The sequence below is a fragment of the Orbilia oligospora genome (assembly GCF_000225545.1).
Source record: "Orbilia oligospora ATCC 24927 unplaced genomic scaffold scaffold00080, whole genome shotgun sequence".
NCBI classification, from domain to species: Eukaryota; Fungi; Ascomycota; class Orbiliomycetes; order Orbiliales; family Orbiliaceae; genus Orbilia; species Orbilia oligospora.
Window position 1 is genome coordinate 153,675 of NW_011645637.1, and position 51,438 is coordinate 205,112.

Genomic DNA, 51,438 nt, shown 5'->3' on the forward strand with positions numbered 1-51,438 from the left:
TCATTCGAATTGGGGAAGAGAACAGCTATCCGAATGCACCGGATAAATTCATAAGTACTTCCCAACTTACATACTTCCGATAGCAGCAATTAGAACACTTACCAGTACCACCGTGGCCTCGACCTTTTGAATTCTTGTAAGGTTCATTGAGTATCGATCTGAACATAATATTCAGGGTATAATACTAATCATAGACGACCTGCATACCTCCATTCATCATTAAACAGGCGAAAGCACGTGATTTCGTTCTCGTGGGATGAAACTACGTCAGAGGGCTCCCGCGTAGAACATGTAGTCCCATCCAACGCTTTTTTCTTCCAGCTACCATTTCGCAAGTCCTCGAGAGCCGGCCAATTTGAGCCTTATAAGACGTTCTCACCAAGCATACGAAGTATCTTCGGTTTCGACAAGACTTACAACCTGTCATTTACGAGGAAAATTTGCCGCTGATGATGTTATGAACATATACACTTGTGGCCAGCCGGCGTCTGGGAACGAGACTAAGAACATATCAGAATGATAATGAGGGCTTTAGCCACGCGACACTATATATAGTATCCATTCAAGAAGATCATCTTAAAAAAGAAAGAAAGAGAAAAAAAATAGCTTATATAAGGCAATCTGGATACCTAGATAGTTACTACAGAATCGATTATATTAAGAAGCATCGAATTTCAGCAGAGTGATCTATGGGAACCTATCAGAACTATGAAATAGGAAGGCTCGTTACAAAATACCACATTTATAGCAACCGCATACCTACTATTTTTTGTGTTGAGGCCTTAAAAATAAACATCTAGATACCTACTTAGGTACCTCTTAAGTACTTATAAGTAAATAAGTAGATATCGAGTACTATACACAAGGTTGATATCGGAGATCCCTAATCTGATCGATGTATCAAAGAGATTCCTGATCAATCGATCGCGAGGTTGCGCCTAATAAATATGTTGCTAGTAGATGCTAATTATACAGAGTCATATATTGCACCCACTCGCGAACAGCAGAACTACCAAAGCTAACCATACCGAAAACCGCAGCGACATATATATAAGGGAATGCAAGTGAGACGGCGTCTGAGAACGAGACTACAAGTGAGACATATAAAAGAAAGCCAGGTTAAGTATAACAATGGAAACGAACAAAAAGGTAATACCAAAGAGGAAACGAACAAGAGTTTACGAGACAAAAGAAAGATACAAAAGCTGCCCGGAAATAATATTGCAGAATACGTCCTTGAAAATCAACTAAAAATGGGATTATAACCAAAAAAAAATTGGAAATTGAAAATTGAAACTCATCGAAGTGAACAAAAGATAAAGTAAAAAGATGGAACATAAAACAATCACGTAGGTGCGGCAACCTTGCGCCGCCCTTGATCTACCCCTTCTATACCATGAGCCGTTTCATCATCACCAGCTTTAGAATTCTCAAACTTAGCCTCCCGCTTCTTAAAAAACCCACCCCCAGATCCACTTCCGCCGCCTCCTCCCCGAGGTCCACTATTATATTCAAATTCTGCGGGGAAATCATAGTTTCCGGGGGGATACTCATAGGAATAACCACCACTATCCCCACCACTGGTCCCGTCGTCTATAAGGTAGTTTTCATAGTCCGCAGGGATATCCATGGGGAAGAAACTTGGGGCGTCTTGTCCAAGTGGAAGCGGCTGGTTCGCATTGGGCAATGGCCAAAGACTAGCTTGCTGCCGTGCATAAGCCTCAATATCGACTGGAAATGGATCCTCTTGTGGTAGGCCTCCACCTTGGTAATTTGGGTTAGAATGCGGGTCTTCAGGTGAGGGAGCCGGATCAAAACCTGCGTCATCAAATGGGAGACTTGGGACCGCTTCTTGATGTCCGTCTAATAATGCATCTAGTTCGCGTAGTAAATCCTCTCCTACGCTCTCTCCTAAACCCTCGAGGAAATACGGCGGTTCATTTGGAGAAGCAACATTGACTCTAAAACCGGGGTTGTAACCAATCGTCTGACCTGGGCGTTCAGCCAACTCCTTAGGCACCCACCAACGGAAATCCCGGTTGAATGGTTCATCCCGAATATAGTCGGGAATCTGATTAAACGCATCCTGGAATGCGTGCCAAGTCAAGCCTTGCTGAATGTGCTCTGCTGATAGCTGATTGCCAATAAGAACAATAGCGCAGTAACAACCTGTCATTCCAAGTCAGCTTTTACCCTCAAAATCGGCCATATAGTTCCTGAGCCTGTCTAATTTCTAAATGTTTTATACAAGACTGTGTGTATGTGTGTATACAGATCAAGATGTGGGAAAGGGGATCGGATTGTTGAATTGTACTATCTTGGGTCCGGGTTGATAGATACGATCCTCTGGTTGAAGGGCATCTTACCGTAGAACCATGTGCAAAAGAGAGCCCAAGACCCGGAAAAGCATCCACTTTTTTGACCTCTCCGCCCCTCCTTTGGCTTCTTAGGCCCGCGATGTGCGAATGTAATATTTCCTTGCGCGTCGCACAAGCATTGACGGCAATCCCGTTGTTCATTTCGAACATTCTGCAGTAACGAGTCGTTTTGATCCGGATTCCACTGGACATTCTCATCCTGATCAACAACCAGGTGTTTTCTATAATCCCTGATTTTCGTGGCCCATTGTCTAACGTAGAGAATATGGGGACTATACACACCAAGCGCCTCGTCTTGGTGATTAACCGCATTTGGCGGCATAAGGTGACGAGGCCCTGCATAGTCGGCTATAAGTGCTCTGATTTTATAATTTAGTGTCCAGTCTGGGTTTGGGCATTGTATTCGTAATTTTGAACTATAAAAGAACTCAGGGCCGACGGGATCCCTAGGCCGTTTATCGGATGTTTGAGGACTAGTATGAAGAACTACGGAAGTGGCGGTGGGGCTTGACGAATAACTATCAACCGATGTCGAAGCATCCGTAGCAATTGTAGAAACACTACTAGTAGTCTCTCTGCCTTTGTTCGTAGAGCCAACAGAGCTGGCAGTTATCCCCATGTCCATGGCCCCGGCTGGTACGGCATGGGATGAATTGATGACGCATGATGCTAACAAAATAAGAGCCGTTAAAAGTATTCGACCACCCCGAAAAGAGTACGAACTAAGCACTCCTGGCGACAAAACGTAAGTCCGTTCTCTTAAGGCAGATTTATGCATTGCAAAGGAATCGGCCCTATTGAAAATGGTGTAGTGACTTGGATTAACTGAGCTCAATGCGATCGATTTGACGAGATGAAATTTAATTAAAGAAGTCACCTAGGTACCTGATCAGCTGAGTTAAGTATCCAGCGAAACAAAAAGAGCGCATATGGCATAGATACTTAAGTAGTTTATGCAGTATATATGGTTAGTCCGTCTTGCCTCCAGACCAATGGGTAGTGAATATTCAAAGATCTTAAGATTTGACATGGTCCTGTAGCTAGGCCTATATACACCAACAGCCCTCGATGCAAAGAATATTTCGAAACTTGTTTTTATACATGTAACTTAAGAGCGTCAGCTCTAACATCCCCTAACCAACTTATAATCCCAATTGTAGCACATTTGTGCCAAGCAACGAGTCGTTGGTAGGCCTACGGGCATACATATGAGAAGTTCAAAAACTAGAAACTGTCGCCGCCTAGTGTGTAGTACGCAGCTAGTTTAACCGTTTTCCGGACCGTGAATGCGTATACATTATACTGCAGCGCCAATAACAACTAGTATGATTTTCCGCCGTTGCTCAGCCTCAGATCTCGACGGCTACTTACTAATTACTACCGGTACCTTCCTACATAGGTAGTATATGTACAATATTATTTAGTATTCAACTCGAATTCTAGGATTTTAGGGCTGGCATCGCCACATATATGCCTGACGCGATATACCTACTTAAGTACGAATAAACAACCGATCATGCGCAGAGCTGAGCTAAGCTAGGCTAAGCTGGTTTAAGGTCGAGACTGAAATTACAATCAGCAGAGAAATTAGAATAAATTAGGCTCAGTGAGTGCATGGCATGTGGGCATGGAGCTGGGCGAGTCTTTGAGTGTTTGTGGTGGGAAGGGCCGGCTAGCGCTAGCTCGCGCGAGACCAGGCGCAGATGTGAGGCAGGAGTTAGTTTTTGAGAATTTTGAGAACAATTGCATTGTGTTGTTGTTGTGTTTTGGGTTTTGGGTTTCAGTGACACCAACGCACAGTCTCGACACTAAACCAGCTTAGCTCAGCCTCGAAACCAACACACAGCACAAATACCACAGTTTGGTTACGAGACTGCACAAATATTAATACCTCAGACCCAGATCAGTGGCTGGGGCTAACAACCAACCCAAATTAAGCTTGAGGAAAGCCTCAGCTCAAATAGATATCGAATATTAATATTCCAGGCGCTTTTGTATTGAGGCAGAGCCCATAGGAGAACTGGAAAACTATGCACGCATATGTTGCAGCAATAATAAATCATGAAACTAACTTGTTTTATTAACTTAACCTAATATCAGAGCCAGAGCAGCGCTGTGCCATGCAACCGTGATATATACTTAAGGGTGTATATCAATGCGTAACTACTCAAGACAACAGATTTTCAATTTCTGGTCAAGACTTTTATGTTGCAGCACTATAACGGGCCAAAGCGGACAAAAGTTGGCAGCCATGCGTATATAGGTAGGTATGACACATATACATATGAAAGTTGAGTTGTATATATGCCATCGATGTACTTACTTTGTCTTTTTTTTTAAAATATATATATATATATATATATATCTTGGAAGCATATATGTGCAATCTAATTTTCCAGATATGTGAACACCTTACATATACGTAGGGTATTAATCAGTACTCAAATTCTAGGAGATGGTCTAAATACCTAATAGCTACTTAAGCAGTATGTGTACATGTACACTGACCGACGATATGATATTGAAGCTATAATATGCATACGTATGCTTAATTAATTATGTATAAACATTTATCGTAAAACCTAACTAACGTAGTAGCATTGTTTCATTGGACACTTTATCGGACACCGTGTCCCCCATCCCGGTATTCAAGAGGAAGTCGCCTCCCGGGATGACCTTCTCAATACCTTTAACCCCTCCTTTCTGCGACTTCGACAACAATAGCTCCTTCATACCCTTCGGATCCAACTTCAAATCGGGGTTTTTAGCTAACAAGTCCGCAACTACTCCTGCAACATGAGGCGATGCCATAGAAGTCCCGTCGATTGCCATGACAGCACGAGGACCCGTATTCCAGGTACTGACAATACCAACCCCGGGTGCATGGAGAGTAACACACTTCCCAAAATTCGATTGGACCCATCGGTTGTCCGTGATGTCAATGGCACCAACGTTAATAATTGGAATCTGGGTAGATAATCTGCCCGGATCGCTGGAGCAAGCATCGGTGTTTTCGTTTCCTGATGCAACGACGACATGCATGCCGGCGTTTAGTGCTCTTCGCAATAGATCGGACATTGCGGGTGAAAAGGCTGGGCCTCCGAGAGACATGTTCATAACTGAACCTTTAAAACCAGGTTCTTCTTTGCGTTTCAGGTGGGAGGCGAAGGCGGCGTCGATTCCGGCAATTATGCCGGCGTCGGATCCGAAATTAGATGCGTCTAGAACTTTACAACCTAGGATATTGACATTCTTGGCGACACCGTAGGTTAAAGACCCGATAGTCCCAGCGGTATGTGTACTATAAGTATCAATTAGCATATGCACCGAAGCTATATGTATGTAAGTTAAATTTTGGAAAACCCACCCGTGCCCATGATCATCCTTCCCATCATCTCCAAACGCCGTAAATATCATCTTCGCTCGACCGTTAAAATCCACATGGTCGATATTAATCCCAGAGTCGATAGAATAAACATCAACCCCATCCCCAGACAACCTATCAAAATGATATTTAAAGAATAAATCATCAACCCTCCTATCTCCCAAGTCAATCTTCTCCTTCTGAGATATCCGTTCAAGTCCCCAAGGTGCCGTCGTCTGTTCGACCAATGCATCCGCCTGACGTTTCGACAATGCAAAGCTAGCGCTGTTGGTCATATCTCTCGCCTTAAGCCCCGAATTCGAAACCGGCCCGGATCTTTTATGATTCCTTTGCATAAATTCAACGTTTTCTAGGGATGCAATGTCATGAGCGTGGGACTCTAGAAGAGATATGCTGAATCCCCTCATGTGAGTGCCGAAGGTTGTGGCTTTTGTGTGGTCGAGTCCCATTTCGTCTATTACTTCGCCCAACGATCGTTTTTCATGTTCGGCTAGGATGAAGAGGAAATCATCCTGTGGCTCGTTATTTTTTAGGTCGGTTTGTGTTCTTGAGGCTGCTGGGGCGGCGAATGTAACTGGTATGGTGCAGAGGAGGAGGAGATAACTCGAGATTACAGCTAGAGACTTCATTTTTGATATATTGATATATATATCAATGATAAAATAAATTATTTGTTAACAACCGTTAGATTACTTATTATCGCACAGCGATAAAAGCGATATAAATTATAAAAAAAAGTATATTAAATAAACGAGTGAAAGAGAATCGAAGAAAACGACCAGCGTTAGCGGTAAAGGACCAGCCTAACCTTTCGAAAAAACAGGAACAAAATATTTTTAGTTTTCAAAAGAAGATAACCAGGATTAGAAAGAAACGAAGAAGAAAAAGAAGATCCACTCTTCTTTATAAACCAAGTCACGAATCGGCATCATATCCGCTTTCTAGAATGCAATATCAAACAACAGGGCCTGACCGTTCCATATATTCAAACCAAGAAAGAAAAAAAAAAAAAATCAATCATAGACACTCAAGCACCAGACGATATCATTTTGTTTCCGAACATACTCATAGCCGCGTGGATCTGGGGATAGCTTGTTAGAAAGCCTTGCGCATTAATCGTGAAGACAATACAAAGCTGGTGGTTGGCAGCTGGGAGGCAGCACGTTTGAACGGGTGTAATAGAATCTTCGCAGCACCCGAAAAAACATGACATCAGTCTGCAGAGTATGATATTATATGAGCCTAAGAATAGGAACCCTCCAGTTCCGAATTATATGATAGAGAACCTCAGGGTAAAAAAAAAACCCTTTTAAATTTGAATGTCGAAAATCCTCCGGCCTCCTGTTGAAGGAGTTGTTGTGGTTGAAACATCCCTGATGTAGCAGAGTGACAGGGGTTGCTTTTCTCCGATTGGCTGGATTGGACGACCTATTTCCTATCTGGAAAAAGTGTTGTTATAACGAGCGAGCTGCATAAAACAGCGACGGGCGGTGCCTGTTTGGCATCAAGACACTATGAAATTGAAGACAAAGAAATGTTCTGGAGATGTGTATGACCCATTATCGACTGATTTCGGAGGCCTTGAAGGCTCTCTCTGCAGAAGAGTTAGTACAATTGTAGTCTAAGTGTTTGAATTATCAGGGAATCGTCTGTTTTTAAAATGTCCGTTGGCGAAAGGACAATTCAATATCTACTTCGTCGTGAAGAAACCAGTTCTCTTTTTACCTGTAGTGGCAGATGGATAAGTATTACAATTGATATTGTAATAAAATAATGATAATTGATGAAACTGAATTCCCTTAAATATCATTTCTCTTTTTTAGCACTAGTCGATGACATAAGTTTTCCATGATTTGAGGTTTAGAACTAGGCGGCTGGGAGGGCTGCAGCTGAAGCGGTTCGTTTCAAGCCACCTGCAAGATTCTCGCCTTCGAAGCCAGATTCAAATTGTTTCTCCTTCAAATCTGCTAGCGCATAACCCACACGACATGTTATATAAGTAAAGATACCCACCCGACATCCTAGTTCCCCCTCTTCTGTAATCTTTCAGAGCTATACCATTCAACGTCCTTTCGGGCACCCTTCCTCTCTTTTTATTTCTTTCTTTCATTTCTTTTTTTTATTCATTTCTTACCTCCGTGAGGTTTTGAGTCGTTCTGGTAACGCTCATTTACAAATTTTATACTCATTTATTTTTTCTTCCATATAGTTTTTGTTAAAGCTTTTGCATATATAAAACTCTCCAAAATGAAGACTTCAACATTCCTAATTGCCCCTCTTTTGATTTCTTTTTCTTCAGCAAGTTTGATTGGCAGAAATAATGGTGCAATCGCAGAAGTACAGAGATCGGGATATTTAACAGAGGCCGGTGTGCAGCAGGCAGGGGGGCCTATCGCTCGAAAGTATATCAGACGTGATCGAGTACGCCGTCAGATACCCCAATTGCCTAAAGTACCCACCGAAGGTGTTCCAGGAGCGCAGCCACAGCTTCCTGGAGTAATCCCAACTGTTCCTGAAGTCGCGTCGTCAAGTGTGCAGGCAGAAGAACCAGCAACTACGGTATTGATGGTTGCTCCTACTACAGCACCTATCGCCGTAGTACCGGTTGTTCCTATTGCTGAACCGGTTGTACCGGTTGTACCGAGCGCTGCACCAGTAGTACCAGTGGTACCTATTGCTACACCCGTAGTGCCGGTCGTTTCTAGCGCGGCGCCAGTGGTACCGGTTATTCCTAGCGCGGCACCAGTTAAGCCAGTGATACCGGTAGTACCAGTTACACCTGGTATGCCAGGCGGCCCAGGCGGTCCAGGAGGTCCAGGTGCTGCGCCAATTGTTATCCCTCCAGGAAGTGGTGATCTCCCCGGTCGAACACCAACCGGCCCAGTCGACGAGCCCCTAAAAGTCGAGGGAGACCTTCCACCAGGATTCTCTGTAATTGGGAGTGTAACTGCCCCTTCAGGTGTCCTAGAAGAGCCAGTTAAGCCAAGTGCCGCTCCATCAGCAGTAGTTCCAAGCAACGTGGCTACAGTGGCACCTGTTCCAGTTTCTAGCGGTGCTGCAGGACTTCCTCCCGCTGTCCCAACTTCTCAACCAGCCGATGGACTCCCTACATCCGGTGCACCAGAGCTCCCCGCTGCTACCACTGGTTTGGCAAAACTTCCTCTCACTAGCGCTCCGGCCAATGCACCAGCGTCCAGCGTTCAAGCTAGCCCACCCCTCTCGACCGTTCTAACAGGACTCTTCACATCAAGTGCTCCTGCTGCCCTTCCAATTCCTTCCACACCATCCCAGGTAGTTCCTGTAGTCCCAGGCTCCGGAAACCCCGTTGCCGGCCGTCCAAGCTTTGGAAATGTTCAACCCGTAGTATCCTCAGCTGTCGCTGAACCAACCCTTCCAGCTCTTCCCAACGGATTCAGCGTTATTTCAAGCAATATCCCAGCTGCCGCTGCCGCTACCGCAGGAATGCACGACTTTAATCGAAATACCGCAGGGAGCCAGGCTTCAGCTACTTCGAGCAGTCCGGGTGCGGGTGTTACGCCTACTGGTCTAGCTGGACTTGATAATGGTACTGGGGTAGCTGGGAATTTGCCAGCCGGGTTTAAGGTTATTGAAGCGCCTGCGGCGACTACCCTTGTTAGGAGAGTTCGACGTCGGTCGATTCCACAGAATGATGAGGAGCTTATGTATCGTTACGGATCTAGTAAATAGTTATTAAGTTAGTTTAGGAAATGGCGGTCGGCGTTTTTGAATTTAGCAATTTATATAAATATACTTGTTTGATTCCCCTTTACTTTTATAGAACCACGAGATAATATCGATACCAATATTTGTGACATCCATTTTAAACACTAGCTAGGCCTAGTCCTTGAAATGGATACAAGCCTATTGTAGATACCAGGGAACTATCGATGAGCTTAAGCCCCAAATTGATCTTGATTTCTCAAGGAATATTTTAGTTAACTGAATATTTACAAATCGAGGTCTAATTTCCTATCTAGTATATCACCCAGCTCATCATGATCCCCATCAAATCGTTTTTTACATGCAGTTTTTCCAGGAATCTTAAATCTCATCCCCTTCGCCAACTTTGCGCCCTTTGATATTTTTATTTTTCCCTTACAATTATTATCTCTCTTAATTCCAAAGCGCTCTGGTATTTCAGCTTCATCGCCATCGCCGAGCCAACCTCCGGAGTCATATTCCTCCAATTCCTCTCGACGGTCTACAATTATTTTGCATTTGCCGTCAAGGCCACAAGATAAACTTTCGTAAACCCAGTAAGTTTCAGGATACCTCCACAGCTCCCAATCGCAGTATCTATACCCCCACTGAATTAACCTCCAAGTGTCCCAAACACTAGCGGTGAGATCAATTGCAAAGGAACCACCCAACATCCCACTCTCCGAATGGCCATCGCCGCCAAAAATCACGTATACGCAAAACCCGAGATCAGCCCCGCGTCGTAGAAATTTTTTCCCTGTGGGGAAGTGAAGCGGCAAATGGGGGATGGAAGGATGTTCGGCATCTACTTTCTCTCCATCGAAGATAGTTAGATGCAAGAAATACAGATCATAGTTATGATCATTGCGATTCCAGTATGAGATGCTTTGTTCAAAAGACAGATGATAGTTATGACTATCGTGACTCCAGAATGGGATGTTTCGTTCTTTCGAGATTTGTAGAATGGATGGATCGGTTTTAACGTGCGTAAATGGTATATATCTCTTTAACTGGGCAGGACTCCATAATTGAGAACCATCTTCGCGTATATTTCGATAATCAGGCATCTCGTGGAGTAGTAGCAAGCCCGTAATCGCCCTATAAGCACTAGCATCTTCACCCTTAATGTTCTCTTTCGCGACTTTTTCAATTTCGTCAACCAGAAAGTCACGAACTGTCCTGATGTGGATGTTCTCCCAAAACCCCCAGTCCCTGCGCATGTTGACGAAGCCGCGACGGTAATGGAAATATAAGTTGACGAGCAACAACAGCCTATAAATAGCTATCACAATCCGTCGCTCTTCCGTCACCGTCGCAAGAAAAAACCTCTCGCGTCCCGAAATCTTTTCGATTTTAGCCCCTTCCTCCAATGCGGACGGAGATCCCGAAATCTTGCACTTTTTCAAAAGCTCCGCCTTTATGAATCGCTGATAGACCTCCAGTACGAACAGGTGAGTCTTCGCCAGCGAGTCGACTTCTTTCTTCCCTACTGGGTATTGACTATAATTCCTCCATTTGAGCCGAACATCGGTTCTAGCCGTCGCAAAAGCGACCGGGTCAATATTTTCCTTACGTAGCAACCCCCAAGCGGCTCCGTGCTTAATTTCTTCAACGAGAGTGCTATTGGTCGGAGGGCTGGGGTAAGATATGTATTCCGCGACACTTTGTAATACCTCGAGTCCCGATGGTTGGAATTTGCAGAGTCTGTCGCGGTATACGGCTAACCATAGTGCTTCTCGTCTATAGTTTTGGATATCTTGGAAGCATATGGTTTCATCGATTAGGTTTTGGTGTCTGTGGTATATTGAAGCGTAGACTGGTGAGGCTTCGCATAGAGAGTATAGGGAGCGAAAATCGTCGAGTTGGGTGAGAATTGAGTATTTGATGTCGATGGGGAGAGATTCGAGGGTTTTGGTGGTCATGATCGATTATAATCGAAGATATGTTTTTATATTATAAAAATTAAATTAAGTAATTATCTGAGTAACCCCGACTTTGGGAGGTTCAGAGGGGTTTGGCTCTATCTATTCAATAGATTGTGGGCCGGTGATAATTATAATTTTGAAATTGTTGCAGTTTAAAACAGATACTTATGAATTGCTAGACCACGCTTGTATTTATTGCTGAAGTATTACTCTACAAACTTATATTATAGACCGTTTATATGCTTTTTTGAGAAACCTGCGCAATTCAACGGATATCACAAAAGTCCCTTGCCCAAAATTCGGCGTGCAGATGCGAAGCCTGAAAGCCAGGCAAGGCGGCCTGATCATAAAGGTTTGAACTCAGCCACGTCTATGACTGCACTGTCAAACATCCCTGTCATCCCAGAGATACAATGTCGAATCGAGCTCAACCATTCGCATGCACACAGGAACCATTCGCCAATTCATTAAAAAAAAAGAAGAAATTACTGGAGATTTTAGTTTTATTTGTATTTTACGGTAGTGAGTATACTAGTAGTCGAATCCCAGTTCTCAAGGTCGTATCAGGTATACCAGACGAAGCCATCTAGATCTCCTAGGGTTCAGGCATTTAGTAACTATACTGTACAAGTACAAGGTCCACATAAAAATATTCTAGACATTCCAGTACCGTATACCTCAGCACATAGTATTATACGGAAGTCGTATTGAAAATTTGCCAAACATTTTATGAACGAAGCTCCATTTTTTTCGATCTATAATTATTTCTAGATCCCAGATTTCAACCGTCTTATCATAGGCCCGAGCCCTCCATTATCCAACACTGCAGATTATATATAAGTGCCGTTAGGATCATTGAATTCTATAAAAATAAAAATTTTAAAAAAAAAGGATTTTTCCACATGAATACCCTCTCGATAAATTCCGAATAGTCCATGCGCACTGATCACAACCCAAGAATTTTTGGTTCTCATTCGCGTAGGATCCGGAACGGGACGCTATATTAAAATATTAGATAATATAGGAAAGTGGTGTATAGACTGCCAGAATGTAGGACGGAAATGATGCTATCGTTCTATACGGGGAGCATTCTGAAATCGCTTTTGATCGTATGTAAATACGCCTTGTCGTCTGGCTTTATATAATTATTGCAAATGATTGACAAACATATGATAGCTGTATATATTTCTGTGTCTTCCTTCTTCGCACCCCTCTCTTTCTTTTGAATGGCATAATGTATACGTATGGTAGTTGTAAATTGTATACCCGAACGACAAAGTGTATATAAGTATGCTGATGTGTATGTCCATTTTTAGAGCTGCGAGTACCCATTGAAACTACTTAGGTACTTATTTACTAGCCTTGATTTTTTTAACATCTAATCGAATATAAATATAAGTTTTTGGTAACTTGATCGGTAATATCGGTATTCTAGAGCGGCTCGGAAGTCCTCATGGACTTCTTCGACGGCTCCAAGTATTTTTGCATCTCCCAGGCCGGGCAAATCGACTCATACCAGGGTCGGCTCGCCTTTTTAATGGAAAAATCCCAAACGGGGAGAATACTTTATTTGTACACATGAATTAGCCCAAACCATCGTTTTCGAGTCCTCCATGTTGGTTTTAGAACTCTGATCTTTTAATTTTTAAGTTCGTGTCTTTTGGAGGTCAGATACATCATCATCGTCTGTTCCGTAAGTTATAGCAAACCACCTTTTCCGAATTTCACCTTTTAGGAACTTCTCCTTGCAGTTGGTGAGCTCCAGTATTAAATATATAAATATCTCTTAATCCATAGTATTTCGGAATTGGTCCTCAGTGGAATATAATCCCGAATTTGATAACCTTCTTTGAGGCCGGGATTTCATACGGGGAGTCATCCAAGCCCATGGCCTAATTAATATTACCTAATTCTTTCTTTGGGCTAGCTTATCGTCGAACTTAGCGGCCCCTGGAGCTTTCAGTTCCAGTGTATAGTAATAATATATATTGATTCCTCATGTACAATGTGAGACTAACAAGACTAACGTATAAAGGTCCCCACAACATTGTTGAGGACACAAGTGCTTTGTCTTCGGTATATATCGATTCAACTTCCTCGTCCCCTTTTTGAAGCCTTTTGCGTCAAGGGCCAGCGAGGTACTCAGATACATCAACCAATGTCGAAACCATTGCTGTATCAATTTATGTTATGTTGTGAATGAATATAACGGAACGAATACCGCTTTTGGTAAAATATGCTTGTTGAGTGTAGTGTTTTACTTCAGTAACATTCTTCTCAAAGTTTTCTCGGGCAGCCATTCGTTCGCCGGACCCCAGTCTGAAACTTCTAAAGCGTTAAAAACTCCAGGTCATTTGTAGCTCGTTCTTCAATTATCATGCTCTTCGCAGAGGTTCTCAAGTACGTTATTCCTTTTGACTTTGATCTTGGGTCCCTTCCGAGATAACACATTGGCTTGAATTCTCGTCTAGCTTCAATAAATTCTAGGCCGACACGGGAACATGACGCGTCAGGGTTGGCCAGGTCTAGATGCCGAAACCAACTTCCCATTCAAATGTGAAGATAGTCCTTTGTGTAAATGTAATCCGCATATGTTCTCATTCTTCCAACCTCATGTCGCTTATCCGAGCCACTCGCCCTCCTATCCCCAGGCGAAAAGCTTGAAGACGCCATAACTGTGTAGTGTCCCTGGGGTCTTTTCGGGACAGTTTCTTGTCTGGTGAGGTTCGCCTTTCGGCCAACCTATCGTTCGAACTTCACCTGGGTAAGGCGATTAGAAATAGTAGGTTATTTCTATTCGATCATTTTAGGTTCTTTAGGCTTTTGTAGTCTTTGATAGATGGCTACAATGTGCCTTCTTTTCTCTTACATACATGTTGAGTTTTCTTAGTTGAATGGCCCATTTTTTAGGCCTGAACCGAAACGGCCGTATCATAAAAATATAATTTCAGTCTTGCAAGCGGAACAAGGCGTCTGTATTGCTCCAAATAAACTCAGGGTTGATATATCTGCTCATGAAGAGACTTTCGCGCCTGATGTAAAGCTGGATCTTGCTCTAGTCTCAAGTAAAGAGTAGATCAATCACATCTCAAGAATGTTTCTCTAGACAAAACATGAGCCAGAGAACCGGTCTGCGCCCTGAGGTAGGCGGGCCTGGGGCTAGCAGAGCCTATGCTGAAGGGTGACGGCATGGCATATGGTGGTATATATATATAGTCTTCCGTTAGAGACGGAAGGTATATGTGATTATGTGAGAGTTAGATGCACGACGAGAGAGATGGTGGTGGTGGAGGAGGAGGAGGAGGAGGAGAAGGATGTAAGTGAAAGGGATTGGTTTTGTAGAGAAGGTGGGTTTTATAGTTGAAGGCTTTTGCTGAGATCGTGGTATTGTTGATGGAAGTCTCTAGACGTCACGTCACGCCTTTGTGGATCGAGAAAGATACAATAGAAAGCTCCCGTTCAAGACTCAGCTTCAGAAGATTATTCTAGAAGGAAGCAGTGTAACCTCTAGAAGTATCAAAATAGTTGCAGGAGAATGGAAGATCCTACCTTCCCAGCGAAACTAACCCGTCCGGTAGAATCTCGGTTCAATTCCCATCTGGATTAATAATTCAAAAGCTTAGAATGCGAGATCTGCGTTGTAGATGTTGTATATTTCACCCCGCCAAAGTACCTGCACCCCACATGGGAAACGTTGCATGGCAGTTGACACTCCAGAAAACCAAAGAAACCCGCGCCGGAACGCCTTGAATCGGTAAATGAATGTAAAGAGGACATGTAACCTGGGATTATAAATCCGAAGTTTCTCCGGCCATAGACGTCGATACCGCGGTATTACGTTATGACATCCAAAGCTTAAGCTCTATGACTGGTTTGCATGGGAGCTTAGGTCGTACCATGCACGGAACCAGCTGCACGTAGCTGCTTCCGAATAGCGTTGCCGTCTCCGACGCAGAGAGCCTCCTTGGTGCATATAAACTTGTGACAGAGCAGGACACCCCAGATTTTGACCAATACGATACGCATCGATACGATATCAAAGAAAAATCCATCTTGAACCTTTCAGCTCGACAAGAACTACGACTACCATATCACAATGTCTACACCTGGGAAAGCCCACTTCAAGATCCCAGCGATCGCCGGTACTGATATCTGGAGGAAACCTTCAACCTTGCTTGGGGCGAAACCCACAAATGTCTTCAACGCACCAACAGCATGCCTCGGCAGCAAACTGTTAAGGAACTTCCGCAGAGCCAGAATCTCATTTTCCCTTCCTCCCCGCTCGGAGTTGAACAAGTACGACCAAGGAGGCCTTCTCCTTTCCCTCAAACGAGAGGGCGAACTGAAAGAGAATTCACAGTGGATTAAAACCGGTATTGAATACTACCTCGACGAACCATGGGTTGGCACAGTATGTTGTGACAAATGGGCCGATTGGTCTATCGCTCCTCTTGGAGGGGAGGCTGATTCCGAAACAGAAGGCCCAACAGCTACTATTGAAGTTGAGAGGTCGGATGATGAGCTTGGAAAGAGTTTGTGGATTTATTTGATCAAGGGAGACAAGAGGATTCCTCTGAGAGAGGTGAACTGGATTTTCGCACAGGATCATGAAGATGTGTGGTTGGACGTTAGTGCATATACGGCTAGGCCGTTGGCAAAGGAGGGGAAGGAGAAGGAGGAACTGATAGTGAAGTTTTGGGACGATGAGGTTGTTTGGGGGGCATAAGACCGCTCGAGTTCGCTCAGACCTCAAGCTTTATAATACAGTGTGACACCATCGAGAGAGAGATGGCGTATGTATGCATGTACATATCCACAGATAATCGATATTCACTCTATACCTCAATTGTCGGCCCTGAACTTGAAGCAGACATTAGTAAACAGGCCCTAGCGGCTCATGCACATCGCACACAGTCTATCCGAACCGAGTGGTCGAGTTCAGCCCAGGCCGAAGCGACGGTTATTCATGGCCCCGGCTGGAGAACAAGCGTGACTCTGGCGCTGCAGCTGGAAGCAAGAACAAAGGCGAAAGCGGGAAATTTATCATCAATACAGACTGTACTGAAAAAGCCTCTAGCTGGCCACTGGCCCCGCTCTAAGACGACTTCTTGACTTTTTCGATTGGTACCTGGCAGATACTTGATTAATTAGTAGATCGATTCGGATAGAACACGGCACTCCGATGCACTAGCCGCCATCTACCCGCACGTAAAAACCCAAAAAATTTTTATTAAAAAAAATATAGAATCTGCTTTCGTAGGATATAAAGAAGGTAAGTTGGTGCTGTTCCGGTCTTTATCCACAGAGTCCATATTATTGGATAATTCGGGCGCGGTCCTCACGTCACGGCGTAATTAATCAGTAAACTCCATGGTTATGCACTAGCTGGGGCAGCTGCCAGACAAACCGGAGCTCAACCTCACTTTCTCCCAACTACTGACCTACCTCCTCTGTAACCCAACCAGAAGGACTCCCTTCACTACTGAGCAAGTACTCGTGACACCGGACAGTACCCGGTTGCTTCGCTGTCTGCGTTCCTCTCCCAGGGCCACTGTATTGGATCCCTCGAGTATACCTCCACCATATAACCTATATCTCTCGTGTCTTGTTCTTCATACCCTTGTCACCATCGGACGGACACACCGTACCACCACCACCAATCCACCACCACTACCACCGGCGGAGTCGGCCTGAACCAGACCAAAATTCGCAGCTTCAAAGAAAAGACTGGCATAACCGGTCTGAAATTTTACCCAACAAGATAAAAAATCATGGCGAGTGGTAGTAGTTACCATACAGTCGCCGCGAGCGGGACATCCACCGTTGTCCCACGCTCACAAGGCTCGTCCTGGGCTTCGATTGTGTCCGGCCAGCCTTCTCGCCCTCGCATTTCATCGTCCACGTCCACAGGGCTTCGTACCCAACGAAACGGAAGTTATGCGAATCTATCTGAGATCGGTTCGCAAACCGGGCGATACTACAATACCGCTTTATCCAATGCTTTCAACACACAATCCAAGCTGTCACGACTCCCGGTCTCGTTGCCAAGCTACCTAGAAGACTCGCTATACGCCGAAAGGTTGGACGCTGTCCGAGATTCATCCTGGGGTTCTACCGTGCCGAGTAGAACACCGTCATATACGTCGGTTGGATTACATGCCGCGCAGTCTAGAGGGACTGGATTGAAGTTAGATGTTAAGGACACAGTCTCGTCGCCCGATGATGATCTGCCGACACCATTACCGACAAAATGGAACGAAAATGATAGGAGTGGGGGGATAGAAGTTTCACATGATGGTCTAGATGTTCAGTTCCCAGGTAGGGTATTTGGTATGCCCCTAAGCTCGCGTGGAGCAGCTATACTAAGGCTCGAGTTGAGCGACAGGACCGAGTAAGGTGAACGAATACGACTCAGCCTCCGTACGAGCGGACTACTTTATCCCTAGGTCATGTGGAGTCTATTATTACGAAGTGGCCATTATGAATAAGAGCCGGGAAGGTCTTATTAGTATAGGATTTTGCGGCGGTGACGTCCAACTCAACAGACTGCCAGGTTGGGAGCCGAATTCATGGGGTTATCATGGCGATGATGGAAAGTCGTTCTGCTGCTCGGGGATGGGAAAGGCCTATGGACCACAGTTTAACACAAAAGATGTTATTGGTTGTGGAATCAACTTTAGAACACATACTGCGTTCTTCACACGAAACGGACAGATGCTAGGTACTTCAATCCCGACAACAACTTTCTGGATGGCTCTAATAATTTTCGTCCCTCATAGGCACGGCTTTTAGAGATATTCCAAACGACAAGAAACTTTTCCCGGCAGTGGGTATGAAGAAACCAGGGGAACATATAAGAGTAAACTTTGGACAGGAAGAGTTCAGCTTTGATATTGACGGATATATGAAGGTATAGAGAGTAATCTGCTTAATGACAAGATTAGTTGCTAAATTGTCACAGGCGGAGCGAAAATCAGCACTTCAGGAGATCAGCGACAGCCAGGTGGAGAGCCTATGTCCTCCGCTAGATGAGGCGGCCTTAATACAATCACTCATTTCCTCATACCTACAGCATGACGGGTTTGTAGAGACGGCAAAAGCATTCGCGCAGGATCTACAAGCCGAACAAAACGCGCTAAGTAATAATGGAAAGTCGAAGCCAATAGAGTTAATGGAGGATGAGAATGCAATTCACAGACAAAGTCAGATCTCCTTCTGCCTGATTATGCGGGACTATTCAGTTGACCATATTGTAGATATACGGACAGCAATCCTCGACGGCGACATCGACAAAGCTCTAGAGCTCACACATAAGCATTATCCAGATGTCCTCACGACGAATGAACATATCAACTTCAGAATCCGCTGCCGCAAATTCATTGAAATGATGCGACAGTCCGCCGAAACCACAAATGGGCGAAAGAAGGTCCCTATATCAGCATCGAAGCGTCGTGCTTTTGAAACTTACGAAGACGAGGATGTCGATATGGACGGTGGAGATGCTCGTAGTGATATGGACCTCGATGAACCAACACCTATCACGGGTCCAGCAGCACCTGATTTGGATATGCTTGGTAGGGTTTTGGACTATGGGAGACAGCTGCAAGAGGATTTCAAGGAAAGGCCAGAACTACAAGAAGAGATGGAACAGGTCTTCAGCTTATTCGCTTATTCGGACCCGATGACTTCGCCCATGGCACATCTCTTATCTGAAGATGGACGTGGACCGGTCGCGGAGGCCCTGAACTCTGCGATTCTTGGTATGCTAGTCAAAAATTATCTTCATGACTCAAGATGCTAATGATTCTATAGTATCACTTGGTAAATCCTCGAAGGCACCGTTAGAAAGGCTAGTTCAACAAACAACAGTACTCCTTCGCGAGCTCGGAGAAGAGGGTGGGCCGGCGTCATTTGTTAACATACACCATTGGATCCATAATTTGGAGTTTCTCCCTCACTCGTGAGACCGCATAGGATGTTTCTTTTTTTTCAAGCCCATCTTGCTCACTTTCTTTCCTCCTTCCCTATCTTTTAAAGAAACCGGATTCCCAGTTCTTCGTTCTTTTTTTCGCTCCTATTTCCCTTTTCTATCATTTTTTTTTGACGGGAACTTAGTTTTGGAAGCCTTTTTTTGGTGCAGCATTTCCTCCCATACCAGGTGTACTATGGACTCTCTTCGTTATTATGTTTTCGGTCTTGGAAATCCGACCCAATTTTTTTTCTCTCTTGTATCTCTAACTGCCTCTCCCTCTATCGGCCCTTATTTGGGCGTTTTGCCTTAGACTCTACTCTGCTCTTTTTTTCTTTTGAATTGTCTACCCGATAACCCATTTCGTCTCCAGCACAAATTTGATCAGCCACCACCACCACCACAACCACCACCTCTTCTCCCACCCCCGTCTAGTACCCCTCTTGCGTTACCCCACCTAACTTCTTCTACTTTGTTATTATCAAATGCCGGAGCGTGTACAGAGCCTTTTTTATTATTATTACTATTATTATTACTATTACTATCACTATTATTATCACAGAACTATTACTATCACTATTACTATTACTATCACTTTCCCTACCATTAATGCATTGGCGAGTTTTTCGATCCTAGGTACTTACTCTACATAGAATTGGACGAAGGTATATGTTAAAAAATGTATTATTTACATACTAAGTAGGTATGTTGTGGTCTCGTTCCCAGTAATAGGTAAGTAGATATGTTGTATAAGTAAGTACCCAGCGTGCACCCTGGTATTCAAAATCGGCACAATACTTGACCCTATACATACTTAAGTACCTAAGTACTGGGTAAGTAGGTACTCAGTACATACATGCCGGATAATTATAAACTAAAAAAAAAAAAAAAGTTACAAACAAGAGTCATGCGTCTTCTGACACCCGGACATAATTATAACTAGCAATCAACAATTAATTGACAATGCATTTGTGATATCAAAAATCTGCAAATTTAACAAAAGTAGTAATAAAGTAATTAAACAAAAAAGGTAGGAACGAACGAAGAAGAAAGAAGAAAAACGCCATATTGCAAGAAAGAAGAGGGTTCAAGTAAAATCTTATTATACATACATTCGTGGAAAAAAAAAGAAGAGAGATGGGATAAAATTTAAGAATGGGGGGGTTATTAACTAATTAAGTACTTAAAATGGCTGGTGCAACATACTCCAGAGTAGTTACTGACGGCTTTACGATCATCTCTCCTCTTTCTCTTATATTTATCTTCCTCGTCGTCGTCGTTGTCGTCGCCATCTTCATATCTCTCTCCTCTCCCTCCTCCTCCTCCTCCTCCTCCTCCTCCTCCTCCTCCTCCTCCTCCTTCGTTAGGAGGTCGTAATTTATATCCTACAAGATTAAAAAGAAAGAAAGAAAAGAAAAAAAACGAAAAAAGAACAAGTGATTACTAGGTATATAATATGTACTCTCTAAACGTCCAAACAAAAAAGAAGAAGAAAAGAATCGTAAAAAAGTAGTAAAAAGCGAAACCGGGGTGGGGGTTTGTATAAAAAAATAAAAAAATAAGAATTATCTGAGTAAAAGGTCCTGTGGGACTTCGCCGCCCAGTTCTTGAACTTTGGCTATTAGGTTTCTTCGATCCTCTATTGCTTTACGCATGTGATCCACCGCTGTTTTTATATTTCTGTTAGAATCCATTTTTAAAAAAATCCAGCAATGGGGGACGGGGGGGGGCAATACTTTTCCTCAAAACAATACTTTCACTTCTTCCTTGTCCTTCAATACCGGGTACTAACTCCGTAAGTCTATCGAAGCCATCTCTTATCTATTTCCACCTATTAGCCACCCCTCTCTTACTTCCCATAACAAATACAAGTTTTTTTTTTTTTAAAAAAAAAAGGAATAAAAAAAAGGAATAAAAAAAAAAGAGCATACCGCCATCCGTCTCTTCTGCTCCGAAGCAATATGATTATTCTTCTTCTCCTCCTCCGTCAACCTCGGTCTCTCCGGCCTCTTCCCATCCACCAGTGATTCCCTCCGCCCTCCGTCGTTACTCCCAGTATCATCGTCATTACTCGATAAATCGTCAGTATTGCTTCCGTAACTGTTATTATTATTATTACTAGTCGATGCAGTAGTCGTCGTGGTGGTAGTCGTATCCTTTCTCCTACGTTTCTGAGGTTGATTTAATCCGCCGGAAGCATTACTCGATCGAAGGTCGTCAAGGGATTGATTATTGTGCGGAGAATCTCGGAAAGATCTTGAGGAGAGGTGGTGGTGGTCTTCATCTTCTTCTTCGAGGATTACGTTAGTATTTGTGGTCATATCCATTGTGTCCAAATAATGCAAAGTGGTTAGGTTTAGATTGTGGTATTGGCTGTGATGAATGTGATTGTTATTGTTATTGTTATGATGATAGCTATTATGATGATTGAGGTTATGGTTATGGTTATGGTTATGATGGTTGTGATGGTGAAGTTGGTGGAGGGAATGGTTGGGGTCGAAGACACCCATGTTCCCTGCTTCGCTGATTAGAATAGCATTGTTGTGAATGCTATTACTATTAATATTAATACTACTTGCAGTAGTAGTAGAAGGATTTAAGACACCGCTGCTGCTGCTGCTGCTGCTTTTTCTCCTTTGGAGTCTTTCCAACTGATTTGTGGAAGATGATGATGATAATGTAGGGGAATAGGTATTATGGCTCAGGAGGATGGACGAAGGTAACGGCAAAGGATTACCCAGTACATCAACATTACTGCCTCTCTTCTTCCCTCCCGTTCTACCGCCACCACCACCATTATTGTTGTTGTTGTTAAAACCAGTAGAAGTATCCATGGGACTTTGTAACGTTGGACTTGTCGCTGCTGCTGTCGCTTGTTGGAGGTCCAGGGTGTATGGATCCATCAGGGAGGATACGGAACGACCTTGTCCCATTCCCATGTTTTCCCAGGCGGCGAGGTCGTGAGGGGTTCCTTGGTGACCACCGGTGAAGAGAAGCATGTCTTCTTCGAAGAAGGAGAGCGGGAATTGTTGGTGTAGGTTTGGAGGGGAGAACGGGTGCGGTTGGTCCATCGTTACTTTTTAGTTCTATCTGTGAAGTCTATTCGAGTCCGGTGCAGCTGTGTGTGGTGTCGTGTGTGGTGGTTGTTGTCGCGATATCCTTTGTTCGTAAAGATAGAAAAGGAAAAGAAAAAAAGAGAAAAGAAAAGAAAAAGAAAAAGAGGATCTCTCTCTCTTTTCTTTAAATATTCTTTTTCTTCTTTCAAGCTACTTTCCTCGGTGGATTCGAGCGATCGAGCGAACGGTGTGTGGGGTGCCGGTGGTGGTGGGCTGGGCTGGAACAGGACAGGGAAGGACAGACGTGGGATGCTTTTTGCGGGGAATTTCTTGCGCTAGCTCGGAAGCAGACAAAACTGGGATGTTCCCTCCTTTTGCGACAGAGCGAGAAGAAGGAGATCTAATTAAGCCGATGAGGAAGCTCTTTCGTCAAGAGAGAGAAGCAGGGAATATGCGATATGATTCGTCTGGTGTCTGTTCTTTTTTCGTTGGCGATAGTTCTCGTTATATTATATTATCTTTCTTAAAAGATAGACAACTATAACATCTGATAATACACGACTCGACTCTAAACTTCGGAATGATCCTTTTATTTTATTTTTTATTTTTTTAATCTTTATTGTTTCTTCTTTCTGAAAGAGTAATGCTGTATGTGACTTTTTTTTCTTTCTTTAAAGCAAAAAAGTATTCTCGTGACGTTTGACGTTTGACGGGTTTTCTGGCTCAAGATAGCAGGTGATGTATGTACCTCTTTCCTGCCTGGGAAAGAAAGCCACCCTGCAGCTGTAAAGGTATGAAGATGGTGATGAATGACCCCGAGATGGGAATGGAAGTAGATGTGTAATAAATAGAAATAGCTATCTAAGAAGTAGTATAGCTTGGGGGGTGATAATAGAATTAAGAGAGGATGAAGATATAAAGACAGAACGGTAACCGGAACACAACGATGTCTATATGATATAATACGATAGATGATATGATATGATATGATATAATAAAATAGATAAAAGAGACCGATAGAATGATAGAATGATAGAATCTATATTAACCAGTCAAAAGAGCGTATTATAAAGCCTCAAAAAGTCCGAACATTCGATTCTTTTATATACCTGTAATCCTAACATGTAACCATTGCGAGCCCACCCGAATCGACTTAATTAACTTCCAACCTGAAACCGAATCAAAGAAGACGAAAATAAACCAGAGAAAAGAAGAAGAAGAAAAATGAGGGAAGCCGTTTTAACATCTGAAATCTGTGGGGAACCCTTGCTCCCTATATTTAATATATTCTACTACTACTATGTATACTACCTCCCAATAGGTAATGCAATGTACATGTAGTATGGTAGAGTATACCAATCGTGAGTGTGAATGATGATGCTATCACATGCCAAAACCCCGGGCCATGTTCAAGTGCCAAAAAATCCAATCCTCAAACATCATGCAAAGCCCTCACTCACATACAAACCTTTTTCTCCCGAGCCGCAAGGTACCAGAAACTAAAAACAAGATCTGCCCTGTGGAGCCCTTCTTTTTTTTTTTTTTTTTTGTTTGTTTGTTTCTGACTCTGCAAATCCCGAAAACATAGCGTTATTGCAGTACGCACGAGCTTTTTCTTAGAGCGAATAAATTTAAATAAAATAAAATAAAAGGAAGATTAGTAAAGGGCGGCTACCTCTGTTCCGTGCGTAAACTGTTCTGGACCTGACTGATTTACTAACTGACTGACCGACCGAACCCACGGCATGGCATGGCATGGCATGGCATGGCCTGGCATGTTATGGCCTGGTGGCAGGGCTGTAAGCGGGAAACATCATTTATACGGCCTGTCTATGAGCATACATTGGCACTATACCCCCCCTCCGTAAAAAGATCATAAACGACAGAATGAAGATTTTTTCTTTCTTTCTCTTTTTAATATACAGATATGTACACCACCTCGACTGCTAACGGATCTAATCTAATAGAGTGATATATTCTAGAATGACCTTCCTTTCATCCGTAAACTTCCGCCCAGCGGGTTTTTTTTGTTTAAATTTTTTTAGTCTTCTGCGTGTAGAACTGACTCGACTCGTACTCGACTTGACTCGTACGCTTCTTACCCGTTAACCTCGAAACTCGTCCCTCGGTATAATCTATTTTACCCTTCCCCTGCCTTCCCGCTTGTAGCTAGGTAACTACTTCTATACTACCGAAAGATGATAGCTATCTTACTATCTCATGCTTTCCCAACAAAAAATTTCTTTCTTTCTTCCCTTCCAGAAGCCGTGGAAAAAAAAGGTGAAAAAGAAGAAGAAGCTCATGATGTTTCCCGCTCGGACAACCAATTGTCCGAAAATGAAATCAGCCAAGGAAGTGGAAGGGAGGAAAAGAAGCTTATGAAGAATAAAAAGAAGGGAATACTACTGATACTCCGCTTCCATCTGCACAAGCTTCTGGTATACCCCCTCCACCCCCTCCGCTTCCTTCTTCACATACTTCCCCCCCTCCCAAACATCCCACCCCACCTCCCCACTCCCAACCTCACTTTCCCCAATAACCACAATAACATTATACCCCGCAGCCTTAGCTTCCCTAATACTTTTATTCAACCCCAAATTCCTTTCTTCCAAATCCACATAAAACGTTCTTTTCCCCATAACCTGTCTCTTATCACCTTTCACAACACCCGCGAGTACATCCCTCGTCCTTTCCGCGAAGTTTCGAATATCTTCGTTCTTCTGGTGGACGGGGATGACCTTGACTTGTCGAGGACTCATCCAGAATGGCCAGCGTTTTTCGTATTTTTCGATAAGTAAGGCCATGAACCTCTCCAGACTTCCAAAGATCGCGCGGTGGATTATTACCGGTGTTTCTTTCACTCCACCACCACCACTATTACCACCCTCTTCGCTACCGGCACCGACACCGGCAGCATCATAACTCAACTCGAATTTCTGAGGTAACTGAAAATCCAACTGCACAGTCGCAGTCTGATGTTCCTTCCCCTGAAAATCCACCAAAATAACATCAATCTTCGGTCCATAAAACGCACCATCCCCCTCATTAACCGTCCACTTCCTCCCCGTAGCTTCCAAACTCATTTTTAAAGCTTCCTCGGCCCTTTCCCAATCCGATAAAGAACCCATATATTTCTCCGGTCTGGTGGATAATAAAAACTTATAGTTCTGTAGTCCGAAGACGGAGTAGACGGTTTCGATCATTGATAAAGTTGATGAGATCTCTGCGGAGATTTGATCGTGACGGCAGAAGATGTGGGCGTCGTCTTGGTGGAAACGACGGACGCGGGTTAGTCCTGTTAGGGCGGATCGGATTTCATCTCTTCATATCAATCAATCAATTGATAATAATAAGAGTTTTTAGTAAATATTCCCAGTTATATATATATATAAAGTAGATGGGAGAATACCATACCTATGCAACGGCGCAAACTCCGCAAACCTCAACGGTAAATCCGCATACCCATGTCCCCTAACCTTATACAGCAAACAATGTCCCGGACAATTCATCGGTTTAAGACTATACATCCCCTCCTCCTCTTCCACTCCCTTTCCCTCTGGCTTAACCCCAGCATTAAGTCCCACCCCTTCCCCTTCCTCTTCCAAATTCTTCCTCCTAACAACCCCTTTCTTCCCACTAAAAACTCTAAACATATCATCCCTAAAATTCTCCAAATGTCCAGACTTCTCCCACAAAGCATCGTTAAATATCGTAGGAGTGATCACTTCTTGAAATCCATACAACGCGTATTGCGCTCGAAGGAATTCGATAAGACGGTTGAAGATCCTGGTGCCGTGTGGGAGGAAGAATGGAGAACCGGGGGAGTATGGTAATGTAGAGTATAACCCTGTTTGTGTGGCGATGGTGTGGTGGAGGGTTTTGTTGACATTTTTTGGGGAGGGAGGGGTGGTTGTGGTGGGTTGTGATGGTGATGGTGGGGGAGGGGTATTGTTGACGGGATTGGTGGATTGGTATGTAGCTTTCGAGGTGGTGAATGAGCGATTGAGAGGGATTGTGGGTGGTGGTGGTGGTGGTGGTGGTAGACGGAGTATAGACTGCTGTAGAAGAGGGTGGAATCGCAGTTGTCGTGAACTAGCAACGGTGGAGGGTTTTAGACGCTTCATTATCGGTCGTCTGTTGGGATGGGAAGTTAACGTTGCAGGATTTTGGCTTTGTTATTTATTTTTATAGTTAAATTTAAAAGAGGAACAATTGGAGGGAGGGACGCCCGTTGAAGCGAGATTTCTTTACCTAATGAGCTAGAGACTGCCGCCGGGAAGGTGCATACATAAAATCATGCAGCTACCCGAGCTTTGTTCAATCTATTCGATCAAGATCGATTAAAGAATAGAAGTCTACATGATGATACTTCTGTATACTTCATATAAATGTATTGTATTTTGTTTTATTTTACTTTATTTTGGTTAACTTCAGTTATATCTTTCCTCAAATCCACCCCCCCAAAAAATAAGATACAAACGGTCTATCGATATCAAGAAAACATAGAAAGTCAACCAACCAAAGAAAAAGAACTTCGAAAAGACCATTCCAAATTGATATCCACCGCCCTTTACCACCAGCATAAAACAAAACCAAAATAAGTAAGAATATATAAAAATCAAAAGCTGGAGAAGAGGGTTAAAAGAGAAGTTAAAGCATGGCCATAAAAAAAAGTCTGAACTCCAGGTATTGCTCCAGTAGCAGGTTCCAAATAGAAAAGGAAAATCCAAACCAAGAGGTGTATAAGAGAAAAAAAAGGGGGGGAATTACAAAAGATCCATTGCATCCGAGTGTCGAATCGCTCCATATCGCTGAAAGAGGAGGTGGTAATAGTAGTAGTAAGTAGGTGAACAGGACGTATAAGCCAATGATGAGAAGTGCCTTGCGTGTGCGTGTATATCTAAGTTATAGTAAGTAGACTGGGAAACTGGCAAAGGGCAAACGAGTAGAGGTCGGAAAGGAAGCTGAATCGAAGGCGCCGTGGAAGTCGGGAAGGAAAAGATAAAAATGAAAGAAATCCAAAGAAACCGTGCAGATGAACACCGTATGAAAGAAACTGTAAAATCAGTTGTAAAAGAAGAAGAGTCCAAAAAAAAAAATGAAAATGAAAAAAAAAACAAGAACCTCCAAGTACCTACCCGTATAACTCCCAGTAGATGTTACAATCCTTTAGTATGTCAGAGAAAAGAAAGGGGAACAAAAGAAGAGAAAATAGAAAAAGAAAGGCTGGCCCATCACTCTCGTACATAACCGAAAAGCTGTTCGGCCTGACGAAACTGCTGTTGAATCCTGAGAGCTGTAGCCGTAGCATGGCTCTGCAAAGCCGCTTGCTGCAGACTCTCCTGTAAGGCTAACCTATCCGCCTCCTTCAGCATGCTCTCCATCTCTTCCCGGTTCAAGGTGTAAGGGTTTATCCCATCGAAATCCTCCTCTTCATCTTTCAGCGCCTCTTGTTTCATCTCTTGCACTTGTTCCCAAGTCGGAATATCATCTCCAGTCGTGTCCCTGATAATCGTCCCCGTCTTCTTTTCATAAGCCTGTCGTTCCTTCAAAGTTCCCCACCAGGTAACTACACTGTCGATTTCGCTCTCGCTGAGGTCCAAATAATCAATTGCCTTGAAAAAACTCCTATGCCACGGCCATCTGGATAACCTCGCCCGGATCTTTTCATTATGATAGTCGAACCCCGGGTACAACTTCTCAACATCCGAGCCTTCATGCCCATAATAGGATGATACTTCGTGCTTCAGTTCCGTAACAAGGGTTGTAACAATTTGTTCCCATTGGAGCACGTCGTCGTTGTCTGTGTTGCGCTTCATCATCCTCGAGTGGATGGCCTGGTGGATTTGGCGACGACCAACCATGTTTTGGTCGTTTGCAAGCTCTCTCTTTTTGAGCTTTTACGTAAAAGATTGGCGTGGATTGGTGAGGGTCTGAAATTGATGGTATAACCTGATCCCCTGAAGCTGGACCGTGGAATTAGGATTTTAAGGCCAGTCGAAACCTTGTGATTTGAGTGTGATAATCGGAATCAGTGCTTGGGAAAGTGTTGTCTTTTTTCGGGAAGCAGGCGATTTCCAAGTTCGTTTTCGGACAAGATGTCACAATCACAACGTCTTTGCTTTGTTCGGTTTGTGCTTCCGTTGCTGACTGCGCTGCTGACTGCGCTTCGTTTATCGGAAAGCTTTCGAAAAAGGATCTTTGATATCAACAATTACTGTAAGGTCGAAAGAAGTAGATGGTGTCGTAGACAGATGGACAGACTTCTTTTGTCCTGTTAAATGAATAAATGAGTAACAAGAGGAGGAGATGGGAAATTTAAATTGTGCTCGTTTTCTTTCAAAACTGGATTCCGGCCCCAGTTGGGTTTTGATTGATTGATTGATTCTCCGATCCTTTCTCCTCCTGCTCTTCCTCCGTGGTCAATGCAGTTTTAGCAGCACGCAAGGGCGTAAATTCGAGGTTTTTGAGGCCGAAAATCGAAATGGGATTTTTGTTCTGGTGCAAAAATCCACGCGGGAAAAAGCAGGATATTTAATAACGTATTTTGACCAGGTGGATTTTCGTCGAGTTTAAATCCTTCTCCCGCTCGCTCTCTTCCCACACTGTCTTTTTCTCTATTCGATTTCCCTTGAGCTCTCTGAAATAGCTAACTAGCTAGGTAGCTTTTCCCGGAACGTTTTCGTATTTTTTTCCCGAAGTTTTGATGTGCGCACCTATGACGAGATGGCTTTTTTCCCCTTCTTCTTCTAGCTTCTTCTTTTTTGTTTCTGGTCTGAGTTCAACGGCGGCAATGAGGGTATTCCGTAATGACTTGTGTTTCGGTGTTTTTGTTTATGTAATAGATAAACGGCGGAGTTTATTGTGACACCACAGGTTTCCAGAACTTCTCGTTTGAATTCAGGCACTGCAGGTTTGAGGGTAATTCTAAGAAAACAAGAGAAAGAGAAAAGATGAACTTGGGATTTTAATATCAACTGCAAGGCGGTATTGTTTTTTTTTTTTCGTTCTTGTTTTGTTTGGTGTTTATTGATTTTACCGACGGGGAAAGAGGACAGGATGGGGCACAGGATGGGGCAGGATAAGGGACAGAGAAAGAGCAATCAAGATAGTTGAGAGGATTTAATCAGACGGCCCCGGCTTTTGCTTGTTTGGAGCCAAAAAAAAAAAAAGTTAAAAAGGTGAAACTGCAAAGAAGGTAACTTGGACTGGTTTTTGTCGGACTTCGGGATGTTTGTTTCCCAAGGATGTTGCAATAGTTAACGTTAGTCAGTGTAAGATGGGAATGAATATAAATTCAAAAGAAGAAAGAAGGCGAGGTGAAATCCAGGGCGGTTTCCTCTTTAAATTCGATCTGTTAGTTAGCTTGTTAGTTAGTCGGGGTAAGTTTGTGACAATTGTATAATTATCGTTGCATCGTCATCATCACACAAGCGCACAGGCTCAGAGGATGCATTCGACGGTTTTGAAGGTGCAGCTGATTCGATTATAATGCGACGGGGGGTCCCGGGGGGTATTAAAGAGGTTGGTTCCCGGCCGCTGCAGTCAACCACTGACGGGTAATCCTTGCACCAGATAAATTCCGTCTTGCCTGTTTCTTCTTCTTCTTTCCCTCTTCTTCTTCTTCTTTTTCTTCTTCTTCCGAGTCCCAATTTATTTTTCTTATTGCGCTTAGGAGGAAAAATATATATTAAGAACAAACTAAAACGCTGTTAGCGAAATTATCAAATCGAAGATGTTAGTATGTATAAGAAGTAGTTAGGTTAGAATGTATCGACGATGCAACGTTGAGAGCTCCGAAAGAAGGAGTATTCCGTGGGGACGGTTTTAACGATGAGATCCACTATTTAATCCAGAACTGTGGGGAGGGAAAATCGAAGAGAGGGGCAGTCTTGCTTTTTCCTCTCTTCACCCTTCCCTCTCTCTCTCTCACTCGATCACTCACTCCTCTCTCTTAAACATTTGAGGTTTGGCGGGTTTGGATGGAGACGCTATAATCCGCCCCAGTTTGTTACTGGAGTGCGTTAGTCGTTATTAACGAGGTCATCTCTCACGCTCTCAATACCGTAATACCCAATCCTTGGTCAGTTAGACCGGAATGGCTCCGCTTATCGTCCGAGGCGGCTGCTGCTCAGTACCTAGCTTCTGCATACGGAGTACATGCGTCCATACATACATAAAGTTGCCTCGCTATGGCTGGCCGTATGTATGCATCATGCACAGAATCGAGTGGGAACTCTAGGTTATTCTTGGAGCTAAAATAACCCCAATCAATCGATTCAACCAAAGGAGGGAACAAAGCTTGTCCCGGTTGCTCTTGCCGTTCCCAGTTGTTATGCTTTGTGCATAGTCAGAGTCAAGATCAAGCATGTTTTTTTTTTTTTTTTTGTCCTATTAGGAAAACAACCGAACGAAGCTCGATTCGATTCGATTCGATCTCGGTAGGGTGGAAGAAAAAAGCATGGTACGAGACGAGACGAGGCCGACGAAAAAGGATTCCTGCTTTCTAATCAGCTTTTCTGGAATCGTAATCTCCAAAAATAAAATAGAGAGAGAGTTTTTGGTGACGATTACCCTCCTCTCATGCTCATGCACTGCCCAGTCGGTGGTGGGTTAGGTTGGATTAAAGCGGGGCGGTCCCCGGGATATAATCTGGCAGCACAGCATATTGCAACTGCATTCCGGTAAGGCTATTCTTTCGTTTCATCTTGAGAGTGCCGGAATGTCGGAACAGATTGCAACTAGCCAACTTTGAACCTTTGCTTTGCTTGTAGGTGTAACTAAACCGTCATCGGTCGAAGGCCAGATATAGGTATCGACAAGGTCGGGGGTCATTTGAAACCCATACGTATACTATGCTGATGGACGTCGATGGTGAGAACAAAAAACAAAAAAAAGAAATAGCTAAAACAGATGGTGGCTTATTGGACTTTAATAGTTGATCCAGCTAATATTAGTGGGAACTCGTCTACGGAATATTATATTATTGATATACATGCCCGTGTATACCTAAGAGTACTTATGTATAATACATTAAGTACATACCTGCATCATCGACAGGTTCAGGCTCGAGCTTGCCCCTGTTCGTAGTTCGTCACGGGCCAAGTTAAACTGCTACAGAACCCTGGTATGCAGCTGGGTGGGTTCGCTCGCCTGGCTAAACGGCGGCTTGCTTGTCTGTGCTGTGCATTCGCCACAAGACTTACGTCTGGGGACTCCAGCCAAGCTCACGGAACGAACATCTGATCCTGTCCTAATATCATATCATATCATATCATATCACATCATGCCGAAACTCTAGGTTATGAAAAAATGATAATTCAATAGCTGCTTTCCTAAGTCTTAGAAAAGGCATTTCTATTGCAAAAACTTTTCTCTAGTTACCAGTGTATGAATCGATATCGTAAAACCCCACAAATCCATAAGGCCCGCCTTCACATTCACGACATCTGTGTATCCCCCTCATCATCCTCCTTCTCCGCCTCCTTCTTAACACTCGATACAAATATCTCAACCCCGCCTTGCGTTCCTGCATTCTCAAGATCTAGTTTAACACCCAAACTGTCGGCAACCCCTCTTAACCCTCCTTCTCTCAATGCGACAGTCAACGTTGCCGTCGCTTGCGAAAACTGTGGGCTGTGCAGAACCCTTCTTAATAACTCTTTCTCTTGATACTCCGTCTTCACGTCTGCTGTCAACGCTGGCGGCAAGTTCGCAAGTAACTTCTGACGGATAGCTTTAGATTCCAGGATTGTAGTCGCGACATTCGGTTGGAGTAGACTTGGAAGAGTAAGAAATCCTTGCGGTCTCGAGGATGAGGCACCACCGCCGGGGATTGAGATACCACGTATTAAGCTTGCGACGTCGAGTTGGGCTTGTTCTTCGGTTGTTGCACTTGGCTGAGGTTCACTTCTAGATTGGTCGATGGAAAATGTAAGCTTATGTATATTTCGTTATTGATGCTAAACGTGACATAGTAAAACAAAAAGAGAGAGAAAAGGAAAATGGTGACGCTAATGCTCCTTTACAATAACCCCCCGCTGTTCCACGTAGACGCTTGTAATACCAATATGTTTTGTTCTTTTTCGTATCTTTCTGTTGGTATCTAGGGACTTCCCCGTCTACTTTCTAATTCCATAACTCTATCATCTTTCCAACCTACAAAGCATTTGTAGACAAAAGAATCAAAGTGAAAGGCCGAATGCGGGTATTGGTTTCGGGAACAAGAAATATAGGAACTTATGGGTGGAATACCGGAACTTGTATTCTCCGTTTTATTGTATTTCTTTTTTCTCTCTTTTGGGTTTCTTTTCCATGGTAGGTAGCACAGGAAAGGCGAATGATAGGACCTACGCTCGACCACCATCTGCACCCCCTCTTCTGCTACCCTCTCCAGCGCTTGGAGCCGCCTCGTCGTCGATATCCATAAGCTCGTCGTCGTCCGCAATAGCACCTAGCTCGCCACCGGATTGGATTAACCTATCCCACCAGATCAGTCATGTATATTCAACGTATCTAAAGTTATAACATAATAAAAAACCCACTGATCGATCTTCCTAGCTACCAATCGGTCCTTCCGTGTGTGTTCTGAAGCGCTAATGCTCTCGTCGTTCTTTGTTTGCCACCAGAACATATGTCTTTGATCGCTGCTCTGGAACTTCAACACGCATATTCGGCCGTCGTTTGGGCCGTTGTTGTATGGAACGAAGCTGGCGTCACCGGGGAATACGATACGGTCGAACTCTTCGCCTTCGACGGTGTGACCGCGGCGGGGGATCCATTTGAAATGAAGAAGCTCTATAAGCTCCGTTAGACCCTAAGTCCTAGAAGCTATGGTGGATAAGAAGAGATCGTACCCTCGTCTCGTGAGAATTCGAGGCGAATTTCGCCGGGGACGTTGGATGGTATATAGCGGGTTGGGTTCCCGGCCTGTAAAGTAGCGGTTTCCCCTGTTAGCTAGTTGGTTTCGTGGGGTAGGGCTGTGACTTGTGGGAAGGACGTACATCCTGGGTGCAACACCCGGCTTTGGCTGTTATTAAAGTGTCCATGATGATAGTGGATGTAGAGTAGCGAAATGGAAGGTGATGAGGTGGTTTGGGGGGAAGTGTAGAAGTGGGTTTTGTGAAGTTGGGATGTCTTGGGATGACGAGGGTCCTGGTTAGCTAACCAAGCTCTCTTGCAGTAACGCGTCGTCCGCCAACAACAACTCATAAAATTCAACATCACCTAGCTGTTATATATGTTATATGCACAGTACGTACATCGTGATGTCGAGTGGAAATAACAAATGCTAGCAAAGCTACGATATCGTAGGCAGCGCTCTGAAGATCATGCTATTTCTCCTTGATATCGTATATGAGCTTTGGCCGGGGCAGATTCTTTTTTTTCTCCCCGCCGGCTCTTCTCTTTTTCCTCACACTTGTCAGGTTGCTTCTAGAAGCTTGAAGCTAGATATCGATCACACAGCTACCTGAGAGGTACCACTTTATCCCCAGCGCTAAGAAATATCTCAAAGATGGTAAGCTTGCATTTCAGGAACCTAGTGTCTGTCTAGGTGTTTGTTATGGTATGGACTGTTGCTAACTAGTAGTATCATATGACCATGCAGTCGACCTTCAATGGCATCATAAAAGGTATGTATATGGCGCGTATTTCCTAGATATCAACATTGGAGTTGACCGAAAGATCAGAACTCTCAGGTATCCAATGTAAGATATCCTATCTCGAGTCTATATATATAGGGTATCATATTGATCATAAACTCCTAGTCGACTATTTCCGAAAAGTGGACGGAGCAGAGCCCTCTCTGGCTAACTTTCTCTCCCACATCCATTCGTATGTCTCCTATATTTCGCGGAACAAAAGATTAGTATCCTAATGCTCTACATAGGGACCATCTTACCGGTCTAGCGGGAAAGAGCTACCGAGCACCTTTTATATACTGCTCTGCTGCAACCAAGCAGTTGCTCTTAAAGCTCGAAAGACGACTCCATCGTTTCAACTATGCAAAAAAGCTGGTAGAAAGCCATGAGTATTCATATCTACATTATGCAAACAGAGATCGCATACTCGTAAGAGCTTTAATATCGAACCTTTTGTAATAATGGTTTGTGCTAACCTTGATTGCATATGTAGAGGGAACTCCCACTGGAGACGCCTACGGATATTGAACTCTGCCCCGGCTACACTATACGAGTAACACTATTCGATGTGAGTTCCCTAGTATACTTTTATATGATTGGTACGGCCGAGTAATATAACCATAGGCCAACCACTGTCCCGGTTCGACCATGTTCCTGGTCGAAGGAAGGGGCAAAGCGATTCTTTACACCGGTGACATAAGGGCCGAACCATGGTGGCTCGAAAAGCTCAAACGTAACCCAATACTTCTCCCATATTTCCGAGGTATCAAAACCCTCGACTGTCTCTACCTTGACACTACACACGCAAGCTTCGAAGCATCACATCTAACCTTCAGCTCCAAAGCCGACGGTATTGCTGATTTATTAACACAAATCTCAAAATACCCACCCGAGACAGTCTTCCATCTGAACACCTGGACCCTAGGGTACGAAGATGCGTGGGTCGCTCTTGCGTCGTACTTTAACACTCAAATCCATCTCGATGACTATCGTCTTGGATTATTTAATGCCCTTGGCTCAAGGGATTCAAAAAGTATTTGGGAACACGGCGCTTTCCTTCTGGGCCGTACACTTTCGCTCGCTGACACCGTTCTCACGGACGATAAGAACGTACGGTTTCACTCTTGCGAGCGGTGGTTGGAGTGTGAAGGGAGGGATAAAGCGAGGGAGGAAGGAAGATTGGTAGAGATCTCGCCGTTGGTGGCGAAGTATAGAGATTCAAATGGGACAGAGTATATGCTCAGGGAACCTGGTGAAGGTGGTGGGAATGTGGATGGTAAGCTTCTGGCTCCCATTTCAAACTATAAAAGTATACAAACTAACTTGTTCAAAGCAAACGCCGTCAATGAGATGTCTGGAGATCTTCTCTTGGAGCTAACGGCGATTGTAAAAGATCAAAAACTCTCAGAGCTGATCCAGCAGATCGATGTGAAGCCAGGATTCATCCTACCACTCGATGCTGCTGCTCCAGAATCTGATACTAAACTGGATGGATTTATCGAGATCATCAAGCGAAACCTAGAAGCCCTCATCATATCGCGAAAAGGAGAGCAATTGAAGACTGAGAGTCAACCTCGCGGCAAAGAAGCCTCTGCTCTTCCAAAATGGTTTGTAAGTTTCCGATTTCCTAACCCTCGATCTCCTATACATGTTTTAACAGATACATAGGGCTACCCGGCTTCCCGACACTCCTCATTCTCTGAACTTCAAGATTTCGTCAAAGCTCTCGCCCCGAAAGACGTCTACCCATGCGTCGCCGCTGATGGCTCTTGGTACCAAAAGGACACCATCCGAAAGCTATTCGGCAAGTACTGCAAAGGCACAGAGTTTGCATTCGATGTTGAACGAGCCCTGGACATAGATTTCGTCGCCGAGACAAGGCAGAATCTAGAATACCTCGAACTTCAAGAACAAAGGGCCGCCGGTATGGCAGAAGAATCACAACAAGCCCGTTCCCAACAAGTGTTTCGTTCTTCACAGGAAGAATACCTTGCGCACATACGAGGTCCTACGCAATCAGATGATTCAGAGATTAAAAAACAAGTAGATGACGCCGTTCGACGAATAAAACTCGATGAGCAATCTCATGCTACTTGTCTACCGGGAGACACTCAGGCAGATGAGTACGATCCCACAGATCCGAACATTGTTGCGAAAGTGGAAAGGGCAATTGAAGATGGCAAGTTATTGTCAAAATCAATATCGAATTTCAATCCTCGTGCCACAATCCAGGTTCACAGGACACCAGAAACATCCGAGATCCAAAAGCCTGAGGATGTACGAAAAGCACCAGCGATTTCTAGACGGAGACAAACAAAGGCGGGATCAGATATTATCCTTACTGCCTCACTAGATGAATACAAACGTGCTACAGTTCCTCTGAAGCGTTTCCATAGCGATTCTACTCACCCCCCCTCTCCGAATAAGAAGCAAAGTATCAGAAAAGTCGGCTACAACGATATCACTACAGCCAACGGCATGGTTTCTGAAGTACCATCAGAGAGGGTTTCTGACACGTTTGAGGAGAAAGATGACTCGCAGGACTCCCTACCTAGCAACATCGGCGACCTAGATAGGGAGAGAGTCAAGGAAGCCATGAAGGCCGTGCGGGAAGGCCGTTGGCTAGAGACGAGCAGTCGGTTGGGGTTTAATAATATGAACTGGAAGTATAAGAAAGAGAAGGAACTTTAAGCAGGATTTTTTGCGAGTATATTTACTAGCATTAAATGACGTTCCTGGTGATATGTACTAATAATACAGGCATGCGATTATCATGATCTATTGATAGTCTCGAGGCCAATAATCGATATCCAACCTGCATTGAATCCGACAAAATAAGCTTTGTGTTGCCATTGTAGTTCCATCGCCGTTTGCCCAAAACCCTAATCAAAACTGCCTATTCCATCACCTTGCCCTAATCCCCACCATGCAAACCCTTGCTCCATCCATCCAAACCAAACGCCAAGAAACCTTCAACACACCACGAAAAGACCGCCTATCCTCGCCCGACAGCTATTATCGCCAATCGTCTTTTTTTCCCCCAATCACCCATTTCAATACCCCGTCGACACATTTGTACGTACATAGCCTCTCTCGAAAAATAAAAATCGAAGAAATTATACACAAAGCTCGAAATTCGACTAACTTGGGTTCTCAGATTTTACCCTCTTCCTCTCCAACCTATTTACAATGGCACCACCAAAGTCGAAGCCAGGCAGGTCGGCTATTGCTGACGTTGTCACCCGGGAATACACGATTCACATGCACAAGAGGGTACAGATCCTATTTACCTATGTTATTGAGATTTGAGGGATGTCATGATGGTTCTCTTGGAAATATGGGCCGGGAGGAAAGGGTGATAAACCAGGTTATGGATAGAGTAGAGGAATGATGGATATGAAGACAACAGTGTGAACGTGGGTGGGAGACGATATATCGCCAATCTGGAGGGGTTTATACGGCAGAAACACGACTTGAACGATATGAAATAGCTTAAAAACGAATCATCCGACATACAAGAGAGACTAAGGAGGAGGAACTAGAGACCATCATGACATTTGGCTATCTAGTGTCATGCAGCTGCTAACGCCTCAATCCAATATACAGGTACACGGCGTCTCCTTCAAGAAGAGAGCACCAACTGCCATCAAGGAGATCAAGGCTTTCGCACACAAGCAGATGGTACATACAACCCGAGAATACCAAATTATCAAATCGACCATAAATTCCGCTAACATAGCGAAAATTAGGGCACATTCGATGTCCGTCTGGACCCCCAGTTGAACAAGGAAGTCTGGAAGCAGGGTATCAAGGGTGTCCCATACCGTCTCCGTGTCAGAATCTCGAGAAAACGTAACGACGAGGAAGGTGCCAAGGAGAAGCTGTACAGCTTCGTTGAGGCCGTTGCTGTCAAGAATCCTAAGGGACTGCAGACTACTGTTGTATGTTTTTTTTTCAGATTCCCAAAAAACATATCATTCTGGATGGAAGGATACTAATATATCTCTTTTTATTACAGGTCGATGCTTAGTTTCCTTTAGCCCGATTTTCCTGTCCCTTTCCCGTTCCTGGCCGGTTTTTGAATGCAATTCTATTACTACACTTACTACTACTTATTTCCCCTTTTTTTTACGATTTTTTTTTCCTCCTCTGGGTGTTCAAAAAATCCTCTCTGTTTCTCTTTTTTTTTATCCTGCGCAGTTGTAATACCACCAACTACTACGACACAGACCCATTTTTTCGATTCGGTGTTCATATACAAAACCTCCTCCAAACCACACCTTTCTTAACGATTATCCGACCTCTCTCGACCTCTCATCAACGGACGTTTCTTCGCTGGGGATGAAAAAATGAAGATACGAAATATATACAGCTATTAGATACCTTTTTCTCTTTTTGTGAATAGCATGGAGGAAGGGGATTATCAATGAACATTTCTTGAGGAAGCCTTTTTTTTCTTCTCGTCGGCTTATTTTTGTAGATGGTGATATCGTACGTAGTGCTATAGTCGTGTGAACTACGCCATGACTTTAAATTTAGCTGTATCTGTATCAGATGCCATATGAGAGGCTACTGGAATCATAGGCCCATACTCGAGATGTACCTGTTGACTTTATATTACTCATCTATTCAACCATGCCAAAGACTAAACCCATCAGTCGAATCATCAACTCTGCCTGAACCAATCCGAATAAAACCCATCCACACCCATAAATACCTACAAACTCACAATTAACGAAACCCCTGCATCACAACAGGAACATCAACCCCACTCTTTACCCAATAATACATCTCAATACAACCATCACATAACCTCCGCGAACGAACGAACTCATTATTTTGAGGACATGCTCTGTGCATAATAGGGTATTGGTAGTATGTAGTTGATATATCCTTGGCTATTGTGGTGTTTGGAGTCGGAGGGGTTTGTACATGCTGCTGTTGGTGATGTTGACGTTGGCTGGAAGGGGGTTTTAATGGTAGAAAGGGGTATTGAAGGGGGTTGGAGTTGTTATTGTTACCGCTGCATGGGATGTTACGTCTGTCGGTGTGGCCGCAGGTGTGGGTTGTTATGTGGATACACATTTTGGGGGTGGTTTTGGGGGGTGGTTTTGGGGGGTATTGGTTGGTATATGAGAGTTGCTATTAATGTTGATGTTTTGTTTTGAGTGATTGATAGCATTGGCGAGTCTTTTGAAAGGACTTAAGGAAGGAAGGAGGTACTCGAAAGTATTTACTATGTCGTCGTAGTTACCAGGAGAGTGAGAGCTTCATATATTCGTTCGAGCGTGTATATCTCGACCTCGTCGCCCAAGGTACTATAATACCTCCAAAAGAAAGACGTTAGAGATAACTGCTTCAGAATCCCATAAACACCTATATCCTACCAATTACTCAACCCGCGCGCTGAAGCATTTTAATCCAATTGCAAAAAGTGACCAATCATAACGTATTAAGAGTATATGGGGTCTCTGTAAAGCGAACTCCATCCTTAATACTCCTGTCCCTCAAACCTCCAAACAGGTCTCAACATCAACGCCTCCGCAAACTTTTTATACTTTTTCATATCCCCACCACACGCCTTCCAATGATTCAACGCCCGCACAGCAATAACAGCATATGCTTCGTTTTCGAGGTATGAACATTGAGGACATAACTGTTGAAGAACAGTTGAAGATGTGATCTTTTTGCAACGTTTGAGTTTGCAGGTATTGCTTGCGGGGCGGGTGGTGGTTGTATGTTGGCAGTGGGTGTGGATTGTTTGGGTTAGGCACATTTTGGGGGTTTTGCGGACATGCTGGGTTGCGTATCGCTTGGGGTATTATATTGACGGCGTGAATGCCGGCTGGGATTGTAGTAGTCCCGGTTCCGCTAGTAGCTAGGGAGCTAAAGATGGGCTTTTATGATTGCATTGGTCAATTGGTTATCAAAAAATATTTCGATTATAGTCGATTTACGATAGCCCTCCATATACGAAGTGATTAGATATCGATAGCCCCGAGGTAGTCTAGTTGGGCCCCGAGGTAATATTCGATAGTTTCATTGCTGTATATCATGCCACGTGCGTGTGGCCACATGGTGGTAAGTTTCAAAGTTCTTTAATATAAAATCGAATGGTAGGGTAAATTAATAGACTCTAATATCATAATTATATGACTTTCCTTCCTTTAATTGGAACTTTCTTGATTCCATGGGCCTATGATTCATAAAAATGTGACAATCTGAAACTTGAGGTTACACCGCTGGCTTAATATTGATAAACTAAAAAATGCTAAGGCTGAAGATTATAAATTAGGTTGCGTATTTGTAAGTGATATAGGCTATTTAATATGATAATCTCTATAACAGGTATAGAAATCGATTTTTACGAAAACGGGTCCTGTAAATAGTTAGTAGCAAGCATCTGAGCCATAGTAAGCCAAGTACGTACCTATCCGAGAAAGAAGTGTTGATGTTGTTGGAATCTTCTCGAACACAGCCACATCTCTCGCTTCTGTGGCTTTGTCAGCCACCCATCTTAAAGAAACTCGTCCTCCAGCCTTTTACCGTCGTTGCCATCACCAACCTTTCATCAGCCTTGCAATTTCGCGACGAAGCTTCCTTCAACCTCAAAAATAGCTTTAAAAACACTACAAATTACGTCGCAGTAATCATCATAACCCTTCAAAATGGCAAATTATCTCGCCTCTATTTTTGGTACCGAACAGGACAAAGTCAACTGTAAGTCCCCCCAGATTCTCTAGGGAAAAAAAAAACACGTCCCCAAAAACTTCAATGATTGAAAAAAAGGAACAGTCGAAAGCTGACATCACTATTTACCACTTATAGGCTCTTTCTACTACAAAATCGGCGCCTGCCGTCATGGCGACAGATGTTCTCGTAAACACGTCAAGCCGTCATATTCGCAAACCGTCCTCCTCCCGAATATGTACCAAAACCCGGCATTCGACCCAAAAAATAAAATGAACCCCAACCAGTTACAAACACACTTCGACGGGTTCTACGAAGATATTTGGTGTGAAATGTGCAAGTACGGAGAAATTGAGGAGTTGGTTGTTTGTGACAATAACAATGATCGTAAGTTACCCTTCTTTCTCCTCCAGACGGGACAATTGCGAGATTAGGTGAGCTAACTGATATTTTTGGGTACGTACGTAAGACCTCATTGGCAACGTCTATGCCCGTTTCAAATTCGAAGAAGACGCTCAGAAGGCTTGCGACGAGCTAAATCAACGATGGTACGCTGCCCGACCGATATACTGCGAACTTTCGCCCGTTACAGATTTTCGAGAAGCTTGCTGTAGGCTTAATTCTGGGGAAGGATGTCAAAGAGGAGGGTTTTGCAATTTCATACATAGGAAAGAGCCGACGAAGGAAATGGATAGGGATTTGGAATTGAGCACCAAGAAATGGTTGAGGATTAGAGGGAAGGACGAAAGGGAGGCCACCAGGAGTCCGTCACCAGTATTTGAGGGAAGAACTAGAGCCTAGTTGGGAGAAGAAAGAAAAAATCTCTGTGGGAAGTGGATAATTTGCCGATCTTAACTTTTATAGCGGCGGAGCAGCCCATTACGCGCTATGTTCGTTGACATTCAGGTAATAGACAATATGACTTGCATGAAATTGTACGATAGGGCTGAAGTTATAGAATTATAGGCGCATCAATTTCGAGGATCCTTCCTTTTTCACGTTCTAATAACTTAGGTGGTGAGGCTGTCCGATGTGAAAACATATCTCTGGATCGTCTTCGAACTAATGGGGGGTCTTATAGACAAGATACCAGAGCTGTGAGCATTTCCCTAGTCCCTTTGCCCTCCTCGGTTGATTCGTCCAGTCCATCCAACTGCTCGACTAGGGTGGCTTTAACATCTTCTAGTGACTTGTTGGACTTCTCCAGAAGTTCGGTTGCACGCTTCCGTGCACCATCGTCTTCAGCCACTAACCAGCTTACAACCTGGTCCAGAATCTATGTAGTAATCGTGAGCAAATCGAGTATTCAACATGGTCGGTTGTAGCTCTAGCTAGCTTACCTGAAAGCAGAATAAACCGGCATCTAACCGCCTTAAATCCCATTCGTCCTCTCTTTCTTCGATTTCTTCTGCAGTAGCCTTCTGCTTTTCCGCGGCAACTTCGCTATCTACTGCCGATACCCGCCTCGAGTAGTCATCTCGAAGCGACATGATTTTAACTAATTTTTCATAGTCTTTCTCTACGAACTTGGCGAGTGTTCTTATCCGGGGAGCTGAATCGGCGGGGAGATTTCGGAGCAATGAAGCAAAAATTCCCAATAGGTGCTCTGTGACTTGAGCATCTTGCTGCGAACCAATTATAAGTATGGGTCTCTAGTATGCGTATCAACCGGGGGAGGGGTTTTACCTTCTTCATAAACGATCCAAAGAGCGTCTTCAACCCCTGAGCCTCTACCAACTGCTCACATACCACCCCTCCATATAGGCCACTGCATGCGTGATCAACTAATCGCAAGGCTCTCCCTTTACTCATCTTCCCTTCTCTTATCATAATCAAACATAACTCCACACCCTCGGCCTCCACGAGTTTCTCCTTCCCTTCCTTCTCATCCACCAAGCATATTAAAGTGTCAAACATATTCTCGAACAATTCTTCCTCCTCTCCACCTTTCGTAGGATCCCGTTTCCTGTAGGGGCTCAAAAGTTGAAGCAAAACATCCACACCATCAATCTCAACCAATCGCTTCCGATTTTGTGCCGATGACTGTACTAAGATTGACAGTATCTCTGCCGCATACTGTTTATTCTGGCTAACCGGTGACTCCTTGATCTTAATCCTTTCCAGTAACCATCCCAAAACCTTTGTCTCCTTTACAACCCGCTCTGAAACCGCCTGATTTGAAGCTAAGTTTTCGAACACCGAAAGAGTATGATAGATCCCATTCCGATCTTCATCGTTATCCTCCTTCAACCGCTCCAGATTCTGTGTGAGCATATCTAACAACTGTGCGTCAATCATGGTATTCACCAGCACATTCCACTGCTCCGGATCGGCCTCCACCTCGTCGCCCGTAAGTTCGCCGATAATTTGTACTACTGCTATAGCAATATCTGTGTTTTCGTGACTTAGAAGTCCGACTAGTGATCCCAGACACCCCATGTTTGCAAATTCCTCGTATAGTTCCGGGTGTTCGGCTAGGATTGCGAGGTTCTTGACTTCGACGTCAAGTTCTGCTTCGGACTCCATGAATTTCGACGGGTCGTCTTCGAATTTGGCGCGCATTTCGGCGTTTTTGGATATTTTCTTTTCGAAGTTCAAAGCGAGTTTTCGGAGGTAGGGGAGGTCGATTTTCTCGGGCTAGAGGATATAACCATATATATTTGTTAATTAAACTCCGCGAGTATATATAACCTGTAGAAAGAGAATATATAGAGAAAAAAAGAGGTTAACGTACCCCTTGATCCTCCTCGTCTTCCATGAAATCCAAAATCTCTTTCTCCCGCTGAGTAATCCCACCACCGAAGAACCTTCCACCCTCTTCATCTTCTAGATCTTCGTCTGCTTCGGCAGTAAAGTCTTCATTGGTATCCATATCGACGTCATCGTCTGGCGCGTCTTCGACTGCTGCATTGCGAGCTTTGCCCTTGCCGTTTAGCTCGACACGATTGGCTTTATACCTATCATCTAAATAGAAGGGTATGATTGATTAGACAGACGTTGGGGAATAGCTTTGGAAGCTATGTAACCTAGGTAGATAGGCGCGCTTTGGGGTACGGACGTACTGGGACTTTCGATTGGAGGCTCTAGTTTGCGCTTTTTGATGTTCGAAGGGGGGATTGCGGGTTTCTGAAGAAGCTTTGTTAGTCTATAGAAATGCGATTTAGAAGGTGATAAGGGGAAACTGACCTTGAAGAGACTTTCGAAGGCAGACATGGTTAGGATGTTGATGGTGGTGATTTACCTTGGGAGTTGAGCAATTGACAATTGAGGTTGGGGTGATATGGCGGTGCACGTCAAGTTGACCATCGGTGTGGCGCAGGACTTTGAGACTGTTAAATCCGGTGCGATACGAAAGAGGCATAGAGCCAACCCAACCAGAGAAGCTGAATATGCAACATATGAAGCCGGAATTCTGCGTTGTATTTCTATATATCCTGCCAGTCTTATAATTGAACCAGTCTCGACACTAAACCAGCTTAGCTCAGGAATTGAACAGTCTCGAAACTAGAACAGCTAAGCAAAGATAATTGAGCTTGAGCAATTGAGCACAAGTTGTTTAGTACCGAGATTGTAATTGAACCATAGTCTCATAACCAGACCGTAATTGAACCAAATTGTGCAGATGATATCCCAGATTCGAGGCTGTATTTATCTCGATCTTATTGAATCCAGTGTGTATCGTAGATAGAGCAACGGTAGATAGGAATACTGAGCTACCAGCACTTAAGCATACTTGAGAAGTTGACCTGTTTAGATATCAATCAATATAGCGGGTTGTGGTTTCAATGCAATACGATTTACTACCAATACTCTCCAGCTGCAGCCTATTAGGCATTCTCAGCGACGGCTGTTTTCTTTCCCTTAGTCTTTGTTCTTGCCAACCCCTCTCCAATCCAGCTACCCCATCACATCACCATCACATCACCACCATCGCCACCATCAACACCAATCAATCAACCAACCAACCAACCATCGACAATCTTATAACTCAGGAATCGATTACATTTGTCCTCCACTGCCGTTTTTATCATCATCAACCATCATTATCATCATCAAAACCGTTGTTTTGTCTTCGAGCTCTTCTTCATCCTTCATCCTCTCGCCTTCCATTTTGTGTCAGCCTCGACTTGAGCAGATCCAAACTATTATTTTTCTCTCCTAGTAATCGTTTCACCAAGGCCTAAAACAAGAGGGTAAAACATCATGGCAGATGAAACTACTTACACCTTCCCGGCCAGTTCGCTAGACCGCGGCTCCGGTTCCCAGGCGGTGGAACGTCCAAGCAAGAGGCTGCGGAAAAGGACCAACCTGATCTTTAACCAAAGATACGACCCCATAACTATGGTTATGAAGTGGCGAAACGGCGAGAAAAGTGCCGAGCTTCTCTGCGAGGGCCAAAAAACAAACACCAGGCTCAAAGTGTTCCACCAACCCAACGGCCTAAAGACGATGTGCTTTTTCTGCCCGATGCCTTCCAGGAACAAACCTAATAACATCGCGGACCTTCAGTTCATCCAGTTCCACGATGACAGCGTAAATATTAGGGCCCTAATGTTCTCCAAGGACGGCACACTATGGTCACCGGGCGAAAACGGGAAACCGAACCCCGATGATCATTATATGATTGTTAGCATCAGGTTTGATATCCCATACCCAAACCAGCTGCCACCCAAAGATGATCGTACCAATCACCATTCTATCGATTGGAGGATTTTCGATTCCATTGCAGGCATAAAAGGTGGTTTGTTGGAAATGAGATTCAAACCATGGCTTGACCTCTACAACTGGATCCTGAAGATACAAGAACCAGTCAATATCACCTACCAACAAAAGGTGTTAGATCGTTGGTGGCGGGATCGCAGGGAATTCGAAACGACATGGCGCCCTATAGTTAAAAGGGAATACGAGCAGCTGAAAGCGGAAACGGAAAAGCATATCATAACGGACCTTCTAGCGGAATTTGAGGAGCTCCAAGTCTTTTCCAATGACAAGCTTGAACCCGCGGCGGATTTAACTGAGGAAGACTTACCAAAAAGGGGATCCAAATTTTTCAGGGTCACTCTCTGTCCAGGTCCTAATTTTAAACTTCCTCTAGATAATAACAACCAGCCTCTAAAGATAGAGTGCAAAGAAGGCTCGAAATTTCGGCTCCGTTGGCCCGTCCCCGGGAAGAAACACGCTTTCTTTGAACTCAAGGGCACGGTTTCCGCCGAAGATGAATACAGATCCGAAACATCCCCAGGCATCGTGGCCAGCATGGTGATACCGATCAACCGGCAAACAGACCCTCGGAAGGCGGCCGTATTTAGTCTCCAAATGGTCGCCGACAGGACAATCTACGACCGCCAAGTTCAGGCCATCAAAAATTTGGCGAAACCTCGGCCTAAAGTCGAAGACATACTGAAACCGGAAGAAGTACTACTTCTGGGCAAACCTGCATCACCGATATTGCTGAGCACAGAAGTTGACCTCCGCGCCATCTGGCGAAAGTCACTATTCTCGGGCGGCTTAGACGAGTCCCAAATGTCAGCTGCAATGAAATGCCTCCAGTATAACGCCTCAGTTATCCAAGGGCCTCCCGGTACCGGCAAATCTTTCACCGTCATCCAAACTGTGATTGCTTTTCTTCGAGCCCAAATTGCATTAGCCTTTGAGAATATTCGGCTCGAAATTAGATCGTGGGATAAAGAGCAATGGGAAAGAGAAAAAAGGGAGGCCGAGGAGACGAGGGCTGCCCCTTGTGAGGCCACTGGAACAACCGATACCAAAGAAGATGTCGAAATAAATGATGCCATTGGATCCCCAGGTTCGGAAACCGTCTCCGTGAAGTCGAATCAAGAGTACATACGGCCTCGGCCCTCTCTAGAGGATTGGCATAAGCGAGTACCCCATGTATTAGTGACGGCAGGTTCCAACTATGCGGTGAACCAGTTGTTAAGGATTTGGCATAACTTCGTCAATCAGCCGGGTTACAGCGATCTCTTAGACAGAGTTGACCCATTGGTGGTCAGATATGTCGCGGAGAATTTATATCATTTCCAACCCGGTGATAAGTCTGGCAGTGCAGAAGCGGCCTCGATTACCGAACTGAAACATGTCCATGGCGACGATGTCGACTACGACGATGATAGGTGGTCAACGCCCTTGCTTCTCGAAGTTCGAGACTCCAAGAAAACACAGTTTCCCTCTCAATATTCACACTTAGTAAAACAACAGACTCTCTTTCCAGGTCGATACGAAAGTCTCATTGACCTCAAAAGAAGAGTTGCCTCGGGAACAGCAAACGACGAGGTCCTTGGAGAGATACACGACCTAACCATGGAAATCAACAACATGCTATTTTCCAATTCCCTAGTAGTGTTCTCGACGACGAGTTCCAGCGGTGGGTTTACAGTCAGCGCTCACTTCAAACCCGATGTTGTGATTATCGACGAGGCTGGTCAACTCTCAGAGGTTGATACTTGTGTCGGGTATGCTAGTTCAATCGGTGTCGGACAGATCATTCTGGCAGGCGATCACGTCCAACTACCCCCAATCAATACCCACAGCATTCCTTTTTTACAGATGTCTGGTTTAGAAAAAATTGCGAACATAAAAGGCGCCGACAGTGGGGTATTAACAACGGACCAGGACGTTGTCGGGCCTGGACCCCAATGGGCTCTACTCCGGCACAACTATCGCTCGGTGAGGGGGATTGTCCAACCAGTGTCCCAGATGTTTTACGACGGGCTCCTAAGGTAAGCAATCACACCGTCCCAATGCAGCACCATGACCAAAGAAGGGAGAGATGGATAGAGTGGAATTACAGCGGCTAATTGGGTAATTAGACATACGATCGAGAATACGAGAGAAGAAGATATATTTATGAGGGTATGGACGCGGGGGCGTACAAAGGAGGTTAAGGATGACCCATCAGAGGCGCCTTGTATCCTTTGGCACAATGTTCCACAAGACTCCGTTACGGACGACCCGGTTTCCACAAGCAAACTCAACTACATTTCTGCAGATTTGATTGTCCAACTTCTGTCGATCATCGGATCGGAGGGTAACGCATGGGCAATCGATCCCAGGGATATCGTTGTCATTCCGATGTACTCCGCTCAAGTGGGAGTCATCAGAAAGGTCATGAAGGAAAAGCTCGAAGGGGATATGCGAAATGTCAAAGTCGCAACGGTCGATAGCTTTCAAGGGCAAGAGTGCCCATATGTGATTATCGACCTTGTTAGGTCGACAATTGATGGAGCCCGCCCACTTGGATTTCTCCGTGATCGGCGACGCATCAACGTCGCAATATCCCGAGCCAAGCTGAAGACTATTATATTCGGGGACATAACGATGTACAGTCAAAGCGAGGAGTTCCAATACGGGCACAGGAGCAAGTGTTTATTTAACTTGGCCCAAGAGATCCTGTACAAGGAAAGTCAAAGTCTGCGTGAATACTGAAAAAAGACCGTCTGCCACATATACTCTGCCGTATATCTTAAGCATGTACATAGCTCCAGTTCTTAGCTCCTCCTACCATGTCTCCCTTTCTGCTACTGTCCTTCTGCCCCTATATGTATACAATTAACCTAGCCAACCGTCCGCAAATTTGTCGGGCCCCTAGTACTAGTGGACGACATGAATCAACTAGGTTTCTCAAAAATGAATTTAGTAAAGGTTTAGAAATTCTTCGGGGTGCAAGATTAGGTAACGTACGTAACTCCTGCATTAGAAAGAGATTGTTTCCTAGTAGAATCTTCCGGGCCTAGGCCTAGGGGCGAGGCAAGGTCGAATATCAATGCAACGTAGTAGAGTATAGCGAAGCTAAGTTCACGTTCAATGTATACATTCGTATAGTATCTACGTGGTCCTGGAGGCAAGACGGGTGCATGCAAGTTCACACAAGAATGGAAGTGTTGGAGCCTGGTCTCGAGGCTATGTTGGAGCTAGTTTACGTGTTGTGTGGTTTACCCAGTCTCGTTACCTAAGTAGACCAGACTACATGTACCCTCAGCGTAACTAGCTGCAATATTGAATATTGTTAGTCTCGTGACGTCACCTACGCTCAAATCTGGCCGGGGCCAGGGCTGAATGACAGGTAGGGTGTTGTTTTCGGTAGCGACGCACATATACAACACGCCAGCTCTCATTCAGCACCTGGGTTTTGCATGGTCCCAGACGTTTTTGTGTTAAACATCACTATTTTATCTTCTCATCCTCCACCATGCTATCTCATCCTCCACCATGCTATCCCCTCCTCCTTTACCATCCTTTCATGATAGACTCGGTTGAGCAATCATGCATTTCCATACCTTCTAAACACAATCGCTACTTGTTTTTTTTCTCTTTCGTGCTAGACTCGGTTGAGCAAGCACGTGTTCCCAATCTCTTCTGAACATCATGCTATCCCATCTTCCCCTTCACCATCCTTCCATGCTAGGCTCGGTTGACCCTTTCATGCTGGGTTCGGTTGAGCAAGCACGCATCTCTCTCCTGAACAACAACAATATACCATCCCATCATCCCATCATCCCATCACCCCATCTCCTCCTTCGCTATCTCTTCGTGTTAGACTCGGTTGAGCGAACACGATTCTGATTTTTTTTTCTTTCCTATTAATCTGTTGTGAGGATGTCCAGCATTTCTTCAGAAAGTGTGTCTGAACGATAAGCTATACGACACGAAGAAGCCTGGCTCACCATCGGCATCTCATCCTCGGACACTAATTAGCCACAAGTGTGGCGCAGTACATACCTACAAGTCCGGAGTATGTGCTCAAGCTATATATGTCTATGGCTCGTGGCGATGCCCTCGTGTCGGCAATATCGATCGATCAAAAGCGATCTCAGGATAAACCCGCAACAGCGAATCAATCCTTTGATTCAGAATTATCCATTCACAATTTAAATAATTCGCATATTTCTCCACCTAAAGATTCGCCTTCTAGTTTTGCATTCTCTTGCCCAGATATAAACTCGGAGAGTCTCTCGTTCATTCACTTATTGGTTTGTCCAGGATCCCGTCCCTTATAGCATGCATAAATATTCCCTGTACGACTACGCTAGTGCTAACATTCAAGATGTCGAAACAAGTGTCAATTCCTTTGATACGGAGCACTATTGCACCGTTTCCTACTCTCGATCTACCAGCGACAGAAGCTCGATTAGGGGAAGTCCTCGGAAACCCCGATATTCAGGATTATATAAGGAACGCCTTCCCAGATATCATAGATCCAAAGTTGAGCTGTCAGATGCCAACTAAACCTAGAAACATAAAGAAAACTCTGAATATGACGCCTGAGAATTTCCAAAAACTCGGCGGTGTTTTAAGCGTGACCTCGAAAGTAAGTTCCAAACCTTCGTTACCCGAAATAGGGCAGTTACTGACTACGTTAAGTCCGAATCCCTCTACAAGTCGATGGTTACGCAGAGTGCCGAAGACCATGGTCTGGATGGCGAAAGCAGCGATATTATGATGCTGGTGCAACAACTACGCAACGATTTAATATCGCAGGGGGCCCAATTGAGCGCTCAAATGGAGGCATCGAGAATTCAAAGGGAGGCGCAACAAAAACTTGAGGCCAAATCGAATACCCAAATGGAAGCATTGAAGATTCAAACGGAGGCACAAAAAAAACTTAAAACCCAATTGAGCGCCCAAACGAAGGCATTGAAGGTTCACGCGGAAGTGCAACAAAAGCTTAAGGCCCAATTGAGCGCCCAAACAGAGGAATTGAAGGTTCAAACGGAGGAGCAACAAAAACTTAAGGCCAGATCGAATGCCCAAACGAAGGCGCAACAGAAACTCGAAGCTAAATCGAATGCCCAGGCGGAGGCACAACATGGACTCGAGGCCGAGGTTCAGTCCCTGAAGAAAAAAGTGGAAATGCTCGTAAGTTTCTAAGCAAACACTTAACTCTTCCACATTATTAACGAGTGGTTGCTTTCGGCAGAGCGACTTCGGAGAGCTTCATATACGCATTTTGATAAATATTGCCTTTCAAAAATCGAAAGCTCAAGGGCATACCTATGCATCTAAAGCCCAGTTCTTGACCAGAAGCGACGCACTCACAGCAGAGACCAAAAAGTTCTTCAAAACGCTTGTAAGAAGCGGCACATACAAGCAGATCCATCAAACCAGTCACTTTACAAGACTCGGATATATCGCACAGACGATACAATCACTGGTGAGTCAGGGTTCTGCCGCACCGTATGAAGAATTGTTCACATATTGTTTCCAATCAACAATTCAGGTAAGTTAAGCCAAGTTGTTCAGAAATATATACATAGTCTAATGTTTGCTATCAGGATTCAATGGATTCGATGGATTCCGTCGATGACCTCCAGTCTGAATGATATTCTGTTGTAAATACTATTTCTACACTCTCAAGCACTCTCTATCAGTCTACATGTAGGCTGCTCGAAGCCACTCTTGTTTTCCCCTTGCGAGTTTGCCCTGCCCCAGGCGCTATGCAACTTTTTTCTTCAAATATTTACCTCTTACGCACAAGGAACTTACCTCATTTTTTTTCCGCCACCGTCTTACAGTTCGTTTTCCTTTTCAAAATCCGATAATGGGCACATGTATGATCAGTTTCATGAACTCTCTAGGCCCCCCAAAGTTACCACTCAAACCAAGGCTCCAATTAACTTAGGCCCACAGAATAGATAGTCTTACTTCAAATCCCACTA

At 44.2% G+C, this 51,438-nt stretch overlaps 15 protein-coding genes across 15 annotated transcripts; 8 read left to right on the forward strand and 7 right to left on the reverse strand.

Annotated features, from left to right (window-relative positions):
* Positions 1-1,345: 1,345 nt before the first annotated feature.
* On the reverse strand, positions 1,346-6,392 carry AOL_s00080g47 (uncharacterized protein; the record flags this gene model as incomplete). The annotated part of the gene is made up of 4 exons (XM_011124422.1): positions 1,346-2,169; positions 2,367-3,047; positions 4,970-5,679; positions 5,746-6,392. The coding sequence occupies 4 exons, from the start codon at positions 6,390-6,392 to the stop codon at positions 1,346-1,348; spliced, it is 2,862 nt and encodes a 953-aa protein (XP_011122724.1).
* Positions 6,393-8,010: 1,618 nt separating this feature from the next.
* On the forward strand, positions 8,011-9,471 carry AOL_s00080g48 (uncharacterized protein; the record flags this gene model as incomplete). Its single annotated transcript, XM_011124423.1, has 1 exon — positions 8,011-9,471. The coding sequence occupies one exon, from the start codon at positions 8,011-8,013 to the stop codon at positions 9,469-9,471; it is 1,461 nt and encodes a 486-aa protein (XP_011122725.1).
* Positions 9,472-9,731: 260 nt separating this feature from the next.
* AOL_s00080g49 (uncharacterized protein) lies at positions 9,732-11,405 on the reverse strand (the record flags this gene model as incomplete). The annotated part of the gene is made up of 1 exon (XM_011124424.1): positions 9,732-11,405. The coding sequence occupies one exon, from the start codon at positions 11,403-11,405 to the stop codon at positions 9,732-9,734; it is 1,674 nt and encodes a 557-aa protein (XP_011122726.1).
* A 4,099-nt stretch (positions 11,406-15,504) lies between these two features.
* AOL_s00080g50 (uncharacterized protein) lies at positions 15,505-16,134 on the forward strand (the record flags this gene model as incomplete). Its single annotated transcript, XM_011124425.1, has 1 exon — positions 15,505-16,134. One exon carries the CDS (start codon positions 15,505-15,507, stop codon positions 16,132-16,134), a length of 630 nt encoding a protein of 209 aa, XP_011122727.1.
* A 1,045-nt stretch (positions 16,135-17,179) lies between these two features.
* On the forward strand, positions 17,180-19,372 carry AOL_s00080g51 (uncharacterized protein; the record flags this gene model as incomplete). Its single annotated transcript, XM_011124426.1, has 5 exons — positions 17,180-17,726; positions 17,794-18,129; positions 18,188-18,318; positions 18,370-19,168; positions 19,221-19,372. 5 exons carry the CDS (start codon positions 17,180-17,182, stop codon positions 19,370-19,372), a joined length of 1,965 nt encoding a protein of 654 aa, XP_011122728.1.
* A 1,570-nt stretch (positions 19,373-20,942) lies between these two features.
* AOL_s00080g52 (uncharacterized protein) lies at positions 20,943-22,448 on the reverse strand (the record flags this gene model as incomplete). Its single annotated transcript, XM_011124427.1, has 3 exons — positions 20,943-21,043; positions 21,114-21,198; positions 21,309-22,448. The coding sequence occupies 3 exons, from the start codon at positions 22,446-22,448 to the stop codon at positions 20,943-20,945; spliced, it is 1,326 nt and encodes a 441-aa protein (XP_011122729.1).
* A 2,387-nt stretch (positions 22,449-24,835) lies between these two features.
* On the reverse strand, positions 24,836-26,557 carry AOL_s00080g53 (uncharacterized protein; the record flags this gene model as incomplete). Its single annotated transcript, XM_011124428.1, has 2 exons — positions 24,836-25,754; positions 25,848-26,557. The coding sequence occupies 2 exons, from the start codon at positions 26,555-26,557 to the stop codon at positions 24,836-24,838; spliced, it is 1,629 nt and encodes a 542-aa protein (XP_011122730.1).
* Positions 26,558-27,667: 1,110 nt separating this feature from the next.
* On the reverse strand, positions 27,668-28,297 carry AOL_s00080g54 (uncharacterized protein; the record flags this gene model as incomplete). Its single annotated transcript, XM_011124429.1, has 1 exon — positions 27,668-28,297. The coding sequence occupies one exon, from the start codon at positions 28,295-28,297 to the stop codon at positions 27,668-27,670; it is 630 nt and encodes a 209-aa protein (XP_011122731.1).
* Positions 28,298-31,873: 3,576 nt separating this feature from the next.
* Positions 31,874-33,481, reverse strand: AOL_s00080g55 (uncharacterized protein; the record flags this gene model as incomplete). The annotated part of the gene is made up of 5 exons (XM_011124430.1): positions 31,874-32,345; positions 32,787-32,912; positions 32,978-33,230; positions 33,290-33,362; positions 33,437-33,481. 5 exons carry the CDS (start codon positions 33,479-33,481, stop codon positions 31,874-31,876), a joined length of 969 nt encoding a protein of 322 aa, XP_011122732.1.
* Positions 33,482-34,035: 554 nt separating this feature from the next.
* AOL_s00080g56 (uncharacterized protein) lies at positions 34,036-36,766 on the forward strand (the record flags this gene model as incomplete). Its single annotated transcript, XM_011124431.1, has 8 exons — positions 34,036-34,066; positions 34,124-34,141; positions 34,202-34,268; positions 34,324-34,504; positions 34,569-34,643; positions 34,700-35,351; positions 35,409-35,686; positions 35,744-36,766. The coding sequence occupies 8 exons, from the start codon at positions 34,036-34,038 to the stop codon at positions 36,764-36,766; spliced, it is 2,325 nt and encodes a 774-aa protein (XP_011122733.1).
* A 498-nt stretch (positions 36,767-37,264) lies between these two features.
* Positions 37,265-38,105, forward strand: AOL_s00080g57 (uncharacterized protein; the record flags this gene model as incomplete). The annotated part of the gene is made up of 4 exons (XM_011124432.1): positions 37,265-37,348; positions 37,682-37,756; positions 37,825-38,016; positions 38,094-38,105. 4 exons carry the CDS (start codon positions 37,265-37,267, stop codon positions 38,103-38,105), a joined length of 363 nt encoding a protein of 120 aa, XP_011122734.1.
* Positions 38,106-40,743: 2,638 nt separating this feature from the next.
* On the forward strand, positions 40,744-41,566 carry AOL_s00080g58 (uncharacterized protein; the record flags this gene model as incomplete). The annotated part of the gene is made up of 3 exons (XM_011124433.1): positions 40,744-40,795; positions 40,904-41,152; positions 41,235-41,566. The coding sequence occupies 3 exons, from the start codon at positions 40,744-40,746 to the stop codon at positions 41,564-41,566; spliced, it is 633 nt and encodes a 210-aa protein (XP_011122735.1).
* A 274-nt stretch (positions 41,567-41,840) lies between these two features.
* Positions 41,841-43,978, reverse strand: AOL_s00080g59 (uncharacterized protein; the record flags this gene model as incomplete). Its single annotated transcript, XM_011124434.1, has 6 exons — positions 41,841-42,041; positions 42,106-42,390; positions 42,452-43,402; positions 43,500-43,729; positions 43,828-43,891; positions 43,952-43,978. The coding sequence occupies 6 exons, from the start codon at positions 43,976-43,978 to the stop codon at positions 41,841-41,843; spliced, it is 1,758 nt and encodes a 585-aa protein (XP_011122736.1).
* Positions 43,979-44,968: 990 nt separating this feature from the next.
* AOL_s00080g60 (uncharacterized protein) lies at positions 44,969-48,208 on the forward strand (the record flags this gene model as incomplete). Its single annotated transcript, XM_011124435.1, has 2 exons — positions 44,969-47,502; positions 47,593-48,208. 2 exons carry the CDS (start codon positions 44,969-44,971, stop codon positions 48,206-48,208), a joined length of 3,150 nt encoding a protein of 1,049 aa, XP_011122737.1.
* A 1,618-nt stretch (positions 48,209-49,826) lies between these two features.
* Positions 49,827-51,102, forward strand: AOL_s00080g61 (uncharacterized protein; the record flags this gene model as incomplete). Its single annotated transcript, XM_011124436.1, has 4 exons — positions 49,827-50,090; positions 50,144-50,638; positions 50,700-50,999; positions 51,055-51,102. 4 exons carry the CDS (start codon positions 49,827-49,829, stop codon positions 51,100-51,102), a joined length of 1,107 nt encoding a protein of 368 aa, XP_011122738.1.
* Positions 51,103-51,438: the final 336 nt, after the last annotated feature.